We start from the raw sequence: 60,151 nt of genomic DNA on the forward strand, positions 1-60,151 counted from the left end.
TCCATTTTTCAACTGTTTACCACCAATAAATAGTCTTTGTTTGTCGGCAGGCATTTGGAATTTTACCTATAGACTCTTCCACTACTTCAATTAACGCACATTTTGAGACTTCTAATTTTTCTATACGATTGTCTTCATATAGAAAAATTAGAAATCTCAGAATGCGCGTTTATTGACGTAGTGGAAGAGTCTATAAATAGAATATTCCAAGTGCCTGTTGACAAGCAAAGACCATTTTTTTGTGGTAAACAGCTGGAAATGGATATAATTTACTGGACTATAGGATTAATCTCAACGATATGATAATATTGATGGTAAGAGAAGTGTAGTTCCAAAGTGTATTTCCCCCAAAAATTTGAAAAAAATCTTAAATGGGTTGGTTTTGGGAAAATGAGGGGTCTCAATGTTGGGCTTATAGTAGCCCCTTTTTTAGGTGAAATTTGGGCAAAATTCATAATTTGGGGTTCTGGGTTGCAGAATTTGGGAGCGGACCGGGTTTAGACTGAGCTTGTTCTCTCCCGGTTATTGCATGATTTGTTATTTTATCAAAAATCTATAAATAATCAGTCATAATTTTTTTACATCCAACGTTGAATCAAAGAACTTATGTACGCAAAATTCATAATTTGGGGTTCTGGGTTGCAGAATTTGGGAGAGGAACAGTTCTAGGCTGAGTTCTTGTGCTCTCCCGGTTATTGCATGATTTGTTATTTTATCAAAAATCTATAAATAATCGGTCATAATTTTTTTACAACCAACGCGGAATCAAAGAATTTGATAAACCGAGGTACATTTTTGGGATTTTCCTTTACAAAAATCAATTTTCCATGGTCATAATATTTCTTTACCATATTCTAACACAGTAACTTTATTCCCTGTGTTACCATTTTTTTCTGTTTTTCTTTCAAAAAGAAAATGATTGACTTTCAAAAATCACTGGATTCTTGAGAATAGGATGGGAGAAATTAGTGGAAGAATTGAAGTTTATTTATTTGTTTATTTCATTGACAATTACAAATCATAATTATAATAAATAATATAATATGATTGGGAGAAGACAACAGGTATAGCCCAAAACTGTCTTCTCCCAAATTTTTACAAATAAAAGTTTCAAAAAGAATAAGGTTAAGATTTCAATTTCACTACAAAAAGTTGTAGAAAGATAAAGTAAAAGGAAATTAGATGGATTTATTACATGAAAGGGTATAGAGAAATATGTATAGAGGAAAACTTGAAGAAGACAAAACATCGAATTTGAAAAGTTGAATCATAAATTTTAGAATGAAAAATTTCGTAAAAAGAAGGCAAGGAGGAAAAAGAAGAAGGGAGCATTAGAAATACTTAACAATGTTCACAATATATTTATTATGAATAAATAAACTAAATACAAATTACTGCCAAACTGTTACATAATTATGTAATAAGGTGATGATTTATGTAAAAGTGTATGTTCAACCCTTTCATGTAACTTACATGTATTTTGCCTGCCCCTTTTTTCTAAATTATTTATTCTCAAATTCCTTGAAAATATATTATAATATACAGTGTTGTGTAGACTACCCCATATTATTACCTTTATATTGGTTCCCGATTGATTCTAAATCTATTTTGAAATTCCTAAAAATTATTATATTATGATACAGGTTTTTAATAATTCTCACCTTTTCAATTAAATTTTCTGTATATTTTTTCTACAATGTCTTCATTTTTCATTGAAGATATTATCTTGATTTTCCATTGAAAAATTCTTCAAAATTTACTTCAATTTTTAGGCTTTCTATTATTTATTCACTCATCATGAGGTTGAGTGGTGGAGAGGACTTGAAAGTCCTCACTTCGCCCAGTTAAGAATTTTTTTATTTCATTTCATCATCCTGGAGAAGAAGATTTATTTTGCAATTAGCTGCATTTCTCAACAGAATTTAGTTGAACAAAAATAAAATAGCATTGAATCATATGGGAGTGTTCACACAGGTATGTGTGAACACTCCCATATAAACCAATGCTATTAAATTTCTGTCTAGCAGAGTAAATTCATTGGAAAGTAGGGCTATACATTCACCCCAGTTAATATAATATAATAAAACTGCCATAGATTAATTTTCTTAGAAGGCTTCTACCTCGAAACATTGCTAAAAATATTATGCAAATTTCCAACATTAATAAGTAAATTAGCTAGTAATTTCGATTAGCTAATACTTCATTTTTTATAACAAAAATAATCAATGCACTGCCATTTTTAATTGGATAAAATATTAAACAATAATAACTCAATTAAATTTGATCTATGTTTTATGTGCTTTTTCTATCGTTGAAATCTTCGAAGGGCCGGTTTCCAAGCTCGGGATTCGGCTAAGTTCTAGACTTAAACAGCTGGAGTCAGAAAATTGGCTTTCCGAAACAGGGCGTAGTCGCAGTCATTGTCATAGTCACGTTTGAATTAAATTTCAAAAAACTGGAAAATTGAACACAAAATAAAATAAAGAGAAAATAGTGTAAAGTTTCAGCTATTTTGAATTATTCAGGAATGCTTAATTTCGTCAAGGAAATACGTTTTCAATTATAGAAATGAGAAAATAAAAACTACGACTGCTGTTATAAAAACTGCGACTACGCCCCGTTTTGGAAAGCCAATTTTCTGACTCCAGCTGTTTAAAGTCTAGGACTTAGCAAAATACCGAGCTCGGAAACCGGCCCTAAGCTATTTAGGTTTTCCGCTGGAAAACTATAGATGATAAATAATTTGTGTCTAGTATATATATGCTTCTACTTATTCTATATATTTTACTATACTATAAAGTACACTAAAATATTTATTCAGATATATAGATAAATACTATCCCATATAGTATACTCTGGAAAAAAGATTTCAACGTAGTATTATATAGTACAGTTCACTTTTAGTATAGTAAAATATACCTATAGAGAGATCCACGTTTTAAAGCCAGTGGATTTCATAGGACAACATTGTTGTCACGTTTCATCTTCCACTGCCCTTGGTAGTTCATTATATTTCCACATAGCCCACGATTTGGTAACGGTGCGGAGTTGGAAAAGGATAGAGCTATCTGCTTTGTGGAATGATAGACAAGGATAGCAACACCAATGTTAATCAAATACTGCCATTATAACGTGGACCTCACTATAGCAATATAGTGTTCGACAATATGATACAGTATCATCTCAACTTGATACACAACACCATAATTTGATACAAAACAGGATAGAGCTATCTGCTTTGTGGAATGATAGACAAGGATAGCAACACCAATGTTAATCAAATACTGCCATTATAATGTGGACCTCACTATAGCAATATAGTGTTCGATAATATGATACAGTATCATCTCAACTTGATACACAACACCATAATTTGATATAAAACAGGATAGAGCTATCTGCTTTGTGGAATAATAGACAAGGATAGCAACACCAATGTTAATCAGGTGCTGCCTTTATAACGTGGACCTCACTATATGCTTTTAGTTTCCTCATATCTTATAATTCAATGTTTAATGTATTGCTTATTCTTCTTCATTATTATACTGTATCGTAAAATAATTTTAATTTTTGTATTTTGTATTCTTGGATGAAAAATGTTTTTATGCTTTTAAAATTTCAAACGGTTTATTATGTTTGACACTCTGATGAAATAGATTGCAGTTTTAAATAGTTTTTAATTTTAATGGGACTTAATCAATAATTTCATTCATTCTTTTAGTACCGGTTTCACAAAAGCTAGTTAAATTTTAATCATGATTAATTATTCCACTAGAACCAATCAAAGAAGCCGTCTTATCAAAAAGACCTTCTTTGATTGGTCCCTGTGGAATCGATCATTTTTAAAATTTAACCGGCTGTTTTTGCAACCGGGCTTTAATCTTCTATCAATCAATTTTAATTATGATGTAGAATTTTATTATCCTGTGCTTATTATGAATAATATTTACTGTAAAACTGTAACTGGTTTACATACTATGAAACTTATGATTTAGTATCTCTGAATTATTGTTTAAAATGGGGGTGAAAATTAGAATTTATTCAATTTTTCAAATGTTATTGAGAAGAAAATTGATTGATATTGAACAGCAAAAAATTGAATAATTGTGACTTGAAAATTTACTTAAAATGGGGCAAAAGTAACAAAATGAAGAAATATAAATTGGAGAAGACAGGGAATTGACAAAAAAATTTGAGTGTTTAAAAATAAATATAAATTTGAGGGGGAATAAAAATAATTGAACAACACAATTTAGAACAGAGATTGAAAGAAGGGACCTAAAAATTCAATTGAAGATATTTAATCACTAGGTGTCAAATTAAAACTTATTATTGATTGAGACAAGTAGAAAACTACTTTAAAAAAATAAATAGAAAACTAAAACCAATTTCAAGAAATAATTCACCTACAACTCAAAATTTGTGATTAGAACAAAATTAACAGCCGTATATTTGACAAGAACCCCGAATTTAAGGAGAAATCAACAACTAAAAGTAATTTTTAAAAACTAACAGAATTTGAGAGAACATAAAAACCTGATTTTGAACGGAATATTGAGAATTTTTTTCATTACAATTGAAAAAAAATCTAAAATAATTTTATTGAGAACAATGAAGAAAATTATCCATAATGAGATTATTCACTACAAACTACTGTCAGCATTATTTAAATGGGAGGCATTGACGTTATACATAAGGATTACTGACAGAAGTAGATCTTACTAGAAAATAATTATTGGGGAAAAATGATTAAAGAATATCTCAAACAATCAACGAGAAAATTATAAAATAGATGAAATGAAATAGTGATAATGTGGTAATGGAAAGACTTAACCGAAGTACAAGCTTATGATTTCCTTAACAATTACAATATTATAATAATTATTGTCATATTATAAAATATATATATGTAGTGAAATGATATTGTTGTAGGCAAAAGATTGTGTGTCGAGTATTGCTGTATATTGTTGAGAAATCTTTTCTTTTTTTTTAATTTTGAAGACTGGACTGGAAATATTTTTCTATTTTTGCTGAAGGGTTGAAACAATTTTCCCCCAAACTTTGGTGCTGATTTTGTAATATTTGTGAATTTCCGATTTTCCCCCGAAATTTTATGGCTTTCATTGAGTACAATTTTGGGTCAGTTCTTTCCAAAAAAAACTTCAGAATAATTTCATTCTATTGAAATACTTTGAGTTGGTGGTGTGGTAAATTCTGTGCTATAATTCTCCCCACATTTTTCCCTTTTGCTACCAAAATGTTACCAATTTGATCATCTAAATTTCCCTCACAATAGCGGGGAGAAATTCCACCTGTAAGCTTATAAATTTCTAGTCTTTCTAGATTTTTACTATTTTTGGGAGTAGATTTTGGTTTTATGATGGAATGGGAGAATATCAACACTCTGGTCCAGTTGCACAAAAGCCGGTTAAATTTTAACCGCGATTGATTTCATGAGAACCAATCAGAGAAGGCCTTTTACAAATTGAGTGAGCGAGTTCATGTGTGTGGGACTGTGTCAAAATTATGACTCAGCTGTTGAACTTTTGTAATCATTCAATCAGGTACTTAGTGCCGGTTGCAAAAAAAGCCGGGTTATTTTCAATCCTGATTAATTATTACTGTAGATCCATCATTTTGAAATGGTCTTCTCTGATTGGTTCTCCTCAAATTAATCACGGTTAAAATTTAACCGGCTTTTGTGCAAACAAGCCTCTATCAACCAATTTTACAACCGCTCATTTCAAATCTTGTATTTGTTGCAGAATTCTACTGTTTTTAACTTTTCTATTAAAATAATGATTAATATATTTTTTCAATATGGAAGTATGGCATTTTAATAACAATCAAGCATTATAAACATATTCCCTGCATTTTCTTGTTTTAAATTTTTATTTTATCTTACAACATTTTCTAGATTTATTTGTGACAAACATTAATTTTCCATTTCAAAAATGTAATGTACATTCAAAAACGATCACTTCTACTTTTACTTACAACTATTTTTGTTTTTACACCAAATTTCTCTAAATGAATATTCGAAAAACAATTGAAGGAAATCTTCAAACAATGACCGTCCGTTAGTGAGTTAATTTTTTGTAAAAAAAATACTTGAAAACCTAACAATATTGTGTAATATAGGCAGGTAGTTACGTCTTGTAAAAATTGAAAACTATTGTGTGTAATTTTGTAAAAAAAATCTGATAATGGGGTCTGGTTGTTGGGAAAAATATATATATTATTTTATCTTTAATGTAAATTGGGGATTAATTTTGTTTTCGATTGTTTGTTGAAACGTTTTTTAATAAATGTTAAATAGGAAGGCTGATTTACTTCAAAAACTGTGCTTCTTATAATATAAATTTCGAAGTATAATCCTCAATAAATTTGTTTCAAAATAATTTATTTATTTTGAAAACAGGATAACTGGCAGCTTGTAATTTTGTTTAGTGTATTATTATTATTATTAAATTGTAAATTTTTTACCTCTAGTTTGTTTATAACTTTATCAACTCACCGGTTTTTAATTTAGTTGGATTATTTTTTTGTTTTTGAAAACAATTTTATGTAGATACTTTAGAACTTGTGCACTTGTTTTATGTTTTGTAAAATAGTTGAATGATTTTAAACGAAAATTATATAATTTGATCAAAAGTCATGGAACCTTGAAAAGTGGGTGGAAAACGATTAAAAAAATTTAGGATCTAGAATTTTACTAAAATTGTAAGGGATTATATGTGCAAGATTAGGATATAAGACAACAAAACTAATTCGAAAAATTCTAGATTTAATTGTTGTCTAGTATATACATATATTATGGTATATAATAATATTATCATTGATGACTATACTGTGAAAATTTTAATAACTATAGATATATTGTTGATACAGTTTAAGGTTGATGTAAATATCAGGCGATAGATGTGTATGTCAATTAATTTTAATTTAATTATTTCTGTTAATTTGGCTTTGATTGGCGAGATTCACTTGTATCGTGACGAGCCAAAGTGGGGCAGGGACAAAGTGTGATTAGAATTTAGTCCCAGGTTGTCGGCATGGGACAAAATTTTGTCCCAGTTTGATGTGGTCCCACATGGAACAATATTATTACTGACTTGAGTTTTGTATCATCTATGATGAAAAATAATGTTTGTTCAATTTTTAAATGCTGGATATTTTGATTGATAATTCTTATTGTACCAATCGGTGATAAAATAAAGCCTCTATGTTAAATTTGAAATTTGATTTTCTCAACTTTTCATTTCATAAACTGTGGTGCTAACTTACTCTCATTTTATTTTTCATGTGTTTCACACATTGTCCATTGGCTTGATTCTCAATTTTTGACACAAGATTTTACACTGTAGAACATTTTTTTTTTAGACATTTTGGGACTTACTTTTTCGTTTTCGTCAATATTTCTCCTAATTTGTTTTGATACTCTCAATTCCCTTGAAACATCATTTGGTAGCCTGAAAAATAACACAAATTTTTCAATTAGATCACAATTTCAGTTACTTCCCCTTCAATTCTATTCAAAAACATTTTTTTCTTTTCATTTTCAACCTCTTTCTTTTGCTAGTATACTTTCACACCTATTGTATGTGTCTCGACAACATCTCAAATATGACTGAACTAAATAATACTTCTTTAACCGACTGTACATGGAATAGAAACTATTGTACCAGACTGTACACCGTATTGTCACTATGTAAATAAATACTATGAATAGATATAGCGGATGAGTGTACAAAAAAACAGCTAGCTGAATTGAGAGAAATTGAATTTAAAAAAAATAAAACACAAGCTTGTGTTTTTTTAGGCAAATTGTGAACATACTAGGTGAATAATTGAGATTGTGTATTATATATTACAATAATAATTACTATTATAAATAAATTTAGATAATGTGGTAAATTAGGTAATTGTTGTAGAGAGTGAGAGAGAGAGAAAAGTTGAGAAAGTTCCAACTTGAATAATAGTTGGAATTTTTTGACTTCTGTATTTTTTATAAAATGGAAGTAGGTGATTTTTCTGGTATATGGTGAAAGAAACTAATATTAGAGGCTGTTTTAAAGTTTGGTTGGTGTTTGAAACATTTTTTATTTAAAAATATTTTTCCAAATTTTTTGTTAGGTATCTAATTCATTTCTGTGATATCCATTTCCAGAAATATTTTCCTGCTTTTTGTATTCTTTTTTTCTTGTTTACTTGTTATCTGAACTCATTTCAGTTCATTTTCCTTGTCTTTATCTACAGAAATATATTCTATCGTTTGTATATTTCATTTATTGGTTATCTAGATCTATTTCTACTCATAGGTCGTCCCTATTTTCTATATTTTGTTTGTATCCTCATTTTCGTCTACTGTTTATCTAAATTTATTTTATTCTCTAATTTACTTTTTATTTGAAGATATTTTTCCAAATTTTTTATTAGGTATCTAAATTCATTTCTGTGATATCCATTTCCAGAAATATTTTCCTGCTTTTTGTTTTCTTGTTTACTTGTTATCTGAATTCATTTCAGTTTATTTTCCTTGACTTTATCTACAGAAATATCTTCTGTCGTTTGTATATTTCATTTATTGGTTATCTAGATAAAGAGATTCAGGTTAAAATGGAAGAGTTTCAATTTAATGAGAGGTTTAGAATAAAGATATTGATTGATTGATAGATCTATTTCTACTCATAGGTCTCTATTTTCTTCTATATTTTTTATATATCCTTATTTTAGTCTACTGTTTATCTAAATTTATTTCAGTTATTTTTTATAGTATAAACATTGAAAATTATTTTTCTGTCCTGTTTGTCCATGGTTGTTAATTTTTTTAGTACATTAACTCACATTTTCGTCTACTGTTTATCTAAATTTATTTCATTTATTTTTATAGTATTAACCTTGAAAATTATTTTTCTATTCTGCGCATCCATGGTCGTTAATTTTTGTAGTACATTAACTCACATTTTCCAAAACTTGAATATGAATTGTCATTTAAAAATGTTTTCAACATCAGCCAAACCGTTTCAACCCTGTCTAAGCACAATACAAATAATAGTTTACTTCTATCAACTACCTTAGGCTTTTTATTATAATTGATGATTGATTACTTATGTGTCTTAGTATTGGTAAATTTTGTAGACTCTAGTTTTGAAAATATTGTAAAAATCTGTTACTTTAATTAAGATTTTTATGGGGGAAATGAATGACATGAAACCTGAAACCTGTTTGAAGCAGTCATCAAAATTGTTTGTTAATCAATTTTTCAATACCATCTTATAGAAAGGAATTGTCCTATACATGTACATGACAACATGATACTCATTCATTTAATCTATACTATAATAAATGAAAGAACTGGCTTATACAGGTAGGGGATAGGAAATTCACGAATGACACATCATCACGTCTCAACTACTCAACTCATTAACTTCACATTTTGCATAAATATTCTCAATTAGTTGAGGAGGTTATGGGCCTATTTTCATTCTTATAATCAATCAATTTTAATTAAATAATTCAAACAAATTTTTGACTCAATGTTTACACAATGATAAAAGCCCAACCAAACAGATATATTTCTCCAAGTGATTCCTTGGAGCATGTGTGGCTGTAAATTAATATTACATCAATAAACCTGTAACAGCTACATGTCAGAGGATCGGCAACGTTGTTCTGTATGGTTGCAAGTTCGAGACCAGTCAAAGTCTTTTTTTTTTTTGCTGAGAATTTACAACTCTGATAAAGATTATCCAAGTAATTTTGACACAGTCATCAATAATTAATAATCAATAATTATTTTATCAGATGGAAATCACTGAGATATTGCATTTATTCAAATGCTGATGAATTAATTATTTGGATTTTCATTTAATAATAATAGATATAATTTTTTTATTATGTTTCCTGGGCATAAGGAGATTGCATTTTACAACAAATTGTAATTTTTTCTATTGATGTAGTAATGGATGAAGAAAAACACCATATTTTCCCCCAGTGTTCAATATTAATAGTCTTTAAAGTGTAATATTTATTTTATCCAAGTTTATTTATCTTTGTAACTCGTTTTTTCGTAACTGGGGACCCAAAAACCTTCGGGTTTGGCAAGACCCTCAATTTTTTGTATTCTGAATAAAAATTTTGATTGAATTTTGAAACTTATATCCACCTATACAAACAATTTTGAGGACCGCTTCAATTCTATTCAAATATTTTGTCTTTAAACAAATGAATCATTTTTCAATTATATTTTGTTTCTAATCACCATATACATTATGAATTGATAAAAGTTACGTTTGATAATATTTTGATAATATTTGTTACCCAAAGTATGTTTAATTGTATTTGTTTTCGAAAATGTTTGTGTATAAATTGAATTGAAACTACTAATTATATTCACAATTCACAATGCTATTATATAGATATATATTTAATCTTAAATGAATAAATGATGATGATGATGATAAACTTACATACAATAACAATACAATGAAAGTATATATATATAATATTCTGAAGATGATTGAAGGTATTTTCTCTTTGATTTTGCTGTTTTATGTTTTCCATTATTTTTAATTAATTTTTATCATTACATATAAACATAATATATATTAAATATATGTTATATTTATATATTTATTATCATATCCACTACTCTGGCTAGCTATTTCTGTTATATTATTGTCTTTTTGTTTTATTTTCAATTTGTTTCTTGAATTATTGTACATTATTTTTAGTTTTAATAATGCTGTCTTAATGTAGTTACATACCACAAGATTATCTACATTTTCATCATGTATTAATGATATTGAATATAATTTTAATTTTGTGTTTTGTGCAAAAATTATACAATACACATACTACCTTCGTGAAGATAGTTGAAATAAAAGATCTATTCATTATATTATTATTTTTTGTTTTATTTTCAATCTATTAATTTTCTCACCTCATTTATTATCATTTTCCTTGCCGTTTATCATTTTGTTGATTTTTAAAACTGTCAATTAGACAGAGAGAAAAAGTACAAAGAAATGAAAATTTGGAAATATTTTCTTTTTTACTGTTCAATTTTTCTTTTAATTCAGTTTTATGTAACAAAGTTTTCTCATATTTTTCAACATTTCTGTTTTCCTCCAATTTTTATTTATGTCCAATTAACGTTTCTAATCTATCATTTTATTCGAGGAAAACCTTAATTCGCTCACTAATAATTGTAACCTGAAACACTGACACCTGGTTGCACAAAAGTCTGTTTACTTTTAATCTTGTATTCCACAACAGCCAATCAGAGAAGGTGTCTCAAAAATCTTCTCTGATTGGTTCTCATGGAATTTAATCATTACATTACATTTATTACATTCCTTAATCACAACATCAAATTAATGATTGGGAGAGAATCAACAGGATAAACCCAAAACTGTTCCTCTCCCCAATTTTGATAAAAATAGTCCAAATGAGGTTATGAAAACACTTTTATAAAGATCACAAAAATTTACAGTCCAAATAAACATTACACTAAAAATTTTGTATCTCGGTTGATCAGAAAGATGAAACAAATTATTATTACACTTGAAAATGCATTAATAAATTGAAAAATATTAAAAAACTTGATAAATTTGAAGTCAGAAAAATGATTAGAATTTAACAGGCTTTTATGCAACCTGGCTTGAATCATTTAATTTTTTAAACCAACAATAATATTGATCTAAAGCTGTTACAGCACCATTTTCAAATTACACATTAATTGATTGTAATTTTATGTTCAGTTTATATTTCAATTCAATAACTTCTTTTATTTGAAACTGATAATATTTTTAAGTTTCCCTTCAAAATATTGCAATTTCATAATATGTCCTGTTACAGCACCATTTTCAAATTACACATTAATTGATTGTAATTTTATGTTCAGTTTATATTTCAATTCAATAACTTCTTTTATTTGAAACTAAGAATATTTTTAAGTTTCCCTTCAAAATATTGCAATCTCATAATATGTCCTGTCCTATTCTACTCAAATAATATAATTATGTTACACAAGCAATACAAATAATATACATCATTATATTTCCAGGACTGTGTTTATTATATATTTTCTAATATTATAATACATTTAGCTCATTAGTTGAAGTATATACATTTATGGCTCATACTGGGAAGCATAATTGATAATAATTATCAATTATTATTTAATAAACAATTATTGTTTATCATAAACTATTGAATTCTAATGATTATTTGCAATTATTCTGCCATATTGCCTTATGAACCTTCATTGAAATATACATTAGTTTTAATGGAGTTTTGATGAGAAATATTATGATCAATTTATTATTGAGGAATAAATGGATGATACAATGAGAATAAAATTGTGTATTTATTTAAAAAAACATAACTTTTGTATAAATTGCTGTCTATTGATTTTTAATGAGCATATTTGAAAATATAAATCTTTCAAGTATTTAGGAAGCATAATGGAAGAGGATATGAAATGCAACAAAGAAATCAAAGTAAGAATTGCTATGGCAAAAACAGCATTCAATAAGAAAAAGAGAATCTTTGTAGCCAACTGGACAAGACACTAAGGAAAAAGACTAAGAAATTGTCAAAAAACCACTGATTTACTGTGGTTTAATCAGTGTTTTTGACAATTTCTTAGTCTTTTTCATTCAATATGAATAATTACCACAATATCAACTTCTCAACTACACAAAAAGTGGCACTAAGGAAAAGGCTAATAAAGTGCTATGTTTGGAGTGTGGCACTGTATGGTGCAGAAACTTGGACGCTGAGAAAGGAGAATAAGAGGAGGAAATGTGGATATGGAGAAGGATGGAGGGGATCAGTTGGAGGGATAAGGTTACAAACGAGGAGGTGTTGAGGAGGGTTGGGGAGGGAGTCTGCTGGATGTGATAAAGGGAAGAAAGATGAGATGGCTGGGACATTGGATGAGACGGCAATGCTTGTTGGTGGATGCCATGGAGGGGACCATTCAGGGAAGAAGAGGAAGAGGGAGAAGAAGATACAAAATGTTGGACGACAACAAGGAGGGGATGATGCAACGAAGCGACTGGCAGAGAATAGAAGAGAGTGGAGGGCTGCTGCCATATAGAACGACCTGCTTACGAGCAGAAAACTACAGAACAGAATTTGAAAATAAAACTATAAACTATAGAATTATTCAACATCAGTATAGTGAGATTCATGTTATAAGAGTCAGTGTAAATGATAAGATGGCATAGTTGCTATTTTCTTTTTACCACTGCCTTCTATAGTAGATAACTGTGATTCAAGTCATCCCAGTATGTCTGATCCAATATCAATATTTTCGTCGATTCTTGTTAATAATAACTTTCAAAATATATTTCATTCACCAATAAAGTAAATCCTCTTATGATTTGTTGAAATTTTCATAATTTACATGAAATATTTTCTTAATTATATTTCTACATTGTTAAAAACTGATATGGCAGCATTAAGGAGGTAGAAAATGATAGCGCTATCTGCTTTGTTGAATGATAGACAAGGATAGCAACACTGATGTTAATCAAACACTGCCATTATAACGTGGACCTCACTATAGAACCAGAACAACTACAACATGATACAGTATCAACACAATATGATACAGTATCATCTCAACCTGATACACAACACCATGATTTGATACAAAACAGGATAGAGCTGTATTCTATGCTGAATGATCGACAAGGATAGCAACACCAATGTTAATCAAATACTGCCATTATAACGTGGACCTCACTATAGAACCAGAAAAACTACAACATGATACAGTATCAACACAATATGATACAGTATCATCTCAACTTACTATTTACTATAGTATAGTAAAATATACCTATAGTGAGTTCCACGTTTTAAAGCCAGTAGATTTTATAAGACAACATTGTTGTCATGTTTCTTCTTCCACTGCTCTTGGTAGTTAATTATATTTCCACATAACCCACGATTTGGTAACGGTGCGGAGTTGGAAAAGGATAGAGCTATCTGCTTTGTCTAATGACAGACAAGGATAGCAACACCAATGTTAATCAGGTACTGCCATTATAATGTGGACCTCACTATAGCAATATAGTGTTTGACAATATGATACAGTATCATCTCAACTTGATACACAACACCATAATTTGATACAAAACAGGATAGAGCTATCTGCTTTGTGGAATGATAGACAAGGATAGCAACACTGATGTTAATCAATTACTGCCATTATAACGTGGACCTCTCTACAGGGCATATTACAACTAAGGGTTTTAAACTTGAAGTTTCAGTAAATAAACCTACCACTTCAGGTGAGTTCCAGTGATTAAATTCTGGGGGCTTTATGTGCCGCACCCCTAGTGGCCTCCCAACACCCCTTATAGCCACCCCTAACCTCCCAAAAACGATGCCAAATTACATCTATGATAGGAAGGATGGAACCCATCCCCTCAATCATAGAGTGGACCTACAGTTTTAGGTGGGATCCGAACCACCCCTGAAACATAAACAAAAAATATTAGAAACTGAGTAATTTATCAATTTAATTAATAGGCTGAAATTGGGGGAAAAATACATAGGATTATAATGAGAATTATAATATCAAGGGAGACTTCAGCCTGTCATACTCCAAGTAGGCTATTCAACTAAATTTCATTATGTTCAGATTTTTATGCAATTAAAATAATTTTGATTTCTCATCTATGGTATTTCAATGAGGTTTTATAACTACTACTATCTCACTTAGAAATTCAAATTTGATCTCAGTTAAATTTTCTCAGTTATAAAATGCATAGTCATAGAGCTCTATCATTAACATAATTATTAGAAACAGAACTTCAACTTATATTCTACAGAAAATATTATATAATTTTTTCAATTCTCTATTTTATCAATTGAATCTGAAATATATTGCTATAATTATTCTCACCTTTCTCAAATTTCTGTTGTTATATTCCCAAACGATGACATATTTAATGCTGCATAGAATTCTCAAAAAAGGTTGAGAAGAAAAAATGCCAGAAGATCTTTTCAAGAAATTTGCTGGATCCATTTGTCGAAAAATGTATTTTGACTGACAAAAATAATTAATTGGATAAATATTAATCACAAGATAACATCGACTATAAATATAGTAAAAATTGGTTCAAAGATCTGAAAAATCACACAGAAATATCCTTGAAAAATTAGGGACAAGAAAAAAGTTTGAATCGGGAGAAGCCTGGAAAACATCACACACAATTTGTCTGGGGAAAATTGGAGATGAATAAACAGTTTTTGAAGAGAACATAAATCCTTATTAATTAACAAATATCAGAATAACACTTGGAAACTTACAACTATTCTAAGTAAACAGACAAAATAGTAACACATGATATAGAAACACATCCTTAAAACTATGAGTCTACCCAGCTCAATTGGAGCCTCGAGCCTAGCCTTTAATTCACATGACATGTACACAAAAACACAATAGAAAACACAATAAAATATGCCTCCAACAGACCTGGATAGGGAAGTTTCAGGAAAAGGTGGATTGGTTTTTGGGGAGAGAGACATAGTGGACCTTCAAATCAGTATGCTCAGCCCACTGAATTGAGATCCTAGCTCCAAGTGATCGACAGTTAACAACCACCCCAGGGTCTGGCTGCATTGGTGGATGTCATTGCTGTCTTTCACTCAAATCAGGTCCTGAAAAAGATGGATTGGTTTTTGGGGAGAGAGACAGAGTGGACCATCAAATCAGTATGCCCAACCCACTGAATTGAGATCCTAGCTCCAAGTGATCGACAGTTAACAACCACCCCAGAGTCTGGCTGCATTGGTGGATGTCATTGCTGTCTTTCACTCAAAAAGGTCCTGAAAAAGGTAGTTCGGGTCTGTTGGTGCATTCAAACACACATGATGAGGGACCTGAGCTAGATGTGCTGAAACCCTAACCTTACTCTAAAAAGTGTGCTGACTGCAAAATCAAATCTAAATGTCCTACTTCTAAGGGGTTGCATTTTAACAAACCGTGTGTGGTGAGGGACCTGAGCTAGATCTATAGATGTGCTGAAACCCTATCCTTACTCTAAAAATTTTGCTGACTGAAAAATCAAATCTAAATTTCCTACTTCTAAGGGGCTCCTAATGATGGGGTGAATACTTTAAAGAGGAGTGAGTTTGTCTCACTGAGCTGGAAGCATAATCAGCATGCCGAGCCCACCGGAATAGGCTTCCAACTCTATGATTGACAGCAATTGGTACTCAGTACAGGGTCTGGCTGTATTGGTCTGAGTCGATACTGTCTTTCATACCTCATCACAAAGGGTCAGAATAAGGGACGCTACATCTATAACAAGAAACATCAATACAAAATGAGTAACTCATTCTTATGTTAACAAGAAAATTCTCAAAATATGTCAGACTTCTATGCAAAAATTATGAGTTACTCAAAATTTAAATTTAGTTTTAAAACTATCAAACTGATGAGGTCAGGGCCAGGGAATCCATGATGATCCTCGATGATCCTTGATGGTCCTTGGAAGCCTGCTGTATTAAATCTATATGTATAAATCTATGTGTTGGTATTTGTGTGTGTGTGAAAAAACATGTGTACTGACAACAATTCCGTGTAACCTCACACACACATTCTACTTGAAAAAGCATAGATTATCTCTGAAAAGAGACTTATTTATGGCAAATTTTATTTTAAAATAATGAATTGAAAACAAGAAGTGTAGTTATCGAAATATCAATGAATAATTTTTAATAAAAATGTATATTGTACAGTTCTACTGTTGAGGAAAATTGTCTCATTATCTGACAACTTTTGATGGTTTCCCTATTACATCCAGAAAAATACTACAACGAAAACCGCGAGGTCTGAAACCTTCTGAAACGACTATATGACAACGATGTGGAACATCCCACCAGTAAAGCTGTACAACAAATCACTTTAAATTAAATAGGCTACTTGTAGCTGAAGGCTAGAAAAATTGTTGTGGAACAGTTTTATAAGAGAATGTGACAATTAATTAATTAATTATGTGTGTGAGGACATTTTTGTGTAGCATTGAAGTAATTTGAAGTCACTGACTCACCAAACTGCAATCAGCTCAAACCTGGAAACAAACAGAATGAATTTAGTTTCATGAAACAAGGAAGTTCATGGAATGATTCAAATTGAAAACAATCATTCAAAAAGTGTTCAAGTCACAAAATTGACTCAAGTAAAAAAATGCTTTCTGAATAATGAAAGAATGTCTCACCTCATCTTTGTTGCGGATGCGCCCTCCCAGCAACCAGCAAGTCCAGAGTCCAGAGTTGTCGTCCAGTCTTTTGAGCACTTTTTTCACAACACTGCACTACTTTCACTAGACTTTAACGCACTCGCGGAACGCGTATCCATTTTTGTGCGGTACGGAACACTCCCGAAACGCGTATCCATTTTTGTACGGCACGGAATGTTCAGAGTTCATCACTGTATACAGTGGGTGATAGCTGAAAATACAAAACAAAAACTATTAGAATGATGCAGTAGTGACACATCAACAAATCAAATCCAATTGATCAGTCAAAGTGTCACTGTACTAGGAATTCGAAGTACTACACTAGAATTTTCTAATTATAGAGGTATTAAGTAATATTTGATATTATCCTACAGACTAGACTCTTGTATAATTATTTGAAAATTGAGATGAAGTGACATCTAAAGATAAAAAACATCCTGCATTGCATTTCATTTGTTGTCTTGGAAGCTTATTTCCAAGTCTTGTGTAATTCCTCTAATCAATCTTATTTCAGAAATAATATTCATAATATTCCAAATTCCTTGATGAGAATCGCATTAATAAGAGGATTCAAGTGGACAGCGCATCATCATCTATCTGATGGCTCCAAAAATATTTCAAAAAATCAGTAAACATCTAGCATTTATCAACTAGATTCAATATAAAATATCCTAGCATTATGAAGTTCTCTGATAAAGTTCACTCCTGTTTTTTTTTTTTTTTTTTGTATAGAATATTAATTTGATGAATTTTTGGAACCACAAGATGATCCTTGGGTTCCACTATCATAGAGGTACTTTTAGAGGTACTGCTAGAGGTACTTCAATCCACGAAGAAAATCAAAACTAAAATACTGTACTTTTCCTGTGGAATAAATTTTAGGTCCAAATATTAATTGGAGACCCCAGTCCCTGGCAACGACTTCAAGTATTCGAGTAAATATTGACAATTTAATTATTTGAATGAAAAAGACTAAGAAATTGTCTATTTCATTCAATAGTATGAATAATTACCACAATATCAACTTCTCAACTACACAAAAAAAATTTAATTATTCCTCATATCTAATTGAAATAAAATTAAGCTGTAAGAGAATGAAGTTGATTAGACACATTGACATGAAAATTACAATAAATCAAAAATATATCTCTAGATTTCAAAGTTTATTTTTGGAAATTCCATCTTCTTGAAGACTGCAGACTCTCAGACAAGAATATGTCATGAGATAATATATAAAGTAACTGTATTAATAGACGTTTTCTTGATATCTATATTTTCCAAGAGGAAGCCTAATAATATAAAGTATATATATGATGATTTCTATTTCATTGATGGAAGTTGATCTTGAAGAAGTCTCATGTTTTCATGAGAATACAGCAGCAGTCATAGTTAAATTCTCTCAAAAAATGTTCATTTTTCGAGAATAAGTTATTATTCTATATGGATTGAGTTAAATATTCTCAATTCTGAGTCAACAATAAATATGCATCACTTACATAGCAAGTGTATCTGTCATAAGATAATATATGAAGTAACTGTATTAATAGACGTTTTCTTGATATCTATATTTTCCAAGAGGTACCTAGCCTAATAATATAAAGTATATATATGATGATTTTTATTTCATTGATGGAAGTTCATCTTGAAGAAGTCTCATGTTTTCATGAGAATACAGCAGCAGTCATAGTTAAATTCTCTCAAAAAATGTTCATTTTTCGAGAATAAGTTATTATTCTATATGGATTGAGTTAAATATTCTCAATTCTGAGTCAACAATAAATATGCATCACTTACATAGCAAGTGTATCTGTCATAAGATAATATATGAAGTAACTGTATTAATAGACGTTTTCTTGATATCTATATTTTCCAAGCGGTAGCCTAATAATATAAAGTATATAAATATAATATGATGATTTCTATTTCATTGATGGAAGTTGATCTTGAAGAAGTCTCATGTTTTCATGAGAATACAGCAGCAATCATAGTTGAAATCTCTCAAAAAATGTTCATTTTTCGAGAATAAGTTATTACATTATATGGATTGAGTTCAATATTCTCAATTCTGAGTAAATATGCATCACTTACAGTAGGTCTACTATATTACTCTAAAAACTAAATTATTTTTGTTAGTTGCTCCAGTATTGTATTGAGCACTGTATCCCTCCACAGGAGTATACAGTATATGAGATTACACTACTCATTGCAAGTAGTGGATGGACATTGTGGTGTTTCGGACTCCACCTAAACTGTGGATCCGTGGTGTCCCAATTGAAGCAGCTGCAGGTGGAACTACCTCGAGAGGTTTCCTTTACCAATTAAAACTAACTTCACCACTATAAACTATTTATTTTTAAAATGATTACCATCCTATCCAATCTGCTCCTTCTTTTTTTATTATTTTGGTGATATCCGACTGATGATTGTCCCAAATTTAGACATAGAATAAACAAATAATTTATTGCCAAAAAAGAATGAAGAACTTATCTGAAGTGTTGGGACTGCTTCATGTAGAATAAGTGATCCAAGATGGCTGTTTTCTTGATCCTCTCTGCATCATGATTCCTCATCCTCTTTGATGACTGAGATCGTTGAGACTGGAAGAGAAGAGAGGGAAAATTGGAGTTTTTCTCTAAAAATTGAACTAATTTGTGAAATGTAAAGAGTTGATTCAGGGGTAAGTGAATAATTGACACTAATAAAAGAAGGAGATATAGTTGATTGTCTGAAAAATTCTTTGTTGTCACATGAAGGAGAAGAAATTTGAAAAATGGAAATTGGACGGGTGCCAGTGAACATCCCTGCATAACTTCCTGATTTTTGGGATGGGTTTTTGGTTCTTTCTCCTATTTATCAAGGTTTTATCATAAAGGAAGAATACGCGCTAATAAGCTGACTATTTATTCTATGGTTTTATACAAATTTCGCAAACTCTTATTCATATAATTATGATTACTATTATCAAAAGCATCGTCAAGGTCAATAAATGATGCATTTCGACTATTTTATTTGGAAAATTGAGGTATTCTTGTCTTTCCAGCTCTGTTTTTGAAAGGCTTTAATGCATAACTTGTTTGAATTCAAATCAAAATGGCCGCCACAAAAGTCAGGTCTACCAACATGATTCTACCAGAGAAAGTATCGATTTGATACAAGATGGAAATGTGTTTCAATTTCATGCTTATCTACAGTTCATAAATGAATCGATGTGTCTAATTATATATTATTAATGATTCACTGGTTTTGTAGATAATATGCAATCAATTCTGTTTCATCAATTGTGGAGTATTTCCCTTGGAACTTGAAATTATTCTCAAACAGCTGATATCTTGAACTCAGCAACGCCATCTTGAATAAAAAACCGCGGGAAATTCAAGATCTCTATGCTCTAGGAACAGTTGCAATAAAGGAAAGGATATTCTATTCAATAATGGCTGTATCAGCTTTTCAAGATAAAATTCATACAAGCAAAGATGATAAATCTCATGGGAAATCCCTTAAGATAGAATTTAATCAATGCCATTCCCTGGGCATCGAAAATTCTGGACAAATCCAGTTCCTAGTATCTGCCGTCTGCACAACCACAAAGACGCCATCTTGAATTCGAAACCGCGGGAAATTCAAGATCCCTATGCTCAAGGAACAGATGCAATAAAGAAACGATATCCTATTTAATAATAGCTAGATAAGCCTCCAAAGATAAAATTCATACAATCAAAGATGGGAAATCCCTTCAGATAAAATTTATTCTATGTCATTCCCTGGGCATCGAAAATTCTGGACAAATCCAGTTCCTTCACAAAACAGTCCGAGATTCAAATTAAATTTAAAAGAGTCTAGAGGATCCAAACACTATTTACTCTTCCCTAAATTCTGATTTTAGGACTTTATAAGTCTCCAATGGTCCAAAACTCACTTTGTGAACGTGTTTCAAGCATTTAAAATAGCTTTGTCTCCAGAGTTCTAAAAGTGAGGTTAGGTTCCAAACAGTGATCGCAAAAAGGGGTGACTGTTCTATTTTACCAAACGTAATATCAATAGCTAAATGTTTATTGTTTCAGGAAACTGTAGATCTTTTTAATTTATTGCCATGGGCGATGGGAATTCAGTGGCCTACAACCCATGAGTAATCCTAACCTCTATAAAGTGAGGTTATGTAACAGATTCTGTCAAACGTATACACACATGCTCTACCCGCTTGTTCTACAGTATAGTAAATGGACACCTTCAGACGCCCACATAGGTATGTTCAAGAGGTCAGTTTTTTCATAATACATTACATCCTCTATGGAGACTGACCTTACGGCATAAACTACTTTATACTGTAGTAAGATTTATCAGAATTCCTCAGTTATAAATATGTCTAGTTAAACACACATCGATTTTTGGACGTCCTCATAAATTCTATTAGATTGAACATAACTTGGCAAACACATGATTATGCACCTGCACACACATCATGCGTTTGACAAGCTCCATTCAATCTAATAGAATTGATAAGGACGACAATAAATCGATGTTTGTAACTGGCTCAACACCTACGGTGGTTTCTATTGAACCAATGTTCACAGTTCCAAGTGAACCTCACTAAGGCTTTATATAAAAACTTTGCAGTATTTATAGAGCCCTAAATCTCACTATATGCGACCCAACCTCACAATTAAATCTATCACCTATAATACTAGGCAATACCGACCTGCACCGCTCTCTAATGCCTTGCCACAATGAAGATAGACGCGCTGCAATGGGCCGCACATTCCCACATATCAGTCAACACATAATTTCCATCAGTTCTGATTGGACTCAGCGAGTATCATTAGTCCCATTACAACTGATGGCAATTATATTCTCACTGTACCTGATACTGATATGTGGGATTTATCAGCAGTAGAATGACGCGCCAAATAAACTAGAATCGCAATAGGAGGCCAAATCGCTGCCCTTATTCATACCATAGAGAAACAATAGCATAAGTAGATATCCCATGGTATAGGGCGTTTATGTCACAACTTTTACTGTTATCTCAAGCCGATAACAGACGTAGTTCTTTCCCGTGAAGCTTTATGACGCTGGTAGTCTCTCATATTGTGCCGTTCATACACTCTTACCAGGTCAAAACAGTAAAAATCGACTTGAGATAACATTAAACGTTGCAACATAAACGCCTTATACCATGGGATATCTACTTACGCTATTGTTTCTCTATGTTCTTCATACAAAGTGGATAATATTCGCTTGCCGCTGCAATTTGCTGCTCAATTTACGCCGCACGCCCTACGCATAAGCTTGCATATCACTATAGTGAGGTCCACGTTATAAAGTCAGCACATGATTAACATTGGTGTTGCTATCCTTGTCTGTCATTCTACAAAGCAGATAGCTCTATCCTGTTCTGTATCAAATTGTGGTGTTGTGTATCAAGTTGAGATGATACTGTATCATATTGTGGTGATGATACTGTATCATATTGTAGTTGTTCTTGTTCTACAGTGAGGTCCACGTTATAGTCAGCACCTGATTAACATTGGTGTTGCTATCCTTGTCTGTCATTAGACAAAGCAGATAGCTCTATCCTTTACCAACTCCACACCTTTGCCAAACGGTTTGTTGATTATGAAGAAATATGAACTACCAGAATACTCAAACTCAATCATGAGTATATTTATTAATTAATAAATTAAGAAAGTAAATTTTCATCACGAATAAAATATATTTGAGATTACTATTGACAAGAAGCAACAATGAATAATATTCTATCAGATATACCGGAGTCTCAGTCATCTACTATGAAAGACGGTGGCAACAGAGTATCGGCAACTCTGCCGTTCTATCATTTTCACTGACTTTGTAACGTGAATTTCACTATAACAACATAATAGGAGACTAAAGGCCAGTTTCCATTGCCACAAATCCCAGAGACAAGTTGCACAACTAATCATTGATTGCTATATTCTGGAGACAGCTACATGTTGGGATACATTAATGTGTGGCAATGGAAACTTGTCTCAAGTAGTTAGTAGTAGACACATTGAAATGGAGTGCCACCTCGCCTCGCTCCAATGTGCGCCACTCTCTCTCTCTCTTTTCAATGTTGACAGTACTCTGTCAATAGTCTGCGCTTGCTTGCTAATCAACCACCAATCTTAGGCTCAACTCACATTTAGGCGACTCTGGTGGAGAAGAGACTGTACTCTAGTGAGAGCATGTGTTTCCAAATGGTGACACTCAGACCAGTCGATTTTAATCTCAGCGACTGTCACCATTTGAAAACACATGCTCACGACTAGAGTCGAGTCGCGTAAGTGTGAGTTGAGCCTTATACCTCTCAAATTATGTCATTTTATAGACTGAATAAAAGTATAGATAAAAATAGTCCAAACTACATGTTCATCTTAAGGTGCGTACAGATTTACGCGCCGCGAACATGAGCAATTCACGTTTAATCAGCTGATTTTATCTGTATTTTTACAGAAACGGTAAGATAGATATAAAAAGCTTGGCATCAGCTGATTAAAAGTGAATTGCTCTTGTTCGCGGCGCGTAAATCTGTACGCACCTTTAAATACACTGATGACCAGAAATAATCATACCTCAATAAATTCTGTGCCCTAGATTTCAGTGAATTTTATAGACTAGTTCTAGAGCTCGCTGCCCACAGAGACATTAGTAGTCTACAAGCTGCTATGGGAACACGGAATTAGAATTTTCCGCAACTGAAACATACAAGCCATTTCCAATTCCGTGTTCCCGCCACAGCTAGTGGACGCTACAATATTGTCCCTGTGAGCAGGCTGCTTTAAAGAACGCTATTGGAACTCACTCTAAACACACTTTCATCAAGTTGGTTCCAAATGGCTACCTCCTCAGCCAATAGTGGGACTGTATCTCAAGATTGTATGGAGCAGGAGGGAGGATGAATACTCAAAGATTGGTAATTAAGAGCCTATGGATATATCTATAAATACAATCAGTATATTTGATTCCACCCAATAGGATACAGTTGAAATACACAACTCAGCAGTTGGAAAAACATTGACAAATATGATTGAATTTGTGGTGAAAGTATCATTGGATACAGAAGAAGGGTGGGGGTGTTCAAGTCTTTACATAATTTATTTTCATAAAATTATAAATTGGGTTTACAAACAATCAAGTTTTATAAACCATCAGAATGATGCAGTATTGAAAATCATAGCAGAAATGAACTGGTCTTAAATAATGATAACAGCCTGAGATCAATTCACTCATGAACCAACAACAACTTCAATATAATGACAAATTAAATAAAAATATGATGATGAATATAATGAGATGAATGATAAAACAAAAATAGATGATGATTGATGAAGCAAAAATAAAATAATGAATGATAAAATAAACATAAAATGATAAAAACACAAAATAAAATTTTATTAAACATGAATAAATCATAAAATAATAAGATGAATGAAAAAATCATAAAATGAAAATAGTTTAATTGTGGGCCAGAGTATCCAAGCTTATCCATCCTATGTATCTAATAGTCGACAGCCGATTCCCTTTCCTGTAATATAAAAATTGGAACAACGTTTAGAGCTTTGATTCATTTGCCATTTTTTCCTATGTGCAAGTGCATCAACAAGCCGTGCGATTTCTGGCAACTAGTGGTGATTTTTCATGCCAAAAACATCACCAAAAACGGGGAGAAAAAAGAATAAATGAAAAAAAATTGTGAAAACAAAACAAAATAATGATTGGTGAAATGATGATGGGGTTTCAAACAGCTCGGATGTGCACACCAAGACAAGCAATCAAATCAAGTCACAGCAGGTGAGACAATCCACAGGCGAAATGTGTTTAGAAAAAAAAAACAAAGCTACAGAAGCTCATGAAGAAGAAGAAGAAGAAGAAGAAGAATGAAAACAGAGAAGAAGACTGAAGACAATACTATGAACAAATCTAGACTTAGCTTTCAATGAGAAAGACATCACAAGTTCAAGCAGAAGATCAAAACTATCAACCATTCTACTCAAAGCATTCCAAGTAGGAGCTGCATGATATTACAAGTTTGCAGAAGAGTGCATAATATTAGTCTAATATACAGTTATTTACAGCAAGCAGACAACATAACAAAAAAAGGTGAAAAGAAAACCAGACAATCAAAGAAGAAGAAAAGTCAGCATGCAAAGGTTAGAAACGAGAAAGAAACTACCCACTAGTTAATAATCATTCAGTGTCATAATTAGTCAGGATAAACTTCAGTATTACAAGGCTATCTAGAATAAAGATCGGCGTATTCTAGTTCAGAATGCATCTACAGAGTTTAGACCATTGATTAAAAGAAATGATAACATAAGAATATGAGTGCAAAAGTGTTTGATAGCCAATACTGGGGCAACAGAGCTAACAAATCTAGAAGAGGCCACATTATATTGCTTCTACGATCAGTAGACTTAAGCGAATCAGGTGGAGAAGAGACTGGACTCTAGTGGAGCATGTGTTTCCAAATAGTGACGTCACAGAGACTAGAATCGACTGGTCTGAGTGTCACCATTTCAAAACACATGCTCTCCACTAGAGTCCAGTCTCTTCTCCACCTGAGTCGCATAAGTGTCAGTTGAGCCTTACAAAGCTTTCTTTACTTTTCAAAAAGCGATTTCATATAATTTTGCAATAAACTGACCGCTATTTTATTTCAAGCTCAATCAAAGTATAAATATAAGTTCCAGTATTATAAGAATACTTTGTTCCAATTAAGTAGCACTAGGCACGTAAGTCTATTTCGCATTTGTATCAAATTATGGTGTTGTGTATCAAGTTGAGATGATACTGTATCATATTGTGGTTGTTCTTCTATAGTGAGGTCCACGTTATAATGGAAGTATTCGATTAACATTGGTGTTGCTATCCTTGTCTACCATTCCACAAAGCAGATAGCTCTATCCTGTTTTGTATCAAATTATGGTGTTGTGTATCAAGTTGAGATGATACTGTATCATATCTTCAATTACAGTCTACTAAAACCGTTCAAGCGTCTCCCAAATCTGGTAACATCACGGAAAATAATACTTCAAAAGCCTAATCAAGTGTGAGAATTAGCAAATGAATCGTAGATCATTCAAACTAAAATAACACCGACTGACGGCGCTAATAGAACCATCGAGGCTCAGTTCAAATTCACTCATATTTCCACCCCAAATACACCGGTTAAATCTGTTTATTTTTAAAAGCTTCCCAAAGACTCTTATCAGAGTATAGAATAGAATATTCCTGTCTTTATTTTTCCTAGAGAGCAAAGATAGGGCGTAATTATAAGCCTAAGACTGGCCACTAACGACATGATAAACATGTGTATGTCGCTGATAAGCATGCATGTATGTACACACAAGTTCATCATGCATGTCCCACCGTTAGTGGCCAGCCAAGAATATGGTTAATCGCAAGATGCATTCTAAAACACGCAAGCAGCAACGCAAGGTGCACAATCAAACAAAAAAAGACAAATATAATAAAAATCATCAACTAACCTGAAGAAAATTCCGTATGGTGGTATATAATGCATCAGGTTGTGAAGTAATCCAAGGCTGGAGATTAGAGCAGTAACATTCTTCTTCAAGTCTCCTCTCAAAGCAGTGAGATTCCTCTGCGCGGTCATTCGGCTTCCAACATTTCAATACACTGCAAAATAACACACACTGCTTAGACAATAAAATAATGAATATTGTCTACAAATAATACACAAGTGGAGTGACAAAAAGTAGTTGAAATAAGTGGTTGAGACACAAAATTGGTTAATTTCACGAGAACCAGAGGTGTTTTTGAAAATATGGCTTTTCTGATTGGTTCTCGTGGAATTAATCACGGTTAAAATTTAACCGGCTGTTGTGCAACCGGCACTATGAACACTTTTTCCGCTTCCCACAGCGGAAAGATTTTGGAAATTCTATACTTTATAAATTATTTTCGCAACAGGAAAATTTTGAAACAACTTCTGATAAAAAAAATTGTTACCGCTTTCAACAGCGGGAAACGTAAGTGGTAAAATTTAATTACAAGCTTTTTCTTTAGATATTTATAAATAAAATAATTGATATGAGTTTATTAAAAAAAATTAATGTTTAAATACTTTTATTCCAGTAATATCTATATACTCAAGATTTAAAAAAAAATTGAATAGGCCCAGATAAACAACAAACTAACCTTAACATGAACCGGCTTAGAAGTTTATAATACGATTAACAATACAATGAGACCTTTAATGTTAAATTTCAAAGAAAACGAGCCAAAATAAATTATTTTTTCTAAAAAAAAATTAACCAATAGCAAATAGTTCATTTTTACTAATCCAATACTCAAATTATAACCAAAAAAATCAGTCAAGTTTGGAAGAAAAAATTTAAAATTTTACTAAATTTATTTTCAAAATGAATGAAAACAACTGTAAATAACTCATTTTAAATTATTTCAAGCCAAAAATTGGAGAATTCTAGCTAAAAACTTAATACAAAAACCGTAGTTATAAAACCGTAAATAGCTTGGCAGTAGCTCTTATGAGTATGCATCAATGTTCCCCATTCAACCAATACTGACAGTTCTTTGTGAAACAACAATATTGATCGGCATTCATCAAAATAATTTTGCAAAACCGGAGAAAATCAATTAAAAACATTAAAATAGCTTACAATTAGTCGAAAACAAGCAATAAATACGATTGAATAGGTTATAAAACGTTTTTATAATGTAAAATACAAGATACCTTGGCTGTTATGATCAAAGACGATGAGTTGATTTTACTTCAAAGCTCACGTTAAAATTATCGGATAGAAATGGATTTCTATGTTCACACTAGTTGATAAAAGTTATAAGAAACACATTTTACATTAATTTAACACTGAAATCAATAAAATATCACTTTAAACTGTAAAAATTAACAAGCTAAAGCAGGCTACCTAGCAAAGATGGCGGCGTCCATATTGTTGGAGAATTTTCGATAGAAAAGGAGACGGGGAAAGTAATGCTGCCAACATAAAGATGCAAAATTTCTCTATCCGCTCTATCTAGTTGTGAAGTAATCCAAGGCTGGAGATTATATAATGCATCATGTTGTGAAGTAATCCAAGCTGGAGATTATATAATGCATCATGGATAGGATATTGGTTGGAAAGCTGGAGAAATATGGTCTGGGTGGCAAGGTCCTTAAGACAGTGATATCCTATCTGGATAATAGAAAACAGGTGGTGCAGCTGAGAGGTGCTGGCTCGAGGCTGAGAGGCGTTAAGCATGGAGTACCACAGGGCTCGGTTTTGGGCCCTCTGTTGTTCATATTACTCATGAACGACTTCTCAAGCAGTCAGGGGGCAGTGCTTTTTGCGGACGACACCACCTTGATTGCCAGAGGTGTCACTGTGGAACAGGCAAAGGAGGAGTCCGCCAGACTCTTAGAAGTAGCTAAGTTGTGGTTTCTTGCCAACAAGCTCAAATTAAATGAGGATAAAACCAACATCTTGGTTTGCTCATTGAAAAGACAGCCAGTCGTATCAGATCCAGTAAAACTATTAGGACTCTGGTTGGATGAGCGATTGAGCTGGAATCATCATGTGAATCAAGTATGCAGGAAATTGTCCAGAGTGCTGTACCTCCTTCGTAAGCTGAGATGTGTGGTGGATCAGAGAAGTCTTGTCATGGCCTATCATTCGCTGTTTCACAGCCATATCATTTATGGATTGCTCCTGTGGGGTCACGCACCAGCTGTCCACGATGTGCTGCTACTGCAAAAGAAGGCTCTGAGAATAGTGACATTTTCCGGCTTCAGGGATCACTGCAGGCCACTATTTAGGGATCTTGGGATACTCACAGTGTACAGTCAATATGTATTGTGCTCGCTTATGTATATCAAGAAGAACCTGGTGCAGTTTCAAAAAAGGTGTGATATACACAGCCACAATACACGACATGCCACTAGACTGGAGGTACCCCGGAGCCGACTGGCGGGGAATTACAATAGCTTTCCTTCGCAGGCAATAAGATTTTTTAACAGCCTTCCTAGACCAATTCAGGAAACACCGAACTCTTGGTTCTATACCACTCTGAAAAGTAAACTCCTGGAAAAGCCACTCTACTCACTACAGGAGTTTTACAGTGAACCTCTTTTTGGGAGTCAAGCACCTCCACAGCGTGAATGACCATGTAGGTTATTTTTATTGAGAATTCCGACACTGCCTATCTGGAAACCCCAGTCATTGGCAACGACCTCAAGTATCAAGTAAGTAAGTATCAAGTATCATGTTGTGAAGTAATCCAAGGCTGGAGATTATATAATGCATCATGTTGTGAAGTAATCCAAGGCTGGAGATTATATAATGCATCATGTTGTGAAGTAATCCAAGGCTGGAGATTATATAATGCATCATGTTGTGAAGTAATCCAAGGCTGGAGATTATATAATGCATCATGTTGTGAAGTAATCCAAGCTGGAGATTATATAATGCATCATGTTGTGAAGTAGTCCAAGCTGGAGATTATATAATGCATCATGTTGTGAAGTAATCCAAGCTGGAGATTATATAATGCATCATGTTGTGAAGTAATCCAAGCTGGAGATTATATAATGCATCATGTTGTGAAGTAATCCAAGCTGGAGATTATATAATGCATCATGTTGTGAAGTAATCCAAGCTGGAGATTATATAATGCATCATGTTGTGAAGTAATCCAAGCTGGAGATTATATAATGCATCATGTTGTGAAGTAATCCAAGCTGGAGATTATATAATGCATCATGTTGTGAAGTAATCCAAGCTGGAGATTATATAATGCATCATGTTGTGAAGTAATCCAAGGCTGGAGATTATATAATGCATCATGTTGTGAAGTAATCCAAGGCTGGAGATTAGAGCAGTAACATTCTTCTTCAAGTCTCCTCTCAAAGCAGTGAGATACCTCTGCGCGGTCATTCAGCTTCCAACATTTCAACACACTGCAAAATAACACACATTGCTTAGACAATAAAATAATGAATATTGTCTACAAATAATACACAATTGGAGTGACAAAAAGTAGTTGAAATAAACAGTCAGAGGCATAAATCCTGTTTCTGAATCAAATTTTATCAACACATTCATCTAAATTTATGAAAAAAATAAATAGTTTCACTTCAGATGCAAGAAGATACATAGATTGACCGACCTGTAACAAAAACATTTCCGGCAGCGGAAATTTTTTTAGAAAAACTTACTTAAACATATTGAATGAAAAAGACTAAGAAATTGTCAAAAACCATTGATCTATTGATAATTAGAAAGACCGGTTTCGGTTATTACACCATTGTCAATCTCTGATTAACTGTTTTGATACATTTTTCAGTTTATCAGAGATTGACAATGGTGTAATAACCGAAACCGGTCTTTCTAATTATCAATAAAACAGTGGTTTTTTTTGACAATTTCTTAGTCTTTTTCATTCAATATGAATAATTACCACAATATCAACTTCTCAACTACACAAAAAGTAAAACTTAAACACTGAACATTTATTGCCGCTTCCCGCAGCAGGAAAATTATCAAACACTATGGTCTGGTTGCACAACAGTCGGTTAAAATTTAACCGTGATTAATTTCACGAGAACCAATCATTCAAAAACGCCTTCTCTGATTGGTTCGACGGTTAAAATTTAACCGGTTGTTGTGGAACCGGCACTATAAACACTTTTTCCGCTTCCCGCGATGGAAAGATTTTGGAAATTCTATACTTTATAAATTATTTTCGCAACAGGAACATTTTGAAACAACTTCTGATAAAAAAATTTATTAACGCTCTTAGCAGTGGGAAACTGGAGTGGTAAAATTTAATTACAAGCTTTTTCTTTAGATATTTATAAATAAAATAATTGATATTATGAGTTTATTCTAATAACAATTAATGTTAAAATACTTTTATTTCAGTAAAATATATATATATATATATATATAGGCCTACTCAAGATTTAAAAAAAAAAATTGAGATAGGCCCATATAAACAACAAACTAACCTTAACATGGACCGGCTTAGAAGTTAAATACAATTGAAAAAACAATAAGACCTTTAATGTTAAATTTCAAAGAAAACGAGCCAAAATAAATTATTTTTTCTAAAAAAATTAAACCAATAGCAAATAGTTCATTTATACTAATCCAATACTCAAATTATAACTAAAAAATCGGCTAAAGTTCACGTCCAGTGCCAACATACCTGTCATCAAATTTTTGGTTGGGATCGATTTAGTATGTTATTTTGAGCACACAATTACAAAAATTAAACGGCGCTCACTATTGTTTTTAAAATAAACTAAGTTCAAAGTAGCAGAACTTTACATGCATTTAACCTATAAAGTAGTAACCATAAGTAGCTAAGGTTAGGAAAAGCTGTAGGTTAGGAAAAGCTTTAGGTTAGAAAAAGCTTTAGGTTAGAAAAAGCTTCAGGTTAGGAAAAGCTTCAAGTTAGGAAAGCTTAGGTTAGGGAAAGCTTTGGGTTAAGAAAACTCAGATTAGGAATATCGTAATTTGATGATTTCAATAATCAAAATGGCTGCTACTCATAGGTTAAATGCATGTAAAATTGTGCTACTTTGAACTCAGTTTATTTGAAAAACAATAGTGAGCGCCGTTTAATTTTTGTGATTTTGTGCTACAAATAACATACTAAATTGATCCCAACCAATAATTTGATAATAGGTATGTTGGCACTGGACATGCACTTACACAAAAAAAATTATTCAAGTTTGGAAGAAAAAATTTAAAATTTTACTTAATTTATTTTCAAAATAGATAAAATCAAAAGTAAATAACTCATTTTGTATTAATTCACGGCTAAAATTGGTGAATTGTAGCTAAAAACTTAATACAAAAACCGTAAAGTGAGATTCAATAGCTTGACAGTAGCTCTTATGACTATGCATGGATGTTCCCCATTTAACCAATACTGACAGATCATTGTGAAACAGCAATAGATCAACATTAGTCAAATTTACAAAATAATTTTGCAAAACTAGAGAAAATCAATTGAAAACATTAAAATAACTAACAATTAGTCGAAAACAAGCAATAAATACTGTTGAAAAGTAAATAAAACGTTTTAATAATGTAAAATACAAGATACCTTGGTTGTTATGATCAAAGACGATAGGCTGATTTTACTTCAAAGCTCACGTTAAAATTATCGGATAGAAATGGATTTCTATGTTCACACTAGTTGATAAAAGTTATAAGAATCACATTTTACATTAATTTAACACTGAAATCAATAAAATAACACTTTAAACTGTAAAAATTAACAAGCTAAAGCAGGCTACCTAGCAAAGATGGCGGCGTCCATATTGTTGGAGAATTTTCGAGAGAAAAGGAGACGGGGAAAGTAATGCTGCCAACATAAAGATGCAAAATTTCTCTATCCGCTCTATCTAGTTGCCATTGAAAGTTCAATAATATTTTAGAATTTTGGTTGGCAGCAGCAAACACCAGCTGTCTTCGTGACCTAATTATTTTCTTGAGAAGAAAAATAATAAGAAGTGAATAATATCCTAACCTCAATACAAAAATTACATTATTAAAAAAATGTAATTAGAATACAATAAAATGACTGAATTTGTACTCGAAAATTATTATTGTTAAATAATATAACTTGAATGAGAGATTAAAATGCATCTAAATTATCATTTTTCCTAACAAACCCGGCAAAAGATGTCATCAATATTGGTTTAAAATAAAGAAATCAAACTGTTTCTCACAATAATATGTATTGAAAACATAACTTTACATATTTATTTAACCATTTTTCATTCTGAGAAAGCTTAGAATAGAGAGAGAATGTCATTAAATCGTACTTTATTCTCGTACTACACTGGCAACCATACTGTATCAATCACTGGGCAATGCATTCATTTGGATAAAAAAAACAACATAATATTGATAAAAAATTATTGAAAAGATAGATTAAAACAACTACAAGTTCTCATCGTTCACCTTAATATCAGTCTCAAATGCTTAATATCTCTATGGTTTACAAGCGCATAAATGACTCACAACTACAGGTCTATCTTAACGGTAAAAAATGTAAGAAACTCCAGACGTCTGATGAAATACAGTGCACACAAATATTACAAATTAGATAAAGGAATCTATTCACTACAGTTGATAGAAGGCCCTACGGGGAAGCAGAACGATTTGAGAGAGAATTAATCTTAATTTTTCAAGGGTTTAAATAGAGGCTACTAACAAAATTGTTATCATTGAATCAATAAACATTTATGAGCCTACATACTGGCTAGTTAAATAATACTGTGTGGATTTTAATGTAAACTATACCCTTCTCATCATGAAACCACCTCGTCCTCATCCAGTGAATACATCTCAATTAAACAATCTCTAACTTCTAAGGGCCTGGACACACATGGAGCGATCTACCGGCTGCGGTCAGAGCGGTCCAAGGTTCGATTTCCAAGTTACGACTCTTCAAGTCCTCGGTTGCACAAAAGCCGGTTAAATTTTAACTGTGATTAATTTCATGAGAACCAATCAGAGAAGGCTTTCCAAAGGTTCTCGTGAAATTAATCACAATTAAAATTTAACAGACTTTTATGAACCGGCACACGATTGTATTAACGGCTGTTAATACTCAGATTCAAGTACAGCGATTTAAAACATAATTTGCTCAAAAAGAAGATGAAAAATTGAGAAGTCAGTAGAGATTTTGAAGCAGAAATAACTTTCTTTCGGTCCAGAGATGTCTTTGGTGTGAAGTGAAACCCTAAGGACGTCCAGATATTATAATGTAGCTCTTTAGACACAGAGCTCTGGTGTGAACAATTTTTAGACATCTCAATTCAATTTTATTAAAATGAAAACACAAATACACAATTCAAAATACAAATTTCAAATAAACATACAAGAACAGGCTTCATAGTGGGGTGAGAGCTGAATAGAATAAAATACGGAAAAATACCTAGCCAACTATGGTTTCCATGTCATGGGCTGGTGGAGGGTATAAAAGTAAGGAATGAAGGGTGAAGAGGAGTGAAAGAGGGAAGAATGGGAAAAGAAGAGAGGATAAGAAAGAAAAAAAATTCTAACAAATATAGCTAAAGATATTTCATTACAATCAATAAATAGTTGGAGCAGAAATCTTGAGTGTCATACGTCGATATTGATATCTATATCTTAGATATCTATAAGTATATATTAATCCAAGACCGCTGCCAGCAGATCGCTCTCTGTGTGATCAGACCTTGAATGAAGGTGTGATGCCAAATAGGTGTTCTCATAGTGAGGAGGTAGTGGAGACGTTAATCAATCAATGAATAAATAATTTTAATCAACACAACAATCAATCATTTTATTCAACACAGACACACAATAAAAATCAAAAGGGAAGAGGATAGAGAAAAGATAGCATAAGAAGATATCCCATGGTATGTTCCAAAATTCGAGGCTATTTCATGTTAACACAGTCAGAGTCTGAGTTGAAATGAAAGTCATGTGGTTACGAAACTGAATAAACGATCACACCATACAGAGAATAAAGCTTCAAAGATCCACTACTGTTATAAACTATGGAACAACAAACAATCCAGGAATAACAGGGTTGTAAAGAATACCTTCTTTTAGTCATTGATCAACTTTTAAAAATAGAATTGTTAGATGCACACACTAAAAAAAGTGGATACCCATCAAAAAAGAATTGTTTGATTTTTTCAAAATTAGACTACATTTTCTTTACAATATCACCAATACGGAGGGTTATCAGGGCTGTAGAAACTATGAGAATATTTTCTTTCAGTCTTTGATCAAATGTTAGAACCAAAATTTTTAGATGCAGACACTGAAAAAAAAGGAATCCCTTCAAATAAGAATTGTTAGATTTTTTTCAAAATTAGACTACCTTTTCTTTGGAGTATCACCATTACGGAGAGTTATCAGGCGTGTGAAAACTATGAGAATACTTCCTTTAAGTCATTGATCAACTTTAGAAACCAGAATTGTTAGATGGGGACACTAAAAAAAGTGGATACCCTTCAAATAAGAATTGTTTGATTTTTTTACAATATTAGACTACCTATTCTTGGAGTATCACCAATACGGAAGGTTATCAGGGTTGTGGAAACTATGAGAATACTTTCTTTTAATCATTGATCAACTTTTAAAACCAGAATTGTTGGATGCGGCTACTAAAGAAAGTGGATACCCTTCAAATAAGAATTGTATGATTTTTAAAATTACACTACCTATTCTCTTGATTATCTTCAATATGGAGGGTTATCAGGGTAGTGGAAACTATGAAAATGCTTTCTTTTAGTCATTGATCAACTTTTGAAACCAGAATTGTAAGATGCAGGCACTAAAATAAGTGGATGCCCTTCATAGAAGAATTGTATAATTTTTTTACAATATTAGACTACCTATTCATTGAAGTAACACCGATAGGGAGGGTTATCAGGGTTGTGAAAACTATGAGTTTAATTTCTCATAGTCATTTATCAACTTTTGAAACCAGAATTGGTAGATGCAGATACTAAAAAAACAGGATTCCCTTCAAATAAGAATTGTATGATTTTTTACAATTTCATACTACCTACCTATATGTGTAGTTGATCTGTTAGTTCCTAAAAATGATTCTGGGGATATTTTCAATGATAAATAACACTACATTCATCTTATCTTAAAACTAGAGACATTTCAAAGTACATGGAGAGAAATTGTCCTGAACTGCAGCCTGATAGATTGTCCTCATGAAACTGTTAAGACATTTAATTTATATTTAGGATTTATAATTGTCAAGTTTTAAAATTAAAATGAGGAAAAATCTACAGATCACAGCACGCCATTCTCTATGAACCCAAACATTTGAAATGCCTTAATAATTAAAACTAGAAAACAGATGTTGAGCACATCTGCTTCAAGAGCAGAAAAATAAAACATGATATTTGTAGGGAAAATTACAAATATCACAATAAATTTGAATGTACCTTGTATGTTGCATGAAGATTTAAATCAGCTGGTTCCGTTTCAAATACAATGAATATTGTAGCACAAAATCTCAAGTTACTTTTCCGATTGAATGGTTATAATCTCCAATGATTTTATAGGGCCTACCTGAAAATGTAAACAAATAATGAATTCAACAGTAGATGAAACTTTCAAAGACAAGAGTAAAAATACTTCATCAGTTATTTTAAATTTGAAATTGTTATTTGTTTAAATTGAGAGATAAAAGTTTATTTGAAGTTTTGTGCCGACTACCCAACCTACCTAACATTGCCGTCAATGTAGAGTACAGTTATGTTATGAAAAAAGTATAATTAATCAACAACTAGAACTAAAACTGAATTAAATTATTATTAAAATTATATTCAACACATTTTACAATAATATTTTAGGAGAAATGAGCGGAATATCAGCTAAAAACATATTAAAACAATAAGACTGCCCACGGCCATTGGCTCATAGTCAACAATTGAAGATTTTGCTATTATTTTTTTAAAGTAATAGTATTCAAAGTTAATTGTACTTGACTTACACATGATAGAAGATGAATTTCATGGAAATGAATGTTTATTTGTTGTAACACTTACAATATAACAATTCTAAAACTTAGCTGTTCAAAACACTATAGCTAAAGGTATGATCACTTTAATATATACTTACACATTCTGCAATTATTTGACGATTGCGCACTATTCTTATCGTTGATAGAGTTGAAGAAATTATGATAGAAGGTATTTTTAAAAAAATTAGAGTTTAAACGTTAATATTTATTTAATAATCAGCAATTGTTTGCGGACTTGAACAGACTAATTGTATACAAACAAAAATCAAAGATGGCGATGGTCTGGTCTGGTCAGTCAGCTTGACAGAAAGGGAAAGTGGGCAATAGTTCATAAACTGGCCGCTATCGCCTATGGGCAGCACAATGCAGGGAACATTTTGAAATCACCTTTGACTATCAAATCAACAGCTTTATTCGTTTTTAAATAACAATTACAATCAACAACATCAACTTATGATTGAATTTCTTGTATCATCTTATTGAAAAATTAGTTTTCTTCTCAAATGGTTCAGTGCAATATTGCGCTATGATTGAGCATTCAAAAGTTATTGAGGAGTTATTGCTTGATAGTTTACTGAAGATTGCAACTTCAAATTCTTTTGAAGCTCTATAATGCGTGATTTTCTGAGTTTTCAGATATGTAGACTACATATTATTGTAGAAAAGTTAATCCTTTATAAATATTGTATCGACAAAATTTGTGCTATGACCAACCGTTTAGAAGATATTGACAAGAAACTAGAGAAGAGCTAATGTTTAAATAGGTTTTCTCAATTTTGATGTTGTATAGCTCCCCATCATCAGAGCTCTTCAGTGATTAATTTGAATGATTTTTTGGAGAATTATTTTATCTTCAAGCTTGTTGATAGTAAAAACACCTAATATCAACTGTTAAGGAGCTATGGACAGAAAATACTACAGATGATTTCAACGATGATGCGGTTCTCTTGTTTTTGAAGCTCTGTAGCTTCTTACTATTAGAGTTTTTGTACAATTTAATCACACGAAACTGTAGTAAATTTTGTTTTCTTTGAAAATTGTTCCATGCAAAATCAAGTTCCAACTAACTGTTCATAAGCTCTTGATGAATTTATACAAATAGGTACATCGATAGTATGCATTTCATCGGTTTTTGGAGCACCATAACTTCCTAATTTTTCATGATTTCGATATTAAAATTTGTGAATTTTGTGGAAAATTTTGTTGTCTTTGAAAATGGTCATGAGCAAAATCAATCTCTGATGAAGCGTTCAGAAGTTATTGCTGAAAAACTGAAACAGCTACCAATATTTCTCAAAATCCATTGTCAGCTTTGAAAGCAGATTCCACTAATAGAGATAATAGATTTCACTCACTAAAGCTCATGATCATATGGCAAATTCCATTCTCTACAAAAATGCACAATTGAAAATTCAGCTACAATGAACAGTTGAAAAGTTATAAAGGAAATACTGCTGAGAAATGCATTGTTGACTTGGCTTTCAATACTTTAGAGCATGCTTAGCGCATTATTCATTGAATTTATGACAAATTCAGCTACATAATTTTGTATTAAATTTTGTTTCCTTCAATAAAGGACATCAGCAAAATTACAATACGATGAACCGTTGAGAAGTTATGGAGGAAATACTGGAACATTCCCCCAATAATCTCAGAAGCTGTCAGCCATGTAACATGAAATAGGACAGTTCAGTGAAGAGATGCCAGAGTTGCAAATTGAACAGCTCATGACATCTAGCGGAGTTTTTGTGAACTACTTGCAGCGACACAACTCGACTAAAGACAGTAATGTGGACACCATTTAAAACTACCGCCTATTTCAAAAATACTATCATTAAATAAATTTTAAAATAAATCTATTGTTTGTGAACTGATTTCGATCAACAATAGTTCAAATTGTGTATAATTTCAAGCTATTTGTGGCAAGTTCAAATAGTCTAGTACAATTTTCCTGAACAATTGACCGTTTTCCAGTAAACTTGGATTAAATGTTGGGATCCACTGATTTGTTACTCTGATTTATTATCTTTGATCGATCATACTCTGTTGCTTCTGAACTGATCTTGCTAATTTACATTTCAGATTGTCTAGGATTTAGTGTTCCATGTTTTCAGTGAACAATGACTACCCTGAAAAATCAATTCCAATTCAGCACAAAATGAGAATGAGTAGCCTATCACAAAATTGAATCATAAACGAGAGAGTTATGATTGATGGAAGATATTCAACAAAACTGAAGGCCTTTCCAATTCAGCACAAAATGAGAATGAGTAGCCTATCACAAAATTGAATCATAAACGAGGGAGCTATGATTGATGAAAGATATTTAATTTGCAAACTGCTTCACAGCAGTTAATGATGTGAATCCTAGACATTCTCTTCAATTTTACCAAAAATCGATCAACATTAGCGGAATATTGATGAGAGATAAAACGATAGACCTTTCAACTGTGCATAAAACTGGCCCAAATATAACAAAATTGAATCATAAACAAGGGATTTCTGATCGATCAAAGATATTGGATGTGCCTGTGCCGGACTGTTTCATCATCATTCATCTCAATTATTATCCTCGAATATGGTCAAATCTAGCAAAATATTGATTAGAAACAAAGCGATAGAGCTTGTATTCCTCCTCAAAATGAGATTAAGTATCACAAAATTGGTTCATAAACGAGGGAGTTATGGTTGATAAAAAAATATTCAATCGTGCAAGACTGCTTTAAATAAGTACCTAAGTGAGAATTCCCAACATTTTCTTGAATTCTACGAAAAAATAGGCAATTGTAAGGAAATATTAATGGGTAAAAACGATAGAGCTTGACGAAATTCTGCATAAAACTAGCCCTAAAATAATAAAATTGAAATTATAGACAAGGAAGTTATGATTGATCGATTTGTTGTGTAAGTCTGTTTTGTCAATGAGTGTGAATTCTCAACATATTTTTCAATTTTACTCGAAAATCGTCAACAAGCGAGATATTGATAAGAAAAAAAACGATAGAGCATGGAATTCTGCACAAAATGAGCTCTATAGTGAGGTCCACGTTATAATGATAGTATTTGATCAACTTTGGTTTTGCTATCCTTGTCTATCATTCGACAAGGTCGGTGGTACTATCCTTTTCTAGGTCTACAACGATGCCAATTATGTTTTTGACAGTGTAGAAATATAATTAATTAATGCAGAGAATCGGCATCGCTATTCTTCTATCTTTATCCACTGCCATTATAACGTGGACCTCACTATAGTCACACGAAATTAATTCACTTGAATATATTTATTATTGATAGGTACGGTATGAGATGTATTTGATATCCATGATATCATTATGATTTTTCAATCAAGGTAATCAGCCACTGAATAACAGAGTTAGAATGGATCAGACATTTTCATGATGAAAGAATTAGCAGTTAATTTCCAAGTCTACTGAAAACGGTGAATTTTTCAGAGAAATTGTTCAGATAAAGAAAGTTAGAGCTTAGAATTCTACATAATTTGAAATGAGAATGAGCAGAATCTATTAAGAAATAGCAGAGTTATGATGAATCAAAGATAATTTTGGTGAGACAAATCGGCAAATTTTCAAACTTCTATTCAAGTTTACTCGGAAACAGTTGGTTTTTCATGAGAATAATATCGAACTGAAAACATGGAGCTCAGAATTCTGCACAATCTGAAATGTGAATAATGAATAATGCGCTATACATGCTCAAAAGTATTGAAAGCCAAGTTAACAATGAATTTCTCAGCAGTATTTGCTTTATAACTTATTAAACGTTCATTGTAGCTGATTTTTCATTTTGTAGAGTGAATTTTTGTAGAGAATGGAATTTGACATATGATAATGAGCTTTAATAGGTGGAATCTGTCATCCACTATTTCTATAAGTGGAATTTGCTGGCAACGAATTTTGAGAAAAATTTCTATATGTTTCAGATTTTCAGCAATAACTTCTAAACGCTTAATCAGAGATTGATCCTGCTCATCACCATTTTTAAAGACAACACGATGTTCTACAAATTCAACTTAATTTAAATACAAAAATCATGAAAAACTAAGAAATTATGGTGCTCCAAAAACCGATGAAACTCATACTATCGATGTACCTAATTGTATAAATTCATCAATAACTTATGAACAGTTCATTGGAACTTGATTTTGCATGGTACAATTTTTGAACAAAACAAAATTCACTACAGTATCGTGTGATTAAATTGTACAAAAACTCCAATAGTAAGAAGTTACAGAGCTTCAAAAACAAGAGAACCGCATCATTGTTGAAATCATCTGTAGTATTTTCTGTCCATAGCTCCTGAACAGTTGATAAGAGATATTCTTGCTAGTAACAAGCTTAAAGATAAGAAAATTCTCCACAAAATCATGAAAGTGGATTACTGAAGAGCTCTGATGATAAGGATCTATAGAACATCAAAATTGAGAAAACCTATCTAAACATTAGCTCTTCTCTAGTTTTTTGTCAATAACTTCTAGACGGTTGGTCATAGCACAAATTTCGTAGATATATTATTTATGAAGGATGAAATTTTCTACAATGGTTTGCAGTCTACATATCTGAAAACTTTGAAAATCACGTATTATAGAGCTTTAAAAGAATTTAAAATTGAAATCTTCAGTGAACTATCAAGCAATATTTACTCAATAACTTTTGAATGCTTAAACATAGCGCAATATTTCACTGAACCATTTGAGAAGGAAACTAATTTTTCAATAAGATGATACAATAAATTCAATCATAAGTTGATGTTGTTGATTGTAATTGTCATTTAAAAACGAATAAAGCTGTTGATTTGATAGTCAAAGGTGATTTCAAAATGTTTCCTGCATTGTGCTGCCCATAGGCGATAGCGGCCAGTTTATGAACTATTGCTCACTTTCTGACATGACCATTGACCAGACCATCGCCATCTTTGATTTTTGTTTGTATACAATTAGTCTGTTCAAGTCCGCAAACAATTGCTGATTATTAAATAAATATTAACGTTTAAACTCTAATTCTTTGAAAAATACCTTCTATCATAATTTCTTCAACTCTATCAACGATAAGAATAGTGCGCAATCGTCAAATAATTGCAGAATGTGTAAGTATATATTGAAGTGATCATACCTTTAGCTTTAGTGTTTTGAACAGCTATGTTTTAGAATTGTTATAATTATTGTAAGTGTTACAACAAATAAACGTTCATTTCCATGAAATTCATCTTTTATTATGTGTTAGTCAAGTACAATTAACTTTGAATACCATTACTTTAGAAAAATAATAGCAAAATCTTCAAGTGTTGACTATGAGCCAATGGCCGTGGGCAGTCTTATTGTTTTTATAAGTTTTTAGCTGATATTTCTCTCATTTCTCCTAAAATATTATTGTAAAATGTGTTGAATATCATTTTAATAATAATTTATTTCCGTTTTAGTTCTAGTTGTTGATTAATTATACTTTTTCATAACATAACTGTACTCTACATTGACGGCAATGTTAGGTAGGTTGGGTAGTCAGCACAAAACTTTAAATAAACTTTTATCTCTCAATTTAAACAAATAACAATTTCAAATTTAAAATAATTGATGAAGTATTTTTACTCTTGTCTTTGAAAGTTTAATCTACTATTGAATACATTCATTATTTGTTTACATTTTCAGGTAGGCCCTATAAAATCATTGGAGATTATAACCATTCAATCGGAATCGAAACTTGAGATTTTGTGCTACAATATTCATTGTATTTGAAACGGAACAAGCTGATTTAAATCTTCATGCAGCATACAAGGTACATTCAAATTTATTGTGATATTTGTAATTTTCCCTACAAATATCATGTTTTATTTGTTCGGCTCTTCAAGCAGATGTGCTTAAAATCTGTTTTATAGTTTTAACTATTAAGGCATTTCAAATGTTTGGGCTCATAGAGAATGGCGTGCTGTGATTTGTAGATTTCTCCTCATTTTAATTTTTAAACTTGACAATTTAAATACTACTTATAAATTAAATGTCTTAACAGTTTCATGAGGAAATCTACCAGGCTGCAGTTCTGGACAATTTCTCTCCATGAACTTTGAAATGTCTCTAGTTTTAAGATAAGATGAATGTAGTGTTATTTATCATTGAAAATATCCCCAGAATCATTATAAGGAACTAACAGATCAACTACACGAATAGGTAGGTAGTCTGAAATTGTAAAAAATAATACAATTTTCATTTGAAGGGTAACCACTTTTTTTAGTGTAGACATCTAACAATTCTGGTTTCAAAAGTTGATCAATGACTAGAAGAAAGTATTCTCATAGGTTTCATAGCCATGATAACCCTCCGTATTGATGATACTCCAGAGAATAGGTAGTCTAATTTTGAAAAATCATACAATTCTTATCTGAAGGGTAACCACTTTTTCAGTGTCTGCATCTAACAATTCCGGTTTCAAAAGTTGATCAATGACTAGAAGATAGTATTCTCATAGTTTTCACAACCCTGATATCTCTCCATATTGGTGATTATCCAAAGAATAAGTAGTCTAATATTGTAGAAAATCATAAAATTCTCATTTAAAGGGTATCCACTTTTTCAGTGTCTGCATCTAACAATTCCGGTTTCAAAAGTTGATCAATGACTAAAAGAAAGTATTCTAATAGTTTCCACAACCCTGATAACCCTCCGTATTGGTGATACTCCAAAGAATAGGTAGTCTAATATTGTAAAAAATCATATAATTCTTATTTGAAGGGTATCCACTTTTTTTAGTGTCTGCATCTAACAATTCTGGTTTTAAAAGTTGTTCAATGATTAAAAGAAAGTATTGTCATATTTTTCACAACCCTGATAACCCTCCGTATTGGTGATACTCCAAAGAATAGGTAGTCTAATATTGTGAAAAATCATAGAATTCTTATTTAAAGGGTATCCACTTTTTTTAGTGGCCACATCTAACAATTCTGGTTTCAAAAGTTGATCAATGACTAGAAGATAGTATTCTCATAATTTCCACACCCCTGATGTACTCCTTATTGGTGATACTCCAAAGAATATGTAGTGTAATATTGGAAAATATCATACAATTCTTATTCGAAGGATATCCACTTTTTTTAGTGGCCGAATCTTACAATTCTGGTTTCAAAAGTTGATCAATGACTAGAACATAGTATTCTCATAGTTTCCACTACCCTGATAACCCTCCGTATTGGTGATACTCCAAAGAATAGGTACTCTAATATTTTCATAAATCATCAAATTCGTATTTGAAGGATATCCACTTTTTTTAGTGTCTGCATCTAACAATTCTGGTTTCAAGAGTTCATTGTTGACTAAAATAAAGTATTCTCATAGTTTCCACGACCCTTATAGCTCCCCGTATTGGTGATACTCCAAAGAATAGGTAGTCTAATATTTTTATAAATTATCAAATTCTTATTTGAAGGGTATCCACTTTTTTTAGAGTCTGCATTTAACAATTCTGGTCCAAAAAGTTGATCAATGACTAAAATAAAATATTCTCATAGTTTTCACAACCCTGTCTGTCCTCGATTGGTTGGTATTCCATAGTTCATAAAGCTCATATAAGGAAATGACTCGAATCTTATAATTTTCTGTATCTGTCCATTCGGATTATATTATTTTATCAATTCTTTTGCTGATGGTAAAACAAATGTGTATTAATATGTATTTCTGGTGTTTCAATCTTTGCCAATTCATTGACAAACAATTTTTTGTTATTTTTATGGTGGGAAGGTCAAGGTAGAGAAATTACTGCTTTGGTTATTTCGAGGTAGAGATTTACTGTGTGGCTTTCCTATAGTGAGGTCCACGTTATAATGGCAGTGGAGAAAGATGGGGGAACAGCGTTGCCGATTTTCTGCCTTGTCACTGCTTTATATAGAATTCTTGTTTAAAGTAATCAATTATTATATTTTATTCATAAAGAAATAACAGTTCTTAATGATTGAATAATAAATGTTCATAATATTGAGATCAAATATTTTGTAAATCAATTATATCTCTACATTGTAAGAAAACGATCTGGCAACACTGCAGCGTTAGATAAGGGTAGCGCTATTTGCTTTGTTGAATAGACAAGGATAGCAAAACCAACGTTTATTCTTTACTGCCATTATAACGTAGACCTCACTATAGACTTCCTCTCCATGCGGAAGCCCCGTTACATTGAGTCAACTCGACCTCTTATCATTGAGAAAAAGATAGCATAAGAAAATATGCCATGGTAAAGGACCGTTATGTTGCAAATGTGAGTGTTAACTGAAGCCGATAGTCCTAGTAGTTGTTTTTGGTGAAGCTATGTGACGCTGGTAGTCTCTCATACTGTGCCCTTCTTACACTCTTACACTCCCAAGAACACACTACTAATAGACAGTGTATAGGGTGTCTATGTTGCAAATGTGAGTGTTAACTGAAGCCGATAGTCCTAGTAGTTGTTTTTGGTGAAGCTATGTGACGCTGGTAGTCTCTCATACTGTGCCCTTCTTACACTCTTACACTCCCAACAACACACTAATAATAGACAGTGTATAGGGTGTCTATGTTGCAAATGTGAGTGTTAACTGAAGCCGATAGTCCTAGTAGCTGTTTTTGGTGAAGCTATGTGACGCTGGTAGTCTCTCATACTGTGCCCTTCTTACACTCTTACACTCCCAACAACACACTAATAGTAGACAGTGTATAGGGTGTCTATGTTGCAAATGTGAGTGTTAACTGAAGCCGATAGTCCTAGTAGTTGTTTTTGGTGAAGCTATGTGACGCTGGTAGTCTCTCATACTGTGCCCTTCTTACACTCTTACACTCTTACACTCCCAACAACACACTAATAATAGACAGTAGTCGGGTTGATATTTGGAAGGACCTATTTCATGAGATGTTTTGAAGCTATATTTTCTGTATGGTGTGATACAGTTAATTCAAGTTTCATAACCACTTGACTTTCATTTCATCTCAGACTCTGACTGAGTTAACATGAAATAGCCTCGAATTTTGGAACATACCATGGGATATCTTCTTATGCTATCTTTTCTCTATCCTCTTCCCTTTTGATTTTTATTGTGTGTCTGTGTTGAATAGAATGATTGATTGTTGTGTTGAATAAATTATTTATTGATTGATTAACCTCTTCACTACCTCCTCACTATGAGAACACCTATTTGGCATCACACCTTCATTCAAGGTCTGATCACACAGAGAGCGATCTGCTGGCAGCGGTCTTGGATTAATATATACTTATAGATATCTAAGATATAGATATTAATATCAAAGTATGACACTCAAGATTTCTGCTCCAACTATTTATTGATTGCAATGAAATATCTTTAGCTATATTTGTTAGAATTTTGCTTTTTTCTCTTTCTTATCCTCTCTTCTTTTCCCATTCTTCCCTCTTTCACTCCTCTTGACCCTTCATTCCTTACCTTTATACCCTCTACCAGCCCGTGGCATGGAAACCATAGTTGGCTAGGTATTTTTCCGTATTTCATTCTATTCAGCTCTCACCCCACTATGAAGCCTGTTCTTGTATGTTTATTTGAAATTTGTATTTTGTATTTGTGTTTTCATTTTAATAAATTTGAATTGAATTGAGATGTCTAAAAATTGTTCACACCAGAGCTCTGTGTCTAAAGAGCTACATTATAATATCTGGACGTCCTTAGGGTTTCACTTCACACCAAAGACATCTCTGGACCGAAAGAAAGTTATTTCTGCTTCGAAATCTCCACTGACTTCTCAATTTTTCATCTTCTTTTTGAGCAAATTATCTGTTTTAAATCGCTGTACTTGAATCTGAGTATTAACAGCCGTTAATACAATCGTGTGCCGGTTCATAAAAGTCTGTTAAATATTAATTGTGATTAATTTCACGAGAACCTTCGGAAAGCCTTCTCTGATTGGTTCTCGTGAAATTGACCACGGTTAAAATTTAACCGGCTTTTGTGCAACCGGAGACTTGGAGTCGTAACTTGGGAATCGGACCTTAGACCGCTCTGACCACAGCCTGTGGATCGCTCCCTGTGTGTCCAGGCCCTTAGAAGTTAGATTGTTTAATTGAGATGTATTCACTGGTTGAGGACGAGGCTGTTTCTTGTTAGGAAGGGTATAGTATACATTTAAATCCTCACATTATTATTCAAATAACTAGTATGTAGTCTCATAAATGTTTATTATTGATTCAATGATAACAATTTTGTTAGTAGCCTCTATTTAAACCCTTGAAAAATTAAGATTTATTCTCTCTCAAATCGTTCTGCTTCCCCGTTGTGCCTTCTATCAACTGTAGTGAATAGATTCCTTCTTCTCATTTGTAATATTTGTGTGCATTTTATTTCATCAGACGTCTGGAGTTTGTTACATTTTATACCGTTAAGATAGACCTGTAGTTGTGAGTCATTTATGCGCTTGTAAACCATAGAGATATTAAGCATTTGAGACTGATATTAAGGTGAACGATGAGAACTTGTAGTTGTTTTAATCTATCTTTTCAACAATTTTTTATCAATATTATGTTGTTTTTTTTATCCAAATGAATGCATTGCCCAGTGATTGATACAGTATGGTTGCTAGTGTAGTACGAGAATAAAGTACGATTTAATGACATTCTCATTCTATTCTAAGCTTTCTTAGAATGAAAAATGGTTAAATAAATATGTAAAGTTATGTTTTCAATACATATTATTGTGAGAAACAGTTTGATTTCCTTATTTTCAACAAAAATTGATTAAACCTTTTGCCAGGATTTCTGGGAAAAATAAAAATTTAGAGGCATTTTAATCTTTCATTCAAGTTATATTATTAAACAATAATAATTTTCGAGTACAAATTCTGTCATTTTATTGTAATATAATTACATTTTTGTAATAATGTAATTTTTATATTGAGGTTAGGAGATAATTTACTTCTTATTCTTTTTCTTAAGAAAATAATTAGGTCACGAAGGCAGCTGGTTTTTGCTGCTGCCAACCAAAATTCTAAAATATTGAACTTTCAATGGCAAATAGATTGAGCGGTTAGAGAAATTTTGCATCATTATGTTGGCAGCATTACTTTCCCCGTCACCTTTTCTTGTCGAAAATTCTCGAACAATATGGACGCCGCCATCTTTGCTAGCTATCCTGTTTTGGCTCGTTAATTTTTACAGTTTATAGTGATATTTTATTGATTTCAGTGTTAAATTAATGTAAAATGTGTTCCTTATAACTTTTATCAACTAGTGTGAACATAGAAATCCATTTCTATTCGATAATTTTAACGTGAGCTTTGAAGTAAAATCAGCCCATCGTCTTTGATCGAAACAGCCAAGGTATCTTGTATTTTACGTTATAGAAACGTTTAATCAACTATTCAACGGTATTCATTGCTTGTTTTCGACTAATTGCCAGATATTTTAATGTTTTCAATTGATTTTCTCTAGTTTTGCAAAATTATTTTGTAAATTTGACTAATGTTGATCTATTGCTGTTTCACAAAGATCTGTCAGTATTGGTTAAATGGGGAACATTCATGCATAGTCATAAGAGCTACTGCCAAGCTATTTAATCTTTCTCTACGGCTTTTGTATTGAATTTTTAGCTACAATTCACCAATTTTAGGCTTAAATTAATAAAAAATGAGCTATTTACTTTTGATTTTATCTATTTTGAAAATAAATTAAGTAAAATTTTAAATTTTTTCTTCCAAACTTGACTGATTTTTTTAGTTATAATTTGAGTATTGGATTAGTAAAAATGAACTATTTGCTATTGATTTCATTTTTTAGAAAAAAATAATTTATTTTGGCTTGTTTTCTTTGAAATTTAACATTAAAGGTTTTATTGTTTTTTCAATCGTATTTAACTTCTAAGCCGGTTCATGTTAAGTTTAGTTTGTTGTTTATATGGGCCTATCTCAATTTTTTTTTAATCTTGAGTAGACCTATATATATTTTACTGAAATAAAAGTATTTTAACATTAATTTTTCTTAGAATAAACTCATAATATCATCAATTATTTTATTTATCAATTCAATTCAAATTGAATTGATAATATCATCAATTATTTTATTTATAAATATCTAAAGAAAAAGCTTGTAATTAAATTTTACCGCTCCCGTTTCCCACTGCTAAGAGCGTTGATAAATTTTTTTATCAGAAGTTGTTTCAAAATTTCCCTGTTGCGAAAATAATTTATAAAGTATAGAATTTCTAAAATCTTTCCACCGCGGGAAGCGGAAAAGTTTTTATAGTGCCGGTTCCACAACAACCGGTTAAATTTTAACCGTCGAACCAATCAGAGAAGGCGTTTTTGAATGATTGGTTCTCGTGAAATTAATCACGGTTAAAATTTAACCGACTGTTGTGCAACCAGACCATAGTGTTTGATAATTTTCCTGCTGCGGGAAGCGGCAATAAATGTTCAGTGTTTAAGTTTTACTTTTTGTGTAGTTGAGAAGTTGATATTGTGGTAATTATTCATATTGAATGAAAAAGACTAAGAAATTGACAAAAAACCACTGATTTATTGATAATTAGAAAGACCGGTTTCGGTTATTACACCATTGTCAATCTCTGATAAACTGTTTTGATACATTTTTCAGTTTATCAGAGATTGACAATGGTGTAATAACCGAAACCGGTCTTTCTAATATTATCAATAAATCAGTGGTTTTTTGACAATTTCTTAGTCTTTTTCATTCAATATGTTTAAGTTTTTCCAAAAAATTTTCCGCTGCCGGAAATGTTTTTGTTACAGGTCGGTCAATCTATGTATCTTCTTGCATCTGAAGTGAAACTATTTTTTTTTCATAAATTTAGATGAATGTGTTGATAAAATTTGATTCAGAAACAGGACGTATGCCCCCAACTGTGTTTTGACTGTGTCTTTCTGATAAATAAAACGAATTTTGTGTCTCAACCACTTATTTCAACCACCTTGAGTCACTCCACTGTGTATTATTTGTAGACTGTATTTATTACTTTGTTGGCTAAGCATTGTATGTTGTTTTGCAGTGTATTGAAATGTTGGAAGCCGAATGACCGCGCAGAGGAATCTCACTGCTTTGAGAGGAGACTTGAAGAAGAATGCTACTGCTCTAATCTCCAGCCTTGGATTACTTCACAACCTGATGCATTATATACCACCATACGGAATTTTCTTCAGGTTAGTTGATGATTTTCACTGTATTTGTCATGTTTTGTTGTGTTTTATTTTGTACTGAATGAGATTTGTGGTGTTTGATTGTGTGCACTTTTCGATGCTGCTTGCGTGATTTAGAATGCATCTTGCGATAAACCATTTTTCTTATATACTTATTCCTGGTTGCACAAAAGCCGGTTTAATTTTAACCGTGATTAGTTTTACGAGGTACAATCAGAGGAAGTATTAAGATGATTTCGATGATTGGTTCTCGTCGAATTGATCATGATAAAAATTTAACCAGCTTCTGTGCAACCGGCACTTATACTCCTATAAGAGTCTCTGTGTAGCTTTTGAAAACAAACAAATTCAACCAGTGTGTTGTGGTGCAAATATGAGTGAATTCGAACTAATGGTTCTATTAACTTTGCATTGCCGCTTGCGTGATGTAGAATGAATCCTGCTATTAACCATATATTTAACCGGTGAAGATATGAGAGTAAATTTGAACTGAGCCTCGATGGTTCCATTTGACACTATTGTTTATTTTTAAATGATCAAAAATTTCGCAAACTTAGTTTTCTTTTAGCGTTGTCTCGTCTGCTTGTTGTAAATAGAGCTGAATTATTCGACTTTGACAATGCACACTTGACTATAAAATTTTTCTATTTTTTGTAAATGCTCAAAAATTTTACAAACTTATTTTTCTTCTCGCGTTGTCTCGTCTCCTTGTTGTAAATTAATAGAGCTGAATTATTCGACTTGCAATGCACTTGACTATAAAATTCTTTTATTATTTGTAAATGCTCTAAAATTTTACAAACTTATTTTTCTTCTCGCGTTGTTTCGTCTGCTTGTTGTAAATTAATAGAGCTGAACTATTAGACTTGGACAATACACTTAACTATAAAAAACTTTTCTATTTTACTAAACTTCTTCTATTTTTGACTGTTGTATATTGCATATAGAATGCATCTTGCGATAAACCATTTTTCTTATATTCCTGGTTGCACAAAAGCCGGTTTAATTTTAACCGTGATTAATTTCACGAGGTACAATTAGAGAAGGCCTTTTTTATAAGAAAACTTCTATGATTGGTTCTTGTGGAATTGATCATGATTTTTTTTTTTTTTTTTTTTTTGAAAAAATGAAAATGTTTTATTGGCAGAAATATAAAATTACAACATCTTAGAAAATACATAATAAAAGCAATACAAATTTTACAACATGAGTAAATACTATTATAAAATAAAATGCAATGCCAATTGAGTATTTGCATCTCGAGGTACTAAACCTGTAATTTTTGTGCAATGACCGGCTTTTGTGCAACCGGCACTTATTCTCCGATAAGAGCCTCTGGGTAACTTTTTTGAAACAATAGGCCTAACTTGAATAATAACAATAGTAAATAACAAACCAAATAATAATAAATTAAATAACTTAACTGGGTAACAAATTCAGCCGGTGTGTTGTGGTGAAAATATGAGTGAATTTGAACTGAACATCGATGGTTCCATTTGAGACTATTATTTGTTTGTATTTGCTCAAAAATTTCACAAACCTATTTTTCTTCTCGCGTTGGCTCATCTGCTTGTTGTAAATAGAGCTAAACTATTTGACTTATTAACTGTAATCACTTTTTGTGTAGTTGAGAAGTTGATATTGTGGTAATTATTCATATTGAATGAAAAAGACTAAGAAATTGTCAAAAAAACCACTGATTTATTGATACTTAGAAAGACCGGTTTCGGTTATTACACCATTGTCAATCTCTCAAACTAAATACAAGAGCAGCAGAATTTATACTAGTAGGCGAGTACTGCTATTGGTCGAGGGCACGAGGTCACACTGTTGAGGAGGAGGAGACTGTCTAGCTAGGCCAATGGCAGGCGTTCATGCCCTCGACCAATAGCAGTACTCGCCTACTAGTATAAATTCTGCTGCTCTTGTATTTAGTTTTAGTTTATCAGAGATTGACAATGGTTTAATAACCGAAACCGGTCTTTCTAATTATCAATAAATCAGTGGTTTTTTGACAATTTCTTAGTCTTTTTTCATCCAATTAACTGTAATCTTTTTCTAATTGACTGCTGTATACAGCTTCCCTTGGAAAAACACTTCTTTTAATCTTTTGAGTAGATTGATTGCCTGTATAAATAATTGATTATCTTGAAGCTCTTTGCATCTTCTGCTTGTACTTGTGATGTCTTATGAGTAAGAAGCTATCTATTTCTTGAATTTGTATACATGAGAACTGCAATCTATATTTTGAAGTACATTGCCAGCTTTGTTTTTCTCAAGACACTTATCGACTGTGGGTTGTCTCACTTGTGATTATTAATAACTAGTGGGTAGTTTCTCGATTCTCACCTTAGCATGTTGACTTTTCTTCTACGATTGTCTCGTTTTCTGTTAATTTTTTTTTTGTTGTTGTGTTGTCTGCTTGCTGTAAATAACTGTAGTCTATATTAGACTAATATTATGCACTCTTCTGCAAACTTGTAATTTCACGCAGCTTCTACTTGGAATGCTTTGGCCCAGTTGCACAACAGCCGATTAAATTTTAACCGTGATTAATTTCGCGAGAACCAATCAGAGAAGGCGTTATTGAAAAGACGGCTTCTTTGATTGGCTCTCGTGGAATTAATCACGGTTAAAATCTAACCGACTGTTGTGCAACCGGCACTTTGAGTTGAATGGTTGATAGTTTTGAACTTGTAATGTCTTGTTCATTAAAAGCTACGTCTAGATTTGTTCATAGTATTGTCTTCAGTCTTCTTTCTCTTCATTCTTCTTCTCTTCTTCTTCTTCTTCTTCTTCTTCTTCTTCTTCTTCTTTTCTTCTTTTCTTCTTTTCTTCTTCTTCTTCTTCTTCTTCTTCTTCTTCTTCTTCTTCTTCTTAATCTTCTTCTTAATCTTCTTCTTCTTAATCTTCTTCTTCTTCTTCTTCTTCTTCTTCTTAATCTTCTTCTTCTTCTTCTTCTTCTTCTTCTTCTTCTTCTTCTTCTTCTTCATCATCATCATCATCATCATCATCATCATCATCTCCATTGTCTTCCGAAATTCTTCCACTGATATCTTGCATTCAGTATACAAACATATACTGTACTAACAACATGACTAACCCCACACTGATAACAAAAATGTCATTAACCTGTTGTGGACAACACATCGATTGTTTTATCTTTCCTGTCATTCTATCACTCTATCACTCTCTCTCTCTTTTGGTAGAGAGTTAGTGGGGAGGATATTTTTAATATTCTTTCCGAAGAATGGACATTGATATGTCCAAAGCTCCGCCAATTTATGTAGATGCATAACAATATAATTATTATCTATAGTTATTATATTACAAATTGCTTTTTCATATCATATACAGTTCAATAATTATTTTCTTAGTCTATATTATGTAAATCATCATATTTTTATTTAATTTGTCATTATATTGAAGTTGTTGTTGGTTCATGAGTGAATTGATCTCAGGCTGTTATCATTATTTAAGACCAGTTCATTTCTGCTATGATTTTCAATACTGCGTCATTCTGATGGTTTATAAAACTTGATTGTTTGTAAACCCAATTCATGAAAATAAATTATGTAAAGACTTGAACACCCCCACCCTTCTTCTGTATCCAATGATACTTTCACCACAAATTCAATCATATTTGTCAATGTTTTTCCAACTGCTGAGTTGTGTATTTCAACTGTATCCTATTGTAATAAGAAAACAAAGATATTGTCAAATTTCACTAAAATTTTTAGTGAAATTTGACAATATCTTTGTTTTCTTATTATGGCGAGATTTCACAACATCACCATCAATTCTACTAATTGTATCCTATTGGGTGGAATCAAATATACTGATTGTATTTATAGAAATATCCATAGGCTTTCAATTACCAATCTTTGAGTATTCATCCCCCCTCCTCCTCCATACAATCTTGAGATACAGTCCCACTATTGGTTGAGGAGGTAGCCATTTTGAACCAACTTGATGAAAGTGTGTTTAGAGTGAGTTTTAATAGCGTTTTTCAAAGCAGCCTGCTCACAGGGACAATAGTAGCGTCCACTAGCTGTGGCGGGAACACGGAATTAGAAATGCCATGTACATTTCAGTTGCAGAAAATTCTAATTCCGTGTTCCCATAGCAGCTTGTAGACTACTAATGTCTCTGTGTGCAGCGAGCTCTAGAACTAGTCTATAAAATTCACTGAAATCTAGGGCACAGAATTTATTGAGGTATGATTATTTCTGGTCATCAGTGTATTTAAAGGTGCGTACAGATTTACGCGCCGCGAACATGAGCAATTCACTTTTAATCAGCTGATGCCAAGCTTTTTATATCTATCTTACCATTTCTGTAAAAATACAGATAAAATAAGCTGATTGAAAGTGAATTGCTCATGTTCGCGGCGCGTATATCTGTACGCACCTTAAGATGAACATGTAGTTTGGACTATTTTTATCTATACTTTTATTCAGTCTATAAAATGACATAATTTGAGAGGTATAAGGCTCAACTCACACTTACGCGACTCGACTCTAGTCGTGAGCATGTGTTTTCAAATGGTGACAGTCGCTGAGACTAAAATCGACTGGTCTGAGTGTCACCATTTGGAAACACATGCTCTCACTAGAGTCCAGTCTCTTCTCCACCTGAGTCGCCTAAATGTGAGTTGAGCCTAAGATTGGTGGTTGATTAGCAAGCAAGCGCAGACTATTGACAGAGTACTGTCAACATTGAAAAGAGAGAGAGAGAGTGGCGCACATTGGAGCGAGGCGAGGTGGCACTCCATTTCAATGTGTCTACTACTAACTACTTGAGACCAGTTTCCATTGCCACACATTAATGTATCCCAACATGTAGCTGTCTCCAGAATATAGCAATCAATGATTAGTTTGCAACTTGTCTCTGGGATTTGTGGCAATGGAAACTGGCCTTTAGTCTCCTATTATGTTGTTATAGTGAAATTCACGTTACAAAGTCAGTGAAAATGATAAAACGGCAGAGTTGCCGATACTCTGTTGACACCGTCTTTTATAGTAGATGACTGAGACTCCGGTATATCTGATAGAATATTGTTCATTGTTGATTCTTGTCAATAGTAATCTCAAATATATTTTATCGTGATGAAAATTACTTTCTTAATTTATTAATTAATAATATACTCATGATTGAGTTTGAGTATTCTGGTAGTTCATATTTGCTTCATGATCAACAAACCGTTGGCAAAGGTGTGGAGTTGGTAAAGGATAGAGCTATCTGCTTTGTCTAATGACAGACAAGGATAGCAACACCAATGTTAATCAGGTGCTGACTTTATAACGTGGACCTCACTATAGCAATTAGTGTTCGACAATATGACACAGAATCAACAATATGATACAGTATCATCTCAACTTGATACACAACACTATAATTTGATACAAAAAAGGATAGAGCTATCTGCTTTGTGGAATGACAGACAAGGATAGCTACACCAAAGTTAATCAGGTGCTGACTTTATAACGTGGACCTCACTATAGAACAAGAACAACCACAATATGATACAGTATCAACACAATATGATACAATATCATCTCAACTTGATACACAACACCATAATTTGATACAAAACAGGTTAGAGCTATCTGTTTTGTGGAATGATAGACAAGGATAGCAACACTAATGCTAATCAAATACTGCCATTATAACGTGGACTTCACTATAGAACAAGAACAACCACAATATGATATAGTATCATCTCAACTTGATACACAACACCATAATTTGATACAAAACAGGATAGAGCTATCTGTTTTGTGGAATGATAGACAAGGATAGCAACACTAATGCTAATCAAATACTGCCATTATAACGTGGACTTCACTATAGAACAAGAACAACCACAATATGATACAGTACGAACACAATATGATACAGTATCATCTCAACTTGATACACAACACCATAATTTGATACAAAACAGGATAGAGCTATCTGCTTTGTGGAATGATAGACAAGGATAGCAACATCATTGTTAATCAGGTGCTGACTTTATAACGTGGACCTCACTACAGTAATATGCAAGCTTATGCGTAGGGCGTGCGGCGTAAATTGAGCAGCAAATAGCAGCGGCAAGCGAATATTATCCACCGAGTATGAAGAACATAGAGAAACAATAGCGTAAGTAGATATCCCATGGTATAGGGCGTTTATGTTGCAACGTTTAATGTTATCTCAAGTCGATTTTTACTGTTTTGACCGTGTAAGAGTGTATGAACGGCACAATATGAGAGACTACCAGCGTCATAAAGCTTCACAGGAAAGAACTACGTGGACTATCGGCTTCAGTTAACACTCACATTTGCAACATAGACACCCTATACACTGTCTATTATTAGTGTGTTGTTGGGAGTGTAAGAGTGTAAGAAGGGCACAGTATGAGAGACTACCAGCGTCACATAGCTTCACCAAAAAACAACTACTAGGACTATCGGCTTCAGTTAACACTCACATTTGCAACATAGACACCCTATACACTGTCTATTATTAGTGTGTTGTTGGGAGTGTATGAACGGCACAATATGAGAGACTACGAGCGTCATAAAGCTTCACGGGAAAGAACTACGTGGACTATAATCTTTAGATAACAGTAAAAGTTGCGACATAAACGCCCTATACCATGGGATATCTACTTATGCTATTGTTTCTCTATGGTATGAATAAGGGCAGCGATTTGGCCACCTATTGCCATTCTTATTCATTTTGCGCGTCATTCTACTGCTGATGAATCCCACATATCAGTATCAGGTACAGTGAGAATATAATTGCCATCAGTTGTAATGGGACTAATGATACTCGCTGAGTCCAATCAGAACTGATGGAAATGATGTGTTGACTGATATGTGGGAATGTGCGGCCCATTGCAGCGCGTCTATCTTCATTGTGGCAAGGCATTAGAGAGCGGTGCAGGTCGGTATTGCCTAGTATTATAGGTCCTTGAGTCTTGATTGCGGGTCAAATAATTTGAATCAATGTTTGACAATCAATTATTATGAATTTGAACTCTGTAAGCGTATATGTTTAGTCAACTAATATCTATATATATAAAAGCGAAATGGCACTCACTCACTGACTGACTGACTCACTCACTCGCAGAACTAAAAATCTACCGGACCAAAAACGTTCAAATTTGGTAGGTATGTTCAGTTGGCCCTTTAGAGGCGCACTAAGAAATCTTTTGGCAATATTTTAACTCTTAGGGTTTAAAGTTCGTCTTTTAGCATGTATATTCTTCTTCTCCCAATCTCTTAATTATAATTGAAATTTCCATATCATATGTTACTATATAGAACTATAATCTAGATAGAGTACCTCTTCGAAACAGTTGTTAACTGGCAACCAAATTAATAATTTAGTCAGGTTGGCATTAAATTGAGTTGACTTTGTTAGGTTGGCACCAAGTTGAAGATTTAAATACATGTATCATGGAAAAATTGATTGGGCACTGCTACTTCAATCCTGGGAATATTATATTACTAGCAGTCAGGCTCGCTTCGCTTGCCATATCCGTTTAGTCTGGACCCCCGACTGGATTGTCCTAACATATGATAAAAATGCCCAAATGAAAAATGCAGGCGAGCGAACAGCTGATCTCATTCTTGGATGATCCAGTCGGGGGTCCAGGGGGCGGAGCCCCCTGGCCAGACGGATATGGCGAGCGAAGCGAGCCTGACGGCTAGTCATGTATAAATCACTATCAAAAGACTGTGAACTGTAATATTTCCTGTAAACTATCGGCATTAGTTGAAGAAGAATCCTTGGAGATTTTTATACTGACAGTAAAGTTGTGAATCTTACTGACTGCAGAAAGTTTCCTAACCTCACCTTTTGAGGTTCGGATTACACGTAAATTGCAGGCCACAGAATTCCCAGGACAAGGTTGATTTAAGTTTAGAGTTCCCTGGAACAGTAAACGTTTGAGACTTGATTTTTGATGAGAAACAAAGAGTGCATAGCCCCTTTTTGCGATCATCTTGTGGAACCTAACCTCACTTTTATAGGTCCTTGGACGATGAGGAAAAAAGCGATTTTAATTGCTTGAAACACGGTTTGGAAGTGAATTTTGGACTAATAGAGACACAGTATTTCCCAAATTTACAATTTAAAGCAGAGTGATTTGTGTCCAAAGCCTCTAGCCTTATCTCAATTGATTCCAAATCTGGGAAGGTTTTGAAGAGGAACTGGATTTCTCCAGAATTTCCGATGTCCAGGGAATGGCATTGATTAAATCCCATCTGAATGGATCTTCCATGTAATTTCTCATCTTTTTTTGCATAGATTCTATATCTAGAAGCTGATCCAGCTATTATTAGAAAGAATATTCTTTTTTTATTGCATCTGTTCCTAGAGCATGGGAATCTTGAATTTGCCGCGTTCTTTTGAATTCAAGATGGCGTCTTTGTGGTTTGGTTGTGCAGAAGGCAAAGGATTGGATTTGTCCAGAATTTTATTTTCGATGATCAGGGAATGGCATTTCTCATCTTTGCTTGTATCAATTCTGTCTTTAAAAGCTTGTCTGACTATTATTAAATAGAATAATCCTTCCTTTATAGCATCTGTTCCTCGGGTATAGGGATCTTGAATTTGCCGCGGCTTCGAATTCAAGATGGCGTCTTTCAGGTCAAGCTGTGCAGACGATTTCAGCTGTTTAGGAGAGAGATTTTGAGTTTAGAGGGAAATATTGCGAAATTCATCAATTATCGAGAATTTTTACCAAGATTCGATTCTTGAACTTGAGCTTTGAATTGAAACACATTCACATCTTGATTGATTGACTCCTTTCTTCTCGTAGAATCATATTGGTAGACCTGACTTCTGAAGAGGCCATTTCAATTCAAATTTCAAAAACAAGATATCCATCAAAACCCTAGAAAAACAAATCTACAAAGCTAATAATACCCCTATCCATCAACGAACCAGTTCAAATGTATAATTCATTGATCTTGACAATGCATTTGATCATGGCAACTGAAGAAATCTGGATAAGAGCTCGAAAAATCTGTTTGAAACCATGGAATAAGCATACAGCGTACTAGTGCGTAGAATTTCCTCATGATGAAGCCGAGATAAATGAAAGACATGACCAAAAACCTATCCCAAAAAATAAAGGAGTTCTGCAGGGATGTTTCCTTGCACCGCTCCAATTCTTAATTTACAAATTTAAACCTATTTAAGCGCCAAAAAACTAGCTTTTCAAACAATTAACTAGATCTTCTCCTTTTATTAGTTTCAATCATTAACTTACCCTTGAATTACTTCTTTCCAGTTTACACATAAGTTAAATTTCCCAGCAAAACACCAATTTTTTCCATTTTTCTTCCAGTTTCAACGATCTCAGTCATCAAAGAGGATGAGGAATCATGATGCAGAGAGGATCAAGGAAGCAGCCATCTTGGATTAATCCTACATGAAGCAGTTTCAACACTTCAGATACGTTCTTCACTCATCTTGAGGTTTTTATTTTATAGTTCTTAGCCTAATGCTTTGTGGCAATCATTTATTCATTTATTCGTGGATGCAATCACAAATCATAAAAATTAGGAAGGAATGATTAGGAAGATGATGATTAGGAAGGAACAACAGGCTTGGCCCAAAACTATTCCATTCCCAAATTTTGATAATAATTAATAGCATGTCCAAAAAATAGGTTATAAAAATATCATCAGTCAGATATCACCAAAATAAAGAAGAAGGAGATTGGATAGAATGATTATCTTCAAGAAATAGTTTATAGTGATGAAGTAGGCTATATTTTAATAATTTGGCGAAGGAAACCTTTCGAGGTCGTTCCACCTGCAGCTGCTACAATTGGGACACCACGGATCCACAGTTTAGGTGGAGTCCGAAACACCACAATGTCCATCCACTACTTGCAATGAGTAGTGTAATCTCATATTATACTGTATACTCCTGTGGAGGGATACAGTGCTCATTTAATACTGGAGCAGACCCAACAAAAATAATTTATTTTTTCCCAGAGTATTATATACTTAGTATTAATATATACCTAGAGTAATATATATTTTTCCTAGAGTAAACATAATTATAGACCTACTAATAAACTGAATATAATTGAAATAGAATCTTGGTATGTAGAATATATTCTTATGAGTTAGAATCAAAATTCAAGACAGCTAAAATCAAGTGATGTTTAGTTGTTCAACTA

General features: G+C 32.6%; 2 long non-coding RNA genes across 2 annotated transcripts; one reads left to right on the forward strand and one right to left on the reverse strand.

The window, feature by feature from the left end:
- Positions 1-5,583: 5,583 nt before the first annotated feature.
- LOC120354142 lies at positions 5,584-10,906 on the forward strand. Its single transcript, XR_005572834.1, has 2 exons — positions 5,584-8,136; positions 8,440-10,906. It is a non-coding gene; the product is annotated as an uncharacterized LOC120354142 (long non-coding RNA).
- A 19,203-nt stretch (positions 10,907-30,109) lies between these two features.
- Positions 30,110-37,097, reverse strand: LOC120354149. The gene is made up of 3 exons (XR_005572837.1): positions 36,920-37,097; positions 36,241-36,367; positions 30,110-30,222 (listed from the first exon to the last, which is right to left on the reverse strand). It is a non-coding gene; the product is annotated as an uncharacterized LOC120354149 (long non-coding RNA).
- Between the last annotated feature and the right edge of the window lie 23,054 nt (positions 37,098-60,151).

The sequence above is a fragment of the Nilaparvata lugens genome, chromosome 14 (assembly GCF_014356525.2).
Source record: "Nilaparvata lugens isolate BPH chromosome 14, ASM1435652v1, whole genome shotgun sequence".
Lineage (NCBI taxonomy): Eukaryota > Metazoa > Arthropoda > Insecta > Hemiptera > Delphacidae > Nilaparvata > Nilaparvata lugens.